This window comes from Rattus norvegicus, chromosome 7, assembly GCF_036323735.1.
Source record: "Rattus norvegicus strain BN/NHsdMcwi chromosome 7, GRCr8, whole genome shotgun sequence".
NCBI lineage: Eukaryota > Metazoa > Chordata > Mammalia > Rodentia > Muridae > Rattus > Rattus norvegicus.
Genome location: NC_086025.1, coordinates 6,093,659 through 6,165,747, shown reverse-complemented (window position 1 = coordinate 6,165,747; position 72,089 = coordinate 6,093,659). Strand labels below are relative to the sequence as shown.

Genomic DNA, 72,089 nt, shown 5'->3' with positions numbered 1-72,089 from the left:
CTATCTATCTATATCTATATCTATATCTAATATATATATCTAATATATATATACATATATATACATATACATATATATATATATATATATATATATATATATATATATATATATATCCACCAAAACTGGACAAGATTGATGAAGCTGAGAAATGCATGCTGACAGGAGCTGACAGTAGAAATATCCTGAGCATGTCAAATACAGAGGAGAATTCTAGTAGCACACCATTGATCTAAGAAAGGGATCCCTGTTGGAGGAGTTAGAGAAAGAATTGAAAGAGTTGAAGGTGGCCTGCAACTCCATAAGAACAAACACAACACCCAACCAGAGCTTCCAGGGACTAAACCACTACTCAAAGACTGTACATGGGATCCATGGCTCCATCAGTATATGTAGCAGAGGATGGCCTTGTGGAGCACCTGTGGAAGGAGAAGCCCTTGATCCTGCCAAGGCTGGACCCCCAATGTAGGAGATTGTTGGAAGGCAGTAATGGGGGTTGGATGTGGAGGGATACACCCTTATAGAAGACAGGGAGGGGGAGGGAATAAGGGGCTTATGCATGGGAAACTGGGAAAGGGAATAATATTTGAAATGTAAATATAAAATATCCAATAAAAGAAAACAATAAGATTATGTCACTTGCAGCAAATAAATAGACAGATACAAATATATAATAAGTAGATAGATGATAGATAGATAGATAGATAGATAGATAGACAGACAGACAGACAGACAGACAGACAGACAGATAGATAGATAGATAGATAGATAGATAAAATGCATTGGAAATCATCATGCTTAAAGAAAATATGATAGATTCAGAAAGGCAAATATAATGTGGTTTTGCTCCTATGGTAGGTGCATATTTAAATACGCTTATACCATTAAAGTGGAAATGGGTTACTATGGATAGAACTGTGGCTAACAGGAAGAATAGGAATACCATAATGATAAAGAGGTTGACTTTGAACAAAATATTTGGTACAAATGTGTGACATTCCTGATGAAACCCATTATTTTGTATATATGTTATAAAAATTAATTTGGATTTGTCTAACTTTAATGAAAATGCTTTAAAGTAATTAAATAAAGCTCTTTCATATGAACACACACACAAACATGCACACACACACGCACACACACACACACACACACACACACACACACACACACACACACACCATACACACACTATTTGACTGTTAATTTGTTTGGTTGTTAGCTAGAGAAATGCTCCACTGGTCTTTTTGGTGGTTCTTGAAATTTATACTTCCAATCTGAGTTGGAAGCATGAACCAGCCTGATTCCATAATATAGTCATAAGAGTTAGACCTTTTTGTTGAAATATTTACACCTTTGAAGGTGAAATTTTATATTCATATGCCACTGAATATTTGGAATAATTGGAATAGTATTCTGAAAGGAAATACATTTGTCTGTACTGCAGCAATATTAATAAGTCATCCACACACTGGAGGGAGCATTTCTGAGAAATCTGCAATTTGAGCTATTATAGTATTCAGATATACAATCCCTGGGTACTCACCTGAAGAACCCAAATGAGCATACAACAGAGATCCCAGCATATCTGTGGAGTAATGTCATTTGCAAGGTGACAAACACAGCATAAATGTTCTTCAACAGATAAATGAAGGAAAATGTGTCATACATACACGATGGAGTACTATTTAGCCAGAAATATTTATTAAAATATTTTATGAAAAATTGGTAGAACTAGATGTCCTCAAATTAAGTGAAATGAACTAGGGGTTCAGAAAGACAGAAACCCCATGTTTCCTCTCTTATACAGATTCTGGTTTTGGTAAGGAAGGAGAATAAAGATGGAGATGGAGAAAGATGATCCAGATCCAAGTGGTCTTAAATTCCCAAGGTATTTGGGATGGTTTTTTCTAGGAAAATTTATCTTATCTACGTGGGAGGTTTATATCCTTATGAAGTGGTTGTGAGTCTATACTGTGGATATATAATCTATCAAGTATTTAACATATAAATTTGATTGTTAGGTTGCAGTTTGTTGAGTCTTGTTTTTAACGAGCTGTTGGGAGTTTATACCATGAATATTAGGGGGCAGAAGTGGGGAATGTAAACTTAGCAGCAGCAGAGTTATGAGAGGGTAGCTGCCGCTGGGACCAGAGGGTAGATGTTAGAAATGTGAGCAGAGTCCACAGTAAGAAAGTCATGAGATAGACGGTCTCTGTATGAAACTGTCATGGCAGCCACCAACCTGCCTTGCAAACTAGAAGGGTAGTGAGATTGCTGCCTGGGTCAGAGAATACTTGGGGGCAATGTGAGGCACTGAGATAAATTAGAGCTAGTTCCAATGGCCCACTGAAGCCAGAACTAGGGAGAGCGAGTCAGCCAGACTATGCATGGGAAACATTCTGCACTTTTTTTTTCTTTTTTTTTTTCTTTTTTTATTTTTTTCTTTTTTTTTTTTATTAACTTGAGTATTTCTTATATACATTTCGAGTGTTATTCCCTTTCCTGGTTTCCGGGCAAACATCCCCCTCCCCCCTCCCCTTCCTTATGGGTGTTCCCCTCCCAACCCTCCCCCCATTGCCGTCCTCCCCCCATAGATTAGTTCACTGGGGGTTCAGTCTTAGCAGGACCCAGGGCTTCCCCTTCCACTGGTGCTCTTACTAGGATATTCATTGCTACCTATGGGGTCAGAGTCCAGGGTCAGTCCATGTATAGTCTTTAGGTAGTGGCTTAGTCCCTGGAAGCTCTGGTTGCTTGGCATTGTTGTACATATGGGGTCTCAAGCCCCTTCAAACTCTTCCAGTTCTTTCTCTGATTCCTTCAACGGGGGACCTATTCTCAGTTCAGTGGTTTGCTGCTGGCATTCGCCACTGTATTTGCTGTATTCTGGCTGTGTCTCTCAGGAGCAATCTACATCCGGCTCCTGTCCGTCTGCACTTCTTTGCTTCATCCATCTTGTCTAATTGGGCGGCTGTATATGTATGGGCCACATGTGGGGCAGGCTCTGAATGGGTGTTCCTTCAGTCTCTGTTTTAATCTTTGCCTCTCCCTTCCCTGCCAAGGGTATTCTTTTTCCTCATTTAAAGAAGGAGTGAAGCATTCACATTTTGATCATCCATCTTGAGTTTCGTTTGTTCTAGGGATCTAGGGTAATTCAAGCATTTGGGCTAATAGCCACTTATCAATGAGTGCATCCCATGTATGTCTTTCTGTGATTGGGTTAGCTCACTCAGGATGATATTTTCCAGTTCCAACCATTTGCCTACGAATTTCATAAACTCGTTATTTTTGATAGCTGAGTAATATTCCATTGTGTAGATGTACCACATTTTCTGTATCCATTCCTCTGTTGAAGGGCATCTGGGTTCTTTCCAGTTTCTGGCTATTATAAATAAGGCTGCGATGAACATAGTGGAGCACGTGTCTCTTTTATATGTTGAGGCATCTTTTGGGTATATGCCCAAGAGAGGTATAGCTGGATCCTCAGGCAGTTCAAAGTCCAATTTTCTGAGGAACCTCCAGACTGATTTCCAGAATGGTTTTACCAGTCTGCAATCCCACCAACAATGGAGGAGTGTTCCTCTTTCTCCACATCCTCGCCAGCATCTGCTGTCACCTGAGTTTTTGATCTTAGCCAATCGCACTGGTGTGAGGTGAAATCTCAGGGTTGTTTTGATTTGCATTTCCCTTATGACTAAAGATGTTGGACATTTCTTTAGGTGTTTCTCAGCCATTCGGCATTCCTCAGCTGTGAATTCTTTGTTTAGCTCTGAACCCCATTTTTTAACAGGGTTATTTGTTTCCCTGCGGTCTAACTTCTTGAGTTCTTTGTATATTTTGGATATAAGGCCTCTATCTGTTGTAGGATTGGTAAAGATCTTTTCCCAATCTGTTGGTTGCTGTTTTGTCCTAACCACAGTGTCCTTTGCCTTACAGAAGCTTTGCAGTTTTATGAGATCCCATTTGTCGATTCTTGATCTTAGAGCATGAGCCATTGGTGTTTTGTTCAGGAAATTTTTTCCAGTGCCCATGTGTTCCAGATGCTTCCCTAGTTTTTCTTCTATTAGTTTGAGTGTGTCTGGTTTGATGTGGAGGTCCTTGATCCACTTGGACTTAAGCTTTGTACAGGGTGATAAGCATGGATCGATCTGCATTCTTCTACATGTTGACCTCCAGTTGAACCAGCACCATTTGCTGAAAATGCTATCTTTTTTCCATTGGATGGTTTTGGCTCCTTTGTCAAAAATCAAGTGACCATAGGTGTGTGGGTTCATTTCTGGGTCTTCAATTCTATTCCATTGGTCTATCTGTCTGTCTCTGTACCAATACCATGCAGTTTTTATCACTATTGCTCTGTAATACTGCTTGAGTTCAGGGATAGTGATTCCCCCTGAAGTTCTTTTATTGTTGAGGATAGCTTTAGCTATCCTGGGTTTTTTGTTATTCCAGATGAATTTGCAAATTGTTCTGTCTAACTCTTTGAAGAATTGGATTGGTATTTTGATGGGGATTGCATTGAATCTGTAGATTGCTTTTGGTAAAATGGCCATTTTTACTATATTAATCCTGCCAATCCATGAGCATGGGAGATCTTTCCATCTTCTGAGGTCTTCTTCAATTTCTTTCCTCAGTGTCTTGAAGTTCTTATTGTACAGATCTTTTACTTGCTTGGTTAAAATCACACCGAGGTACTTTATATTATTTGGGTCTATTATGAAGGGTGTCGTTTCCCTAATTTCTTTCTCGGCTTGTTTCTCTTTTGTATAGAGGAAGGCAACTGATTTATTTGAGTTAATTTTATACCCAGCCACTTTGCTGAAGTTGTTTATCAGCTTTAGTAGTTCTCTGGTGGAACTTTTGGGATCACTTAAATATACTATCATGTCATCTGCAAATAGTGATATTTTGACCTCTTCTTTTCCGATCTGTATCCCTTTGATCTCCTTTTGTTGTCTGATTGCTCTGGCTAGAACTTCAAGAACTATTTTGAATAAGTAGGGAGAGAGTGGGCAGCCTTGTCTAGTATCTGATTTTAGTGGGATTGCTTCAAGTTTCTCTCCATTTAGTTTAATGTTAGCAACTGGTTTGTTGTATATGGCTTTTACTATGTTTAGGTATGGGCCTTGAATTCCTATTCTTTCCAGGACTTTTATCATGAAGGGGTGTTGAATTTTGTCAAATGCTTTCTCAGCATCTAATGAAATGATCATGTGGTTCTGTTCTTTCAGTTTGTTTATATGATGGATCACGTTGATGGTTTTCCGTATATTAAACCATCCCTGAATGCCTGGGATGAAGCTTAATTGATCATGGTGGATGATTGTTTTGATGTGCTCTTGAATTCGTTTTGCCAGAATTTTATTGAGTATTTTTGCGTCGATATTCATAAGGGAAATTGGTCTGAAGTTCTCTTTCTTTGTTGTGTCTTTGTGTGGTTTAGGTATAAGAGTAATTGTGGCTTCGTAGAAGGAATTCGGTAGGGCTCCATCTGTTTCAATTTTGTGGAATAGTTTGGATAATATTGGTATGAGGTCTTCTATGAAGGTTTGATAGAATTCTGCACTAAACCCGTCTGGACCTGGGCTCTTTTTGGTTGGGAGACCTTTAATGACTGCTTCTATTTCCTTAGGAGTTATGGGGTTGTTTAACTGGTTTATCTGTTCCTGATTTAACCTCGATACCTGGTATCTGTCTAGGAAATTGTCCATTTCCTGAAGATTTTCAAATTTTGTTGAATATAGGTTTTTATAGTAAGATCTGATGATTTTCTGAATTTCCTCCGAATCTGTAGTTATGTCTCCCTTTTCATTTCTGATTTTGTTAATTTGGACACACTCTCTGTGTCCTCTCGTTAGTCTGGCTAAGGGTTTATCTATCTTGTTTATTTTCTCAAAGAACCAACTTTTGGTTCTGTTGATTCTTTCTATGGTCCTTTTTGTTTCTACTTGGTTGATTTCAGCTCTGTGTTTGATTATTTCCTGCCTTCTACTCCTCCTGGGTGTATTTGCTTCTTTTTGTTCTAGAGCTTTTAGGTGTGCTGTCAAGCTGCTGACATATGCTCTTTCCTGTTTCTTTCTGCAGGCACTCAGCGCTATCAGTTTTCCTCTTAGCACAGCTTTCATTGTGTCCCATAAGTTTGAGTATGTTGTATCTTCATTTTCATTAAATTCTAAAAAGTTTTTAATTTCTTTCATTATTTCTTCCTTGACCAGGTTATCATTGAGTAGAGCATTGTTCAATTTCCACGTATATGTGGGCATTCTTCCCTTATTGTTATTGAAGACCAGTTTTAGGCCGTGGTGGTCCGATAGCACGCATGGGATTATTTCTATCTTTCTGTACCTGTTGAGGCCCGTTTTTTGACCAATTACATGGTCAATTTTGGAGAAAGTACCATGAGGAGCTGAGAAGAAGGTATATCCTTTTGCTTTAGGATAGAATGTTCTATAAATATCCGTTAAGTCCATTTGGCTCATGACTTCTCTTAGTCTGTCTACATCACTGTTTAATTTCTGTTTCCATGATCTGTCCATTGATGAGAGTGGGGTGTTGAAATCTCCCACTATTATTGTGTGAGGTGCAATGTGTGTTTTGAGCTTTAGTAAGGTTTCTTTTACGTATGTAGGTGCCCTTGTATTTGGGGCATAGATATTTAGGATTGAGAGTTCATCTTGGTTGATTTTTCCTTTGATGAATATGAAGTGTCCTTCCTTATCTTTTTTATGACTTTTAGTTGGAAATTGATTTTATTTGATATTAGAATGGCTACTCCACCTTGCTTCTTCTGACCATTTGCTTGGAAAGTTGTTTTCCAGCCTTTCACTCTGAGGTAGTGTCTGTCTTTGTCTCTGAGGTGTGTTTCCTGTAGGCAGCAGAATGCAGGGTCTTCTTTGCGTATCCAGTTTGTTAATCTATGTCTTTTTATTGGGGAGTTGAGGCCATTGATATTGAGAGATATTAAGGAATAGTGATTATTGCTTCCCGTTATATTCATATTTGGATGTGAGGTTATGTTTGTGTGCTTTCATTCTCTTTGTTTTGTTGCCAAGACGCTTAGTTTCTTGCTTCTTCTAGGGTATAGCTTGCCTTTTTATGTTGGGCTTTACCATTTATTATCCTTTGTAGTGCTGGATTTGTAGAAAGATATTGTGTAAATTTGTTTTTGTCATGGAATATCTTGGTTTCTCCATCTATGTTAATTGAGAGTTTTGCTGGATACAGTAACATGGGCTGGCATTTGTGTTCTCTTAGGGTCTGTATAACACCAGTCCAGGATCTTCTGGCCTTCATAGTTTCTGGCGAGAAGTCTGGTGTGATTCTGATAGGTCTCCCTTTATATGTTACTTGACCTTTTTCCCTTACTGCTTTTAATATTCTTTCTTTATTTTGTGCGTTTGGTGTTTTGACAATTATGTGACGGGAGGTGTTTCTTTTCTGGTCCAATCTGTTTGGAGTTCTGTAGGCTTCTTGTATGTCTATGGGTATCTCTTTTTTTAGGTTAGGGAAGTTTTCTTCTATGATTTTGTTGAAGATATTTACTGGTCCTTTGAGCTGGTAGTCTTCACTCTCTTCTATACCTATTATCCTTAGGTTTGATCTTCTCATTGAGTCCTGGATTTCCTGTATGTTTTGGACCAGTAGCTTTTTCCGCTTTACATTATCTTTGACAGTTGAGTCAATGATTTCTATGGAATCTTCTGCTCCTGAGATTCTCTCTTCCATCTCTTGTATTCTGTTGGTGAAGCTTGTATCTACAGCTCCTTGTCTCTTCTTTTGGTTTTCTATATCCAGGGTTGTTTCCATGTGTTCTTTCTTGATTGCTTCTATTTCCATTTTTAATTCCTTCAACTGTTTGATTGTGTTTTCCTGGAATTCTTTCAGGGATTTTTGCGATTCCTCTCTGTAGGCTTCTACTTGTTTATTAATGTTTTCCTGTGCTTCCCTAAGTGTGTTCATGTCTTTCTTGAAGTCCTCCAGCATCATGATCAAATATGATTTTGAAACTAGATCTTGCTTTTCTGGTGTGTTTGGATATTCCATGTTTGTTTTGGTGGGAGAATTGGGCTCCGATGATGGCATGTAGTCTTGGTTTCTGTTGCTTGGGTTCCTGCGCTTGCCTCTCGCCATCAGATTATCTCTAGTGTTACTTTGTTCTGCTATTTCTGACAGTGGCTTGACTGTCCTATAAGCCTGTGTGTCAGGAGTGCTGTAGACCTGTTTTCCTCTCTTTCAGTCAGTTATGGGGACAGAGTGTTCTGCTTTCGGGCTTGTAGTTTTTCCTCTCTACAGGTCTTCAGCTGTTCCTGTGGGCCTGTGTCTTGAGTTCACCAGGCAGCTTTCTTGCAGCAGAAAATTTGGTCTTACCTGTGGTCCCGAGGCTCAGGTTCGCTCGTGGGGTGCTGCCCAGGGGCTCTCTGCAGCGGCAGCAACCAGGAAGACCTGTGCCGCCCCTTCCGGGAGCTTCAGTGCACCAGGGTTCCAGATGGTCTTTGGCTTTTTCCTCTGGCGTCCGAGATGTGTGTGTAGGGAGCAGTCTCTTCTGGTTTCCCAGGCGTGTCTGCCTCTCTGAAGGTTTAGCTCTCCCTCCCATGGGATTTGGGTGCAGAGAACTGTTTATCCGGTCTGTTTCCTTCAGGGTCCGGCGGTGTCTCTGGCAGGTGTCCTGCTGCTCCTGGGCCCTCCCCCCCGGGAGCCCAGAGGCCTTATACAGTTTCCTCTTGGGCCAGGGATGTGGGCAGGGGTGAGCAGTGTTGGTGGTCTCTTCCGCTCTGCAGCCTCAGGAGTGCCCACCTCCATTCTGCACTTTTTTGTTATTATCACAATATCCTTTATTACAGATAACCAGTAAAGTAAGTGTGGTTTGTACTTGAAAAAATGAAGCTGAGTACCTTTGCAGTTTCATCTACACTTGTACTTAATTTTCAAAATTATGAACTCTCTCTTTGTTTTATTATGCTGTGGATATATTTTGTCAATCTTACCCTCAGAGCTTCTGCCTGGATAGTCCTTAATTTTTCACAGAATATACATGTACACACACACACACACACACACACACACAACACACACACACACACACACATATGTGTATATTACACCAACTTCATGAGAGACTATTTTCCATCACTAAGATAAAAGAGAGAACTTTAAAACCCCAAAATTAATAATTTCCATATGGCTTCAACAAAAAGTATGACAGATAACTTTAAAAGTGTGAATAAAATATGTTTTAATCTATAAAATACAGGTTGATTATTTGCAGTCCAAACAATTTTAGCTACAAGCTTGCAAGTCAAACAGATAATTAGTTTACCACTTTTTCTTTATAATAACATGCAGATTTAACATTTTCTCATCATTTATTCTATCTTAAATTAAGACACATTTGCACAATCTCCCTCTTCTTGTTGAAGACATCTACTAAAATAGTGTACCCAGTGTAAAAACGCTATCCATGTACTTGAAATGCTGTTAGTAGCTGCCATTCATTTTATCTTCAGATGTATCTGAAAGCAGAGACAAGCCCTGCCAACTACAGCATAGATTACAGAATTTATTTTCTGGATTTACAGATGACTGAGAGTGATGAACTGTGAGATTCTCCTTTTTTATTGTCCTATACCACCTGAATATAAATGTTAACATGACCATTATTACATAGACACTATCAAACATTCATGAAAAACTCCCATGTATTTCATCTTGGGAATTTCTCCTTTTTAGAAGTCTAATTTCTAAATCCTGAGTTCTATGATTTCTGATCTACAGACAGACAGGAATACAATTATTTGCTATACTTGCATGTCACTTTTTTGTTAATTTCTCATTATAGGAGTGACATATATTTTTCTACTGACTATAATGTCCTAGGATTACTATATGGCCATCTGCAAATCTCAGTGCTACACAGGTATCATCGCAATAATATGTACAATCATTTTACATTAGCCTCCTGGTCCTCTGTACTTTCTCATTGATTTTCTCTCACTGATCATCTACCTCCAGCTAGATGTTCTGTTAGGGAAACATCACTTTCCACTTGACCCATGACTCTTCTTCCATGTTGTAGATTCTTTGCACAGTTATGAAGACTCTAGAGCTGATGGCACTTTCCTTAGAAATATTTACTCTTTTACTCTCATAGTAATGTTGGCCTCTATAATTCTCTCATTCCTACTCATCCTTAAAACAATTCTGAAGATGCCCTGTGCAGAGCAACAAAAAATAACTTTTTCCAATTTGACTGTCACATGATTGTGATTTTCTGTTTTACAGAGGCTGCATTTTCATATATGTGAAAACATCTGTGACATGTTGCTCTGCTGCTCCCATGCCAAGTCCCTTCAGTTATTTCTTGAGGAAACAGCATGTCAATCAGACACTTAACAGCTTCATTAAACTGTGGTCATCTCCCACACACTAATTATTCTAAAATATGTGGTTGAAGTCACAGATGTGTCAGAAATAGAAATTCATTCTAGATAGTAAGAATTTACACTAATGAGGAAAGAATACCAAGATCCATAAACTTGTAGAGCTTTTTTTCTAGGGATAATGTATCAGCCATAATAGAAAAAATAACCTAAGATGTTGGTAAGTGGTAAATGCTATGTAAGAAAAATCACAGTATATGGAAGGAGTGATGAGTACAATTCAAATTGAGAATTCTGTTCTAACATTTCATGTGCATTTCAAAGATCCTTTATAGTTTATTTTTGTACATCCAAATGCATGTTATAGCCTTCTTGATTTTTCTTAAGATCTGAAGTCTCATTCTGTATATTCATCTCTTTCACACATGTCAAGCATTTTGCGATTCTCAATCTTTGTATAAAATATACTGTAGCCTCCTCCCTAGGTTAGAATGGTTCACTACTTGGTAGCATTTGAGAGCAAGGAGAATAGCAGGGGAGTTCTGGGTTCCTTTTAATGCCTGACTTACTCTCCACTGCTCTGAGAACTCTCCATGGGATGGATTTTACCTATTCCACAGTGCCCAATTGGACAGTCTCTATAAGTGAAAATCTGCTTAGCTCAGAGACCACACAGATCAGGGTGATTGGCACATTCATAAGGGTCAATTTAACGTGAATGCAGCTAAGAGAGTTCACTGCATCTTGTCAGACTTATGCTGTACATCAGCCTGAATGTTAATACAGGGATGGGATAATAGAATAGCCAAGTTTTAAGGCTCTACTCTATCGATCTGGAAGATTTTAATATTGAAGAAAAAAACTTTTCTAATTTCTTTTTGGCTTCAAGTGGGAATTGTTTGTTTAGGTTTTAAAGTTTGTCTTACTGTTTTACTAATTTTAGTATAACTGTCATTTCATTTTTTCACTGATTTTAGGATTAAAAAATCCTTTTCTTACCTTTTTCCATATATTTTTTACAAATACTTTTATCCTACAAGGAGATTTTTTCTCTTCTTATATTCTTCTTTTTCTCCTCGCCCCTTCTTTAATTTCATTCATTTATTTTAATTACTTTTACTTCAAATTACTTTTAGTGGAATAGCTGATTTTACATTGCTCTTGCCTCTTCTCATAATGCTATAGATGTGATAGTTGGTGATCTTAAAATATATTGAATGTATTTCTATATATGGTTTGATATGCATATTGCTTTTACTCTCTGAGAAGTCTGAATATTGCTTCAGAATGAGCTCTCAAAAGAAGACTAATTCTTCCCCCAAATAAAACCAAAGTAAATACCTACTCTAATAGTCACATAAATCACAATATGTAAGAGTCTTGAAAATGCAAAATAAACAAAAAGAAAGAGACCATGGATTTGAAAGAAAAGGAAGAAGTCACAAGGGACATATTGGAGTAATGAAGGGGAAGGGAGAGTTATGCACTTATACTATAGTCTCAAAAATAACACAAATTTTAAAATGGAACTAAAGAGAACCCAAGATGAGTCAATTCTTTTCATAACCTAATGTCAGATGTCCTATAATGCTTTATGTTTTTATCATTTTGTCACTAATTCTACCCTACTTTCAAAAAATACTCTACTAATTTTCCCTTTTGTTTAGTCTGGAAAAACAGATTATGGGATTATACTGCTCACATTGGGTGTATGTAATCCTTCCTCAGTTAAATGTCTAGTGAAATATTCTCAAATATACATATATGTGTTTTTTGAGTAGTTCCAAATCCAGGATTATTGACAATAAAGATTAACCTTCTCTACATCCTCACAAATTATGAGATAACCATTTGTGTTTCAGTGAACCTTTGCAAGTCACAGCTGACTCTGAGATAAACAATCAAAGTTCACCACAAAAGATGGCATTCTCTACTCCACTGCTTCTCAGGCCACATATTTTTTTATTTTCTTTTTCCTTTTTTATTTACATGTCAAGTTTTTTCTTTTCTTAACTGAAAATGGATTTTTTTCACGCAATATATTCTGATTAGTTTCTTCTCTCCCAACTCATCCCAAATTGTCCCCATTTTCCAACCCACCCCAATCTACATTCTTTTTTTCAGTATCTCATGACCCTTCCCTCAGAAATCAAGAAATCAAGTTGAACGAGGGAGAAAAATTCTAGAAGACAAAGGGGATGGATGATACCAAAATATCTCCCACTTAATCAACTAAGGTGGGTTCACAAAGCCTCACAGAGACTGACGTTGCAAACCTAGGGTCTGCATGAGTATTCACTGGGTTCTTGGCATATTAGTTTGATGTTTGGTGGAACTCCTCACAGTGGGATCCTATGTATCTCGACATCTCTGTCTCTTTTGCTTGCTCTTGCGACTCTTTACCTCCTATTGATGCTTTTCTCAGCTTTGATATAAGGTTCTTTGCCTGGTGTTATTGTATAAGTATTTGTCCTGTTTGGCTAGCATCTCGTGAACATCTGCTCTTTTCTGAAGATGAAACCAAAATAGAATAGATCTACCAGCAAAAAGACAGAGGAGAAGAGTTGGGAAGTGTAGGAGGGAAAACTGGTCATGATGAACTGTTTAAGAGAGAAATCTATTTTCAAAATAAATTAACAGGCATCTTGTTTCTGTAAAATAATAAAAAGCAAACTGTGTTTTAACTCCACTAGATCTGGCACTGCAGTGCCCCAAGATGTCTGGTAGATATCTTCATCTCAGCCAACAAAGCATCTCACCTGCTCTGTTCCATCCCGTATTACACTGATGTAAGCTTTCCTCTGGGCCTGGCAGCAATTTCTCTTCCCATCTAGTTCCCAAAGCAGGCTTCACCATGCCAGAAATATACATCCAAACTTCATGGTGGCTCAGTGTCTATGCCACCACACAATCCCCCAAACTCAAATTGCCACAAGAAAGAACACATAACACAATAACCTCTGATCCAATTGATAAGACATAATTTTGCACATAGACATACAAAGCCCTACACATCCATCCCTTAAGAATATTCATAACAACCTGTAAATACACAGAATGGAATCTTTACATCAGCCTCCGTGTTCCTTCCATGGCTTCCTCTGTAGTCTCCTCTTCTTCCCTCAAACTTTTCTCCCACTCATCCTTCCTTCTCATACAATACCAGGCCTCATTCTATCTTTTACCTGCCTTTACCTGTGTAATGTCATCATCCTACATTTCACCCTTTCAGCTAATTGAACAAAACCTATTTTTTTCTCAGATATAAGCTGGGCATAACTATTATTATTTTGAAATTAGAACCATAAATATCCCTAACACTCGGTCTAAAATTTTATCATTTAAACAGAACATTTAATTATCCATTCCAGCTGAAGAAAGCCTTAAAATCTGTTCTACCCTGGCTTGCATCTATACTATCTGATAACGATCTAATAAAATACGTATTTTCAAAGTTTAACAATCTGATAGGCTATGAGACTATAATCAGTCTTCAACCTTGTCAGAAATGTGAGAATTACCAAAATACCTATAAACATAGTAAGCTTAAAAAAGCTTCCAGAACTGAGTAGTTGTAGAGACAAATCTCCACTAGCACAGTCCTCTGTTAGCAACATGTGAGCGCAAGTCTTCAGCCTTCTTGCCCAAAACCAACTGACAGATTCTTGAAATGCAGAAACCTCGAAGGGCTGATAATTCTGTCTCAGTAGAGATTATCAGTCAACAACTGTTCTGCAGAAGGTTTCCCTTTTGGACACTATTAGTCTGCATATGAAACAGGCAGTTTCTGTCCAATGGCTGTCTAGCCACAAAGTATTGCCTCACGTGGAGGTAGAGATGCTCAATTTCTTTGTTAAATCCACCAAAGAGAAACTATTAGGAGCAGATATGTCTCAACAAATGATCAATAACTTTAAATCTCATATTTTGTGGATTTCTGACGTTTTTGAAAACCATCTATCAAGTAAGATAATCTGGACTGTTGTCTTTTAATTATCTTATTATCTTGAAAATATTCTAACAAACTTAGAGCAATGAATTTGATATTTGGCCCTTAACTCACATGTGTAATCAACTCAGAAGTTTGTAATGGCATCAATAGAAGGACTGGCTCTAAACCTTGTACCTTTAAACTTTTTTAAAGGTACCTATCTTATACCTGTCTTTACCTGTGTAATGACATCATCCTACAGCATCCAATAATAAACAATGTAGATAAAAATGTTCAGAATAGGATAAAGCAAACATAAATGGGAATGGGAGAGAGAGAGAGAGAGAGAGAGAGAGAGAGAGAGAGAGACAGAGACAGAGACAGAGACAGAGACAGAGAAGGGAATCCAAAGAAAATTGTTCAGAAATGGCATTATGAGAAAAAAAAAAAAAACCTCCAAAGATAACATCGAGTTTGTTTTGTGATAGACACCCTCTGCTGGGAATGGAGTTGCCCTTATATGTGATATGTACAACTAATGAGAGTCCACTGAAGAAAATTATTTTTCCTTTGCAGTAGTTATCAATTAGAGATTATTTCTTGGTTGGGAACAGAGCTTATTCTGTTTCTCACCACACCTCTAGTATCTCACCTGGTATAGATCATTGTATAGTTCCAAGTCTCTGCAAGCTGATATGTGCATCAGTACTCTTACAAGTTGAAGGCTTTTTTCTGTATGTTTTCTGTTTCCACTGACTCTTGCAATCTGTCTGCCTCCCCTTATACAGAGTTCTCTAAACCTGATGACAGGGATTGGACAGAACATCTCATTTAGTGCTGAGTATTCTAACATCTCTTGTTCTGTACATTGCACTGTTCTGAGTCTCTATATTTATTCCCATATAATATAGAATGAACAGACTGAGAAAGACACTAATCTGAGTATATGTCATTAGGAGTCATTTTTATTTATGTATACATTCCTTTAACAGAAGAGCAGTATTTGGTTTTTCCCTAATTCTATGTGGTATGTAGTATGTAGACCTGGACAGTGACAAGCATAGGTTCCATCTCAAGGGTCTTCATTACAATCAGATAGTGAGTGATACTCCCACCACTTTATGCCACTATTTCACTAGTGTATTTTTCAGGCAGGTAACTATTTTAAGTTGTAGAGCTTACAGATGGGTTTGTATTGACCTTTTTCACCAGTTAGAATGCAGAGTACATACTGCTACCATACTCACGAATCAGTAGTTGTGAAAATTCTAGATAGCTACTCATAGTGAGTAGCAGAGCTTTCTGAATTGATGCCTGGACAAACCAAAAGTTGAATTTGCTATGGGACCATGAAAATGTCTGTTTTATACATTGAGACATAAATCAGAAAACCTAAACACCCTAAGTCCTGACTGTTTCTTTTTTCAATCTCTTCAGAGTAGTCATGTGCATCAGCTCAAACCTCTGTCATTAAATTCTTTATCTCTATAGCACTGTGCTAAGAAGCCACCAATAGTCTACCCTCTCATAACTAACATTAAAGGCTACCAACTTCTGCAATTTCCAATGATACTTGGCTCTCAACATTTTTAAACCCAAGGTATTGCACCTTGATAACATTTTAGTACTGAACACTATATGAGTGTATCAGCCAAAATTTAGTTCTCCAACAAATAGTTCTCCCAAATTAAAAAAAAATGTTCTGCCATAGCTAGTTTAAGCATAGATATATTCAATTTATAAAATTAAGCGCTTATAGCACAAAAATTGAAGATTGACTAGAAGAATGCATTTTCATCTAAGCCTTTGGTATCACCAGCACTAGAAAGATGGCTTGACAATTAATATTCCACCACTGCCAAGACATGAGAAATTCGATTAATGCACATAATATACAAAGAACTCAAAAAGAAAAAAGAAAAAAAATAACTAAGTAATGTCTCTCAAAAGTGAACATTATCTACAGCAATTAGGGAAATATAATTTTGAGATTTCATCTCACTCTAATCAGAATGGCATAGTTCAGCAAAACAACCAACAACAAATGCTGGTGTGAGTGTAGAAAACAATAAACACTTACTATTGATGGGATTGCAAACTACTATATCCATCTTTAAAAAAATCACTGTGGAGAACTCTCAAATGAAATCAGATGAACATATTTACACTCAACTAATGGACAGAAGCTACTCACCCCTGTGATTGAACTAGAAAAAATAACTAGAAGAAGCTGAGGACCAACATGATTCTGGAAGGGAGTACTATCAATTAACCAGGAACCCCGAGATCTCTCAGACAGAGGACCACAAACCAGGCAGAATACACCAGCTGATATTAGGCCCCCAACACATATACAGCAGAAGACTGCCAGGTCTGGATACAGTAAGAGAAGATGCACTGAACCCTCAAGAGACGGCAGGCCCCAGGGAGTGGAGAGGTCTGGTGGGGTGGGTAGGGGTGGTGCAGTGGGAAAATTCTTGTGGAGTAGGGTCAGGTGACAAGGAATTATGGGAGGTAGAACAGTCAGTGGGTGGGCCACAAGAGTGATAAAACCTGGAGTGTAAACAATAAGATTAAATAAATATTTTTAAAAAGCTAACATTTAATCTCCTCCAGGATCTAGCTATATCACCCCTTAGCATATGGCAAATTTCTCAAACCTAAAAAAGCCATTTGTTACATTACCCAGCTATTCTACTTCTGGACATATGCAAAAAAGAACAAAATATCCTACTATTCAGAAACTTGCTCAGACATTGTTACTGTTACTCTATACCCAAAAGCTAGAAAACACTAAATTATCTATGACTGATGAAATATCTTATAATTGTGGCACACATACACTATGGAATGCTATTCAGCTATAGTTATAAGTAAATATGAAACTTCATTCTGCCTAGTCCTTTCTGCTGGGGCAGAGTGCTAGCCAGGCTGATCCCTGGAAGAGACTATATTTTCAGATATATCAGATGATCCACTGCACACAGCATTTGGTAATAAACCACCCAAGTCCCACAGCAACTGCTGGGGGCCAGTGTACTCAGGCACCCACCATCCCCCAAAACATTACCCACTAAATGACAATCCTCTTCTGCTTGGTCCTTCCTGCTGGGACAGAATGCAAGCAAGTCTTCTTCCAAGAAGCTATATCTTCAAACATACCAGAGGATCTACTGCACTCAGAATATTTGACATCATATCCTGAAGCATACCAGAAAAACTAATGTGCTCAAAATATTTGCTACAACATCCTGAAGGATCCCAGGAGATCTCCTGAACCCAGGACACCAGAGGGTATCTGATGAATTCTTCTGTATACAAGGGAACTGGACAATTGACACCATAGTCAGAAGATATCCCAGGGGATATGAAGCATGCAGGGCAACTGATCTAAAAGACTGAAAGCCTCTCTGGAGTGTTACTGCACACAAAGAAAGGGGAACCACAGCTCATTGATGCCACCCGACCCAACTTTTGGAGAACAGCTTCAGATAGGACAACAGTTTGACTGATCCTCTGAAGACTCAACAGGATAAAGACCTCCCAGAAGACCAGATAGGGCAAAATATCAGCACTTTCTCTGCCCCTCTGAAGACCCTCCTGTTGGAAGGCCACACAGAAGATCTGCTGCAGTCAGGGCCACAGGCCTACCAGGAGATCTGTTGGAACTCAGGGACAAAAGAGGCAGACTTCAGACAGAGTCACCCAGACTAACAAATACCAGTGATAACCAGATGGCAAGGGGCAAACACAAGACCATAAGAAACAGAAACAAATATACATGGGAATAATTGGAACATATTTATCCCACCAGAGCAAGCCCTAAATATACCAACACACCTGAAAACTAGGAAGCTTACCTAAAATCCTATCTCATGAAGATAATAGAGTCTTTTAAGGAGAATGTAAATATCTCAAAGAAAGAAACACAGGAAAACACAGGTAAACAGGTAGAAGCCCTTAAACATGAAACAAATAAGTCCCTTAAATAAATATAGGAAAACACAATCAAACAGGTAGGTGGACTTTATAAATCAGTCCAAGACCTAAAAGTGGAAGTAACAACACAAAATAAACACAAATGGACGCAAACCAGGAAATGGAAAACCTAGGAAAGAGGTCAGGAATTACAGATGTAAGGATCACCAACAGAATACAAGAAATAGAAGACAGAATCTCAGGTGTAAAAGATAACTATTAAAAAGATTGACACAATGGTCAAAAAAATTCAAAACATAAAAAAAAAAAAAACTTCTGACCAAAAAACATCCAGGAAATTCAGGACACAATGGAAAGACCAAAATGAAGCCTACAGAACTCCAAATAGATTGGACCAGAAGAGAAATTCTTCCCTTCCCATAATAGTTAAAACACAGAATGCACAAAACAAAGAAAAAATATTAAAAGTAGTAAGGGAAAAAGGTCAAGTGACATATAAAGGCAGAGCTATCAGAATTGCACCAGATTTCTCATCAGAGACTATGAAAGCCAGATGGTCCTGGACAGATGTCATACAGACCCTAAGAGAACACAAATTCCAGCCCAAGTTACTGTATCTAGCAAAAATTTGAATAAACATAGATGGAGAAACCAAGATATTCCATGACAAAACCAAATTTACACAATATCTTATTACAAATCCAGCCCTACAAAGGATAATAGATGGAAAACTCCAACACCAGGAAACTACACCATACAGAAAGCAAGAATATAATTTCCTTGCAGTAAAACCAAAAGAGAGTCAAACAAATGTAATTCAACTTCTAACAACGAAAAAAACAAGAAGCGATAATCAGTATTCCTTAATGTCTCTCTACATCAACGGACTCAATTCGCCAATAAAATACATAGACGAACAAACTGGAAAGGAAAAGAGGACCCAGCATTTTGCTGCATGCAGGAAACACACCTCAGAGACAAAGACAGACACTACCTCAGAGTAAATGGCTGGAAAGCAATTTTCCAAGCAAATGGTTTGAAGAAAGAAGCTGCAGTTGCCATTCTAATATCAAATAAAATTGACTTTCAACCAAGAGTCATTGAGAAAGATAAGGAAGGACACTTCATATTCATCAAAGGAAAAATCCACCAAGATGAACTCTCAATCTTAAATATGTATGCTAAAAATGCAAGGTCACTTACATTCACTAAAGAAACCTTACTAAAGCTCAAAGCACACAGTGCACCTCAAACAATAAGAGTAGATTTCATGGGCCGGGGATTTAGCTCAGTGGTAGAGCTAGGAAGCGCAAGGCCCCGGGTTCGGTCCCCAGCTCTGAAAAAAAGAACCAAAAAAAAAAAAGAGTAGATTTCAACAACCCATTCTCATAACTGGACAGATCACTGGACAGAGACATAGAGAAACAAACAGAAGTTATGAACCAAATGGCTTTAATGGATATTTATAGAACATTCCATCCTAAAGCTAAAGGATACATCTTCTTCTCAGCACCTCATGGAACCTTCTAGAAAATTGGCCATATAATTGGTCACCGAATAGGCCCCAACATATACAGAAGATAGAAATAATCCCATGCATCCTATCAGATCACCACGCACTAAGACTGGTCTTCAATAACAATAATAATGACAGAAACTCCACATACACATGGAAGTTGAACAATACTCTACTCAATGAAAACTTGCTCAAGAAAGAAATTAAAGATTTCTTAGAATTTAATGAAAATGAAGATATGACATTCCCAAACTTATGGGATACAATAAAAGTGGTATTAAGAGGAAAATTCATAGCTCTGAGTACCTGCAAAAAACAAAAAAAAAAACAAAAAAAAAAAAAAACAAAAAAACAGGAGGGAGCATATGTCAACCGCTAGACAGCACACCTTAAAGCTCTAGAACAAAAAGAAATAAATGAACTCAAGAGGACTAGAATTCAGGAAATAACCAAATTCAGAGCTGAAATCAACCAAGTAGAATAAAAAGTATTACACAAAGAATCTACAAAAGTAGGGACTGGACAAGGCTGCCCACTCTCTCCCTACTTATTCAAGTAGCCTACCTATTCACATCCTAGCCAGAGCAATCAGACAGTGAAAGGAGGTCAAAGGGATACAAATTGGATGGAAATAAATCAAAATATCACTATTTGCAGTAGATATAGTAATGTACATACATGACTCCAGAAGTTCCACCAGAGAACTACTTAACCTGATAAACAACTTCAGAAAAGTATTGGGCTATGAAATGAACTCAAACAAATCAGTAGCTTTCCTCTACTCAAAGGATAAGCAGGCTGAGAAAGAAATTAAGGAAATGACACCCTTCACAATAGTCCCAAATAAAAGAAGTATCTTGGTGTGACTTTAACCAAGCAAGTAAAAGATCTGTATGACAAAAATTCAACTCTCTGAAGAAAGAAATTGAGGAAGATCTCAGAAGATGGAAAGATCCTCCATGCTCATGGATTGGCAGGAATAAAATAGTAAAGGTGGCCATTTTGCCAAAAGCAATTTACAGATTCAATGCAATCCCTATCAAAATTCCTACTCAATTATTTATAGAGATACAAAGAGCAATTCGCAAATTCATTTGGAATAACAAAAAAAAAAAAAAAAAAAAACAAAAACCCAGGATAGCGAAAAGTATTCTCAACAATGAATGAATTCCTTGGGGTAATCACCATCCCTGACCTCAAGCAGTATTACAGAGCAATATTCATAAAAACTCTATGGTATTAGTAAAGAGACAGGTAGATAGATCAGTGGAACCGAATTGAAGGCCCAGAAATGAACCCACACAGCTATAGTAAACTGATCTTTGACAAAGGAGCTAAAAGAATCCAATGGATGAAAGATAGCATTTTCAACAAATGGTGCTGGTTCAACTGGAGGTCAATGTGTAGAAGAATGCAAATGAATCCATTCTTATCACCATGGAAAATCTTAAGTCTAAGTTGATCAAGGACCTCCACATCAAACCAGATGTACTCAAACTAATAGAAGAAAAAGTGGGAAAGATTCTTGAACACATGGGCACTGGGGAATATTTCCTGAACAAAGCACTAATGGTTTATGCTCTAAGATCAAGAATTGACAAATGGGACCTCATAAAACTGCGATGCTTTTGTAAAGGAAAAGTCACTGTCAATAGGAAAAAATGGCAACCAAAAGAGAGGGAAAGGACCTTTACCAATCCTCTATCTGATATAGGGCTAACATCAAAAATATATAAATAACTCAAGAAGTTAGACTCCAGAGACTGAAATCACCCTATTAAAAATGGGGTACATAGCTAAACAAAACATTCTCATATGAGGATTTTCTAATGGCCAAAAAACACCTAAAGAAATATTGAATAGCCTTAGTCATAGGGGATATGCAAATCAAAACAACACTGAGATTCCACCTTACACCAGTCACAGTGGCAAAGGTAATAACTCAGGTGACAGCAGATGCTGTTGAGGATTCAGAGAAAGAGGAACACTCCGCCATTGTTGGTGGGATTGCAAACTAGTACAACCATTCTGGAAATCAGTCTGGAGCTTCCTCAGAAAATTGGACATTACACTGAGGACCCATCTATACCACTCTTCGGCATATACCCAAAAGATGCTCCAGCATACAACAAAGAGACATGCTCCACTATGTTCATAGCAGCCTTCTTTATAATAGCCAGAAGTTGGAAAGAACACAGATGTCCTTCAACAGAGAAATAGATACAGAAAATGTGGTACATCTACACAATGCAGTACTACTCAGCTATCAAAAACAATTCATAGGCCAACGGAGTGAACTAGAAAATATCATCCTGAGTGAGGGTACTCAATCACAGAAAACCACACTTGGTAAGCACTCATTGATAAGTGGATATTAGCCAAAAATCTCAAATTACCCAAGATGCAATCTACAGACCACAGGAAGCTCAAGAAAATGGATGTCCAAAATGCAGATGCTCCCACTCCTTTATAAAAGGGGGGTAAATACTCATAGGAGGGGAGATGGAAGCAAAGTTTAGAGCAGTGACTCAAGAATGGCCATTCATAGGCTAACACATATTTGGCCCTTGTATATACAGCCACCCAAACTAGATAAATTGATGAAGGTAAAAAATGCATGCAGAAAGGGACTAGCTATAGATCTCTTCTGAGAAACAGATCCATAGCACATCCAGTACAGAGGTCAATGCTAGCAGCAAACCACTGAACTGAGAATAGGACTCCCTTGGCAGGAATTAGAGGAAGGGTTGAAAGAGTTGAAGGAGCTTGCAACCCCATAAAAACAACAATGCCAACCAACTAGAGCTTCCAGGGACAAATCCCTACCGAAAAACTATACATGGACTGCCCCAGGTCTCCAACAACATACGTAGCAGAGAATAGCCTTGTTGGGGCAAGAGTGGAAGGGAAAGCACTTGTTCTTGCCAAGGTTGGACCTTCAGTGCTGGGGAATATGTGGGAGGACAATAAGGGGGATGTACAGGGGGAACACTCATATAGGGGAGGGGAAGGGCAGGGAATGGGGGCTTATGGCAGGAAACTGGGAAGGGGAATAACCTTTGAAATGTAAGTAAATAGATATATAATAAAAAAAATTAAAGAAAGAAAAGATTAAATCTAAGAATAATTGGAATAATGGAGTATGAAGATTCCCAGCACAAAGAATCTGAAAATGTTTTCAACAAAACCACCAACCTAAAGAGAGAGATGGCCATAATGTTACAAGAGGTCTATAGAACAGCAAATACATTGAACCAGAAAAAGAAATTTTTCCATCACATAATAGTCAAAACACTAAATGAACAGAAAAAGAAAGAGTATTAAAAAGTTGCAAGGGACCTCAGGGAGACAAATACCTTTTTTTAAAAATGGGGTTCAGAGCTAAACAAAGTATTCACAGCTGAGGAATGCCGAATGGCTGAGAAACACCTAAAGAAATGCTCAACATCTTTAGTCATAAAGGAATTGCAAATCAAAACAACACTGAGATTTCACCTCACACCAGTGAGAATGACTAACATCAAAAACTCAGGTGAAAGCAAATGCTGCCAAGGATGTGGAGAAAGTGGATCACTCATCCATTTTTGGTGGGATTGCAGACTGGTACAACCATTCTGGAAATCAGTCTGGAGATTCCTCAGAAAATTGGACATTGAGCTACCTGAGGACACAGCTATAGCGCTCTTGGGCATATACCCAAAAGATGCCCCCACATATAACAAAGAAACATGTTCCACTATGTTCATTGAAAAAGATAAGGAAGGACACTTCATATTCATCAAAGAAAAAATCCACCAAGATGAACTCTCAATCCTAAATATCTACGCCCCAAATACAAGGGTACCTACATACGTAAAAGAAACCTTACTAAAGCTCAAAACACGCATTGCACCTCACACAATAATAGTAGGAGATTTCAACACCCCACTCTCATCAATGGACAGATCATGGAAACAGAAATTAAACAGAGACGTAGACAGACTAAGAGAAGTCATGAACCAAATGGACTTAACAGATATTTATAGAACATTCTATCCTAAAGCAAAAGGATATACATTCTTCTAAGGTCCTCATGGTACATTCTCCAAAATTGACTATGTAATTGGTCAGAAAACGGGCCTCAACAGAAAGATAGAAATAATCTCATGCGTGCTATCAGACCACCACGGCCTAAAGCTGGTCTTCAATAACAATAAGGGAAGAACGCCCACATATACGTGGAAGTTGAACAATGCTCTACTCAATGATAACCTGGTCAAGGAAGAAATAAAGAAAGAAATTAAAGACTTCTTAGAATTTAATGAAAATGAAGGTACAACATACCCAAATTTATGGGACATAATGAAAGCTGTGCTAAGAGGAAAACTCATAGCTCTGAGCACCTGCAGAAAGAAACAGGAGAGAGCATATGTCAGCAGCTTGACAGCACACCTAAAGTCTCTAGAACAAAAAGAAGCAAATACACGCAGGAGGAGTAGAAGACAGGAAATATTCAAACTGAGAGGTGAAATCAGCCAAGTAGAAACAAAAAGGACCATAGAAAGAATCAACAGAACCAAAAGTTGGTTCTTTGAGAAAATCAACAAGATAGATAAACCCTTAGCCAGACTAACGAGAGGACACAGAGAGTGTTTCCAAATTAACAAAATCAGAAATGAAAAGGGAGACATAACTACAGATTCAGAGGAAATTGAAAAAATCGTCAGATCTTAACTATAAAAGGCTATATTCAACAAAACTTGAAAATCTGCAGGAAATGGACAATTTCCTAGACAGATACCAGGTACCGAAGTTAAATCAGGAACAGATGAACCACTTAAACAACCCCATAACTCCTAAGGAAATATAAGCAGTCATTAAAGGTCTCCCAACCAAAAAGAGCACAGGTCCAGAAGGGTTTAGTGCAGAATTCTATTAGATCTTCATAGAAGACCTCATACCAATACTATCCAAACTATTCCACAAAATTGAAACAGATGGAGCACTACCAAATTCCTTCTATGAAGCCACAATCACTCTTATATCTAAACCACGCAAAGACTGAACAAAGAAAGAGAACTTCAGACCAATTTCCCTTATGAATATTGACGCAAAAATACTCAATAAAATTCTGGCAAACCGAATCCAAGAGCACATCAAAACAACCATCCACCATGATCAAGTATGCTTCATCCCAGGCATGCAGGGATGTTTTAATATACAGAAAACCATCAATGTGATCCATTGTATAAACAACCTGAAAGAACAAAACCACATGATCATTTCATTAGATGCTGAGAAAGCATTTGACAAAATTCAACACCCCTTTATGATAAAAGTCCTGGAAAGAATGGGAAGTCAAGCCCCATACTTAAACATAGTAAAAGCCATATACAGCAAACCAGTTGCTAACATTAAACTAAATGGAGAGAAATTGAAGCAATCCCACTAAAATCAGGGGCTAAACAGGCTGCCCACTCTCTCCCTTCTTATTCAATATAGTTCTTGAAGTTCTAGCCAGAGCAATCAGACAACAAAAGGAGGTCAAGGGGATACAGATCAGAAAAGAAGAAGTCAAAATATCACTATTTGCAGATGATATGATAGTATATTTAACTGATCCCAAAAGTTCCATCAGAGAACTACTAAAGCTGATAAACAACTTCAGCAAAGTGGCTGGGTATAAAATTAACTCAAATAAATCAGTAGCCTTCCTCTTCACAAAAGAGAAACAAGCCGAGATAGAAATTAGGGAAATGACACCCTTCATAATAGACCCAAACAATATAAAGTACCTCGGTGTGACTTTAACCAAGCAAGTAAAAGATCTGTACAATAAGAACTTCAATACTCTGATGAAAGGAATTGAAGAAGACCTCAGAAGATGGAAAGATCTCCCATGCTCATGGATTGGCAGGATTAATATAGTGAAAATGGCCATTTTGCCAAGAGATCTACAGGTTCATTGCAATCCCCATCAAAATACCAATCCAATTCTTCAAAGAGATAGACAGAACAATTTGCAAATTCTTCTGGTATAACAAAAAAACAAGGATAGCTAAAACTATTCTCAACAATAAAATGACTTGAAGGGGAATTAGTATCCCTGAACTCAAGCAATATTACAGAGCAATAGTGATAAAAACTGCATGGTATTGGTACAGAGACATACAGATAGACCAATGGAATAGAATTGAAGACCCAGAAATGAACCCACACACCTATGGGCACCTGATTTTTGACAAAGGAGCCAAAACCATCAAATGGAAAAAAAGATAGCATTTTCCGCAAATGGTGCTGGTTCAACTGGAGGTCAACATGTAGAAGAATGCAAATCGATCCATACTTATCACCCTGTACAAAGCTTAAGTCCAAGTGTATCAAGGACCTCCACATCAAACCAGATACACTCAAACTAAAGAAAAACTAGGGCAGCATCTCGAACACATTGGCCCAGGAAAAATTTTCTTGAACAAAACACCAATGGCTTATGCTCTAAGATCAAGAATCGACAAATGGGATCTCATAAAACGGCAAATCTTCTGTAAGGCAAAGGACACTGTGGTTACGACAAAATGGCAACCAACAGATTGGGAAAAGATCTTTACCAATCCTACAACAGATAGAGGGCTATATCCAAAATATACAAAGAACTCAAGAAGTTAGACTGCAGGGAGACAAATAACCCTATTAAAAAGTCGGGTTCACCTGTTGAAGGAATCAGAGAAAGCTCTGGAAGAGCTTGAAGGGGCTTGAGACCCCATATGTACAACAATGCCAAGCAACCAGAGCTTCCAGGGACTAAGCCACTACCTAAAGACTATACATGGACTGACCCTGGACTCTGACCTCATAGGTAGCAATGAATATCCTAGTAAGAGCACCAGTGGAAGGTGAAGCCCAGGGTCCTGCTAAGACTGACACCCCAGTGAACTAGACTGTTGGGGGGAGGGTGGCAATAGGGGGAGGGTTGGGAGGGAAACACCCATAAGGAAGGGGGGGAGGGGGATGTTTGCCCGGAAACCGGGAAAGGGAATAACGCTCGAAATGTATATAAGAAATACTAAAGTCAATAAAAAAAAAAACAAAGAAATTGGTTGGAAGATAAAAAAAAGATTAGTAAGTAAATAATAAAAATAAAGTTCTAATAAAAAAAAAAGTCGGGTTCAGAACTAACCAAAGAATTCACAGCTGAGGAATGCTGAATAGCTGAGAAACACCTAAAGAAATGCTCAACATCTTTAGTCATAAGGGAATTGCAAATCAAAACAACCCTGAGATTTCACCTCCGACCAGTGAGAATGGCTAAGATCATATACTCAGGTGACAACAAATGCTGGCGATGATGTGGAGAAAGAGGAACACTCCTCCATTGTTGGTGGGATTTCAGACTGGTACAACCATTCTGGAGATCAGTCTGGAGGTTCCCCCGAAAATTGGACATTTAAGTACCTGAGGATCCAGCTATACCTCTCTTGGGCATATACCCAAAAGATGCCCCAACATATAAAAAAGACACGTGCTCCACTATGTTCATAGCAGCCTTATTTATGATAGCCAGAAGCTGGAAAGAACCCAGATGCCCTTCAACATAGGAATCGATACAGAAAATGTGGTACATCTACACAATGGAATATTACTCAGCTATCAAAAGCAATGCCTTTATGAAATTCATAGACAAATGGTTGGAACTGGAAAATATCATCCTGAATGACGTATCCCAATCACAGAAAAACACACATGGCATGTGCTCACTGATAAGTGGCTATTAGTCCAAATGTTTGAATTACCCTAGATGCATAGAACACATGAAACTCAAGACAGATGATCAAAATGTGAATGCTTCACTCCTTCTTTAAAAGGGGGAACAAGAATACACTCGGCAGGGAATAGAAGCAAAGATTAAAACAGAGACAGAAGGAACACCCATTCAGAGCCAGCTCCACATGTGGCCCATACATATACAGCCACCCAATTAGACAAATTGGATGAAGCAAAGAGGTGCAGGCCAATAGGAGCTGGATGTATATCTCTCCTGAGTGACACAGCCAGAATAAATCAAATACAGAGGCGAAGGCCAGCAGCAAACCACTGAACTGAGAATAGGACCCCCATTGAAGGAATCAGAGAAAGAACTGCAAGAGCTTGAAGGGGCTCGAGATCTTTTATGAACAACAATGGCAAGCAACTAGAGCTTCCAGAGACTAAGCCACTATTTAAGGACTATACATGGACTGACCCTGGACTCTGACCTCATATGTAGCAATGAATATTCTAGTAAGATCACCAGTGGAAGAGGAAGCCCTTGGTCCTGCTAAGACTGAACCCCCAGTGCACGTGATTGTTAGGGGGAGGGCGGTAATGAGGGAGGGTGGGGAGGAGTACACTCATAAAGAAGGGGAGGTGGAGGAATTAGGCTGATGTTTGCCCAGAAACCGGGAAAGGGAATAGCATTCGAAATGTAAATAAGAAATACTCAAGTTAATAAAAAAAAAAGACATAAGCTAACAGACCAGATACACAAACAAGATACAGCATTTTGCTGCATATAGGAAACACATCTCATCATCCATGACAGAGTCTGTACCAGAGTAAAAGAATGGAAAAAGTCTACCAATCAAATGTTCTCAAGAAACAAGCTATAGTTACCATCCTAATAGCCAATAAAATACACTTTCAACAAAAAGTTATCAAGCATGATGAGGAAGGACACTTCATATTCGTCAAAGGGAAAATTCACCAAGAAAAGTCTCAATTCTGAACATCTATGTCCGAAATGCATGGTCACACCCATTCATAAAGGAAATTTTAGTAAGCTCAAAACACACATTGAACCCCACACAATAATAATCGGAGAATTCAACAGTCTACTCTCACAAATAGACAGGTCATTGAAACAGAAACTAAACAGAGACACCGCGAACCTAATAGAGGTTATTAATCAAATGGATTTAACAGATATCTACAGAACATTTCGCCCTAAAACAAAAGAATACTCCTTCTTTTCAGCACCTCATGGTATCTCTACCAAAACTGAGCATATAGTTGGTACCAACCCTCAACTGATACAAGAAGATTGAAATAATCTCATGCACCCTATTAGACCCCCATAGCCTAAAGCAACAACAAAACCAACAGAAAGCCCACATATATGTGGAAACTGTACAACTCTCTACTGAATAATAATTTGGTCAAGGAGGAAAGAAAGGGAGGAAGGAAAGAAGGAAGGAAGGAAGGAAGGAAGGAAGGAAGGAAGGAAGGAAGGAAGATGTTAAATACTCCATGAAATGTAATGAAAATTTTGACATATCATACCCAAATTTATGAAACACAATGAAACAGTGCTAAGAGGAAATTTCATAGCACTGGTAAAGAAACTGGAGAGATCTTACACTACCACCTTAACAGGTCATCTGAGAGCTTTAGAACAAAAACAAGCAAACTCACCCAAGAAGAGTAGAATGCAGGAAATAGTCAAACTCAGAGACTAGTAAATCAAATAAAAACAAAGACAACACTACAAAGAATCAGCAAAGCCAAAATCTGGCTCTTTGAGAGAATCTACAAGATAGATTTATTTATTTATTTAACTCCTAGCCAAAATAACTAAAGGAACCAGAGGAAATATCCACATTAACAAAATCAGAAATGAAAGGGGAGACATAACAACAGAAATGGAAGAAATTAAAATAAAATCATCAGATCCTACTACAAAAACCTATACTCAACAAAACTGTAAAATCTAGATGAAATGGATGACTTTCTAGAAAGCTACCACATACCAAAATTAAATCGAGAGCAGGTAAACTTTCTAAACATGCCAATATCCAATAAGGAAATAGAAGAAGTCATTTAAAACATCCCAACCCAAAAAAGCCCAGGGCCAGGTGAATTTAGGTCAGAATTCTGCCATACCTTCGAAGAAGACCTGGTACCAATATTCCTCAAACTATTCCATGAAATACAAAGAGAAGGAATACTGCCTAATTCATTCTATGGAGCCAAAATTATTCTGATACCTAAACCACACAAAGACCCGACCAAAAAAGAGAACTTGAGATCAATGTCGCTTACGAATATCAATGCAAATATACTCATTAAAATTCTTGTAAACTGAATCCAAGAGTACATAAAAAGCATCATTCTCCACCATCAAGTCGGCTACATTGCAGGGATTGTTTCAATATATGAAAATACATTAATGTAATCCACCATATAAACAAACTCAAAGAAAAAAAATTGCATGATTATCTCCTTAGATGCAGAAAAAGGATTTGACAAAATAAAACAACCTTTTGTGTACAAAGCTTTGGAGAGATCAGGAATTCAAGGCCCATACCTAAACATAATAAAAGCAATTTACTAGCAACCAACAGGCAATATCAAGTTAGATCGAGAGATGCTTGAAGCAATCCCACTAAAATCTGGGACAAGACAATGATGCCCCCTCTCCTCATATCTATTCAATATAGTACTTGAAGTGCAATCTAGAAAAATAAGACAACAAGAAGAGATCAGGGTGATACAAATTGGCCAACGAGAATAAAAGATATCACTATTTGCATATGATATGATAATATACATAAGTGACCCCAAAAATTCTATCACAGAAATTCTTTAGCTGATAAATAACTACAGCAACTGGGCAAGATATAAAATTAACTCAAATAAATCAAATAAATCTTTATACAAATGATAAACAAGTTGAGAAAAATTAGGGAAACAAATCCCTTCAAAATAGAAATAATATAAAATATCTTGAGGTAACTCTAACCAAACAAGTGAAAGATCTTTATGATAAGAACTTCAAGTCTCTCAAGAAAGAAGTCAAAGAAGATCTCAAAACATGCAGAGATTTCCCATGATCAGGGATTAACAGAAATTACTTACTGAAAATGGCCATCCAACCAAATGCAATCTACAAATTCAATGCAATCCCTATCAAAACCCCAATGCATTCTTTAAAGATGTGGAAAGAGCAATTCTCAATTTCATCTGGAAAGGCAAAAAACTCAAAATAGTAAAAACAATTCTTAACAATAAAAGAACTTCTGGGTGAATCACAATCCCTGACCTTAATCTCTATTACAGAGCATTAGTGATAAAACTTCATGGTATTAGTACAGAGACAGACTGGTTGATCAGTGGAATAGAAATGGCGATCCAGAAATAAAACCACACACTTACACACATTTAATTTTTGACAAAGAAGCCAAAAATATACAATGGAAAAAAGAAAGCATCTTCAATAAATGGTGCTGGTTTAACTGGATTTCTATACGTAGAAAAATGAAAATAGACCCATATTTATCACCATGCACAAAGCTCAAGTCCAAGTGGATCAAGGATTTCAACATAATACTAGAAACACTGAATCTAATAAATGAGAAAGTGGGAAAGAGCCTGAACCCATTGGCACAGGCAGAAATTTCCTAAAAAGAACTCTTTTGACTCAGACTCTAAGATAAAGACTTAATAAATTGGATCTCATGGAACTGGAAATCTTCTGTAAGGCAAAGGAAATAGTTAATAAGACAAACTGATATTCTACAGATGGGGAGAAATCCTTCACTAATCCCACATCTGATAGAAGGCTAATATCCAAAATATATACAGAACTTAAGAAGCTTACCACCAAAATCACCTAACAGCCCAATCAAAAAAATGGGGTATGAAACTAAGCTGAGAATTCCAAGTAGAGGAACCTCTAATGGCTGAGAAGCACCTAAGGAAATGTTCAATGTCCTTAGTGATCAGAGAAATGCAAATCAAAACGACCTTGAAATTCTACCTTACACCAGTCAGAATGGCTAAGAACAAAACCTCAGGTGACAACACATGTTTGCAAGGATGTGGAGAAAGAGGACACTCCTCCATTGCTGGTGGGATTACAAATTGGTACAACCACCCTGAAAATCAATTTGGAGGTTCCTCAGAACATTGGAAATCAAACTACATAAAGATCCAGAAATACCACTCTTGGGAATATGCCCCAAAGATGCCCTACTATGCCACAGGGACACCTGCTCCACTATTTTCATAGTGACTTTATTTGTGATAGCCAGAAACTGGAAACAATCCAGATGTCCTATGGCAGAAGAATGGATACAGAAAATGTGGTTCATTTAGACAATGGAATACTACTCAAATATTAAAAACACAGACATTCTGAGTTTTGCTAACAAATGATTGGAACTAGAAAATGTCGTCCTGTGTGGGGATAAAGGACTAAAGCCCTGAGGGCCAGGAGAAAGAATAGAAACAGGAGACCTTGGGAGGAAGGAAGTTTGGAGGAGGACCCTCTAGAATGTATCAGAGACCTGGGAAGTGGGAGGCTCTCAGGATTCAAAGTGGGAGACCCTACATGAAAGGCCCTACACAGTTCCACCTCCAACAGGAAAATGAGAGCCTTAAGTGAGGGATGGGGTATCAAACAGACAAAGCACTGACTTTTAATTTTTTACATCTGAAGTATATGCAAAGATGGAAATGGAGAAAGCCTGAGGTAGCGAAGCTCCAGCAACTGTCCCAAAGTGGGTTCCAGCTCAAGGGGAGGCCCAAAGACCTGACACCACTACTAAATCTATTGGGCATTCACAAAAAGGGACCTATCATGACTGCCTTCCCAAAGTTCCAACAAGCAGCCGAAAGAGTCAGATGCAGATATGTGTACCCAACGAATGAACAGAAGTTGCTCACCCCTCTGGTTGAATTAGGGGAAAGCTGGAGGAAGCTAAGGACAACAAGTCTGTAGGAGGACCAGCAGTTTCAAAAACGTGGACCCCTGAGTTCTCGTAGACCCTGGATGACCAACCAGATAGCGTACACCAGCTGAGATAAGGCACCAACAAATATACAATAGAGGAATCCCAGGTCTGGGTTCAGTCAGAGAAGATGCACTGAACATCAAGAGACTGGAGGCCCCAGAAAATTTAGAGGTCTGGTTGGTTCTGTGGTGTAGGGGAATCCTTGTGAAGATGTGAATGGAGAGAGTTCAGGGGTGTGGGTAGGAGTTATGCTCTTTGGAACTCTCGGGGGTAGACCATGAGAGAAATAAAATCTGGAGTGTAAAATTAATTAATTAATTAGTTAATTAATTAAGAATAAAAAATAAGGAACGATGAACATTGGAGGTAAATGGATAGAAGCCATATTGATTGAGATAAACTGGACTCAGAATGATAAATGTTGCAACTTCAATTTCACTGGAGGCCCCTATCTCCAGATCTACAGATATGACTATATACTATATACTATATATTACATACTATATACTCATATATAGAAATCAGTAGGATCCTTTGGCAGGATAGAGGTTGTTTGGAAGCAACATAGAGGGGAATTACAAAGTTAAAAGTAGTCTGACCAAGGAAGCAGAAAATGTGGTTTTTCTTCTTATGGAAGAGTGAGGGAAATAAATATAGAAGAATGATGCAGGGTGGTAAGATAACAACAAGGACATCAGGAAAGCATCTAAGAATTATTTAGTACTACTTATCTACTGAAAAATCTAACTTTCATAACTCAGTGTATAAATATACTTCTTTATTTAATGACTTTTCTCATATATCTTGATAATACTCCCTTCAAGTGTCAAAGATCACCTACAAAAAACTGGAATACAGGATTTAAGAAGCCTTCCTTTCAGTTGTTACTCAGAGTTGTCCAAAAGGTGTCAAAAAATTCCAGGCTCCCGCTTTTGCCTTTTGTAAAAATTTAAGTAACTTTTTGGAAGACACCATGCCCATCAGAGAGGGAGCTCAGGGAACCCTCAGGTATAATTGAACTGAATGCCTCTTCCATGAGGACTCACTTTTAGGGTACCAAAAAATTCATGTAAGATTCCAAAGTCAAGATACAATCACTAGGCTGACCCAGCTATTATACCTATAACCGCTACTATCATCATGGCACAAAATGCCTACGGGTGCAGTAGTGGCACACATACTTTGGTGGTAACCAACAGCCTTCTCTTGGACTTAAAACTGCTCAACAAGAGGAAACCATTACCCAACTTTTCAGAGCTAGTGAAACAATGGATCTTCAAGTAGTACCTGAAAATGTGATTTACTAAACCGATAGAACCTGTAACCACAAGCTAAGCATTTATTCTTAAACCCACAGATAAGAGCAGTACTCATAACACACCAATCAAACTTCTTTTTGCACAGATGGAGAGAATTAAAAATAAAAACCTAGTATGAATCAAAATGCATTATTGTGGATCCCTGCACCAATGGATATTTCTACAAAATATTCATATGTGAAGACTCATGGAACATACAGAAGAGGGGGAGGAAAGATTTTAAGAGCCAGAGTATCAGGGAGTTTGTTGTGAAACTATGACTCCTAGCAATGTCAGAACCTAGACACATAAATTCGCACCAAAAATATCTCCTAAACATGAACTGAACAAGGACAATAAACATGTCTGAGAGATGTGGACATATTATGAGATTTCAACCATACACACAAACACACACACACACACACACACACACACACATACACACACACACAGAGAGAGAGAGAGAGAGAGAGAGAGAGAGAGAGAGAGAGAGAGAGAGGCAAATAAGGAGACCTGAGAATGAAAGAAATGGTCTTTCTTAGGGAAGAGTACAGCAATTGGTTGTCCAATGATCATCCCTAAAAATGTAACACAAGTAATACATAGACTGATGAGGTTATATTTATAAATATATTTGTTTATAAGTTTAAATTGCATTAATCTAAAAGAAGGTATATGGGAAGGTTTGGAGGTATTAAAGGGAAAGTGGAAATTAGCTAATTCTTTTATAATATCAAAAGAGAAAATAAAAAAAAATTAAAAAGGAGGGAGAGACATTGTTCTTACTACTATATTCAAATCTGTGTCATTGTTCCCTTTACACATGCATAGAAAATCATATGTGCCATAGCATGTGTTTTCAGTCCACATCATGACAATTCTCTCACCAGAAAAATCAGAGCTAAACTTACAGAGGGAAAGAGCATAAGCAAGAGCACCCTCTACCTCACTTCTGCTTCCTATCATTCCTGAAAAAGCTTCGATGTGGCAGAGGAATGTCCTATGTGTGAAAATAACACTATGAAATAAGGTAGTGATGGTGCATTCAAGACCTTTTCATTTATTATTGTTAGTTATTTTTTTTACACTTCAAATATTGTCTACCTTCCTGGTCTCCCCTCTGCAAGCTCCTTATCCTATTTCCCCTTATACTTTGCCTGTAAGAGAATGTTCACCCCATACCCATACTCCCAACTCACCCCTCTAGCATCTCCCTATGGTGGGGAATCAAGGCCTTTTTAAATAAGGAAAATTTCAATCGAGACTTTAGTAATAAAAATTCGTGTATAGCAACTAGTAAAAAGGGGGATAGCAACTTGAAGAAGAGGGGGCAGAGTATATCGTAAATCTTGGAGGTAGAAAATGGAATTGATAAATGTAATTAAATTATAATTTCAAAAATCAACAATATTTTAAAAATTAAAAAGAAAGGCCATGTGCAGAGAGCTCTGTCTCTGCCCATTGTGAGACCTCTTGGGCAGAACTAAAATAAACTGCTAAATAGTTCAATGTCAAGAGTGAGATATTGGTTAAACTTATAAGTTTTATTTTGTCTAAACAACATGGTATAAATTGCACATCTACCTGGTAGAAAGCATGGGAGGTAAATAAGAATCACTAGAGACAGAGTAACTTTGGGATACATCTAAAATATCCAAGGTAAGATATTCAATTGTATATATATAATGAGAATCCAGGATCAATGGCTTATGTGTGAAAATCATAGACATTGAAGAAAGTACTTAAGAAAAATCAGGCAACAGGTGTTACCTGTATTAAGTAAAATGAAGATTGAAAAGTCACATTTAGGCAATGAGGGGCTGGTTGGTTATTTCTTTTTCTTTTTCTTTCTTTTCTTTTTCCCAGGGCTGGGGATCGAACCCAGGACCTTGCGCTTCCTAGGCAAGCGTTCTACCACTGAGCCAAATCCCCAACCCCAATGGTGGGTTATTTCAAACAGAGATTTTATGAACAAGAATAAATATCCCAGTGGAGAATTCACACATGAGGCAGGGAGACAATAAAGCTTCATGTCATTTTTGACCAAATAAACACAAAATAGTAAGCCATGATATCAGCAGAGGGAACAGGAAAGAGGGGAGCAAGGGCAGCCATTAGAAAATAACTGACATTGGAGACACAGACACAATTACCTCACCCATGATACTACCACATCTCAGGGCCCCCAAGGTCTCTTGGGAATGATGGCATTATAGCAACCTCAAAATAGTTGGGGACACTATAGAGATAAATACGTTTTAAGAGGAGGAAGGAAAGTATAGCCTCTCTGGTGCCGAGCATCTCTTGCCCTGACTGGGGTAACATTTCTACATATCCTGGGTAAGGGAACAAGACAATGTGGTACACTCTTTGGGTTTTTATCTGATAAAGCTAGACACTATCAGAAACATAAGAAGAAAGCAAAGAGAAGGTCAGTATTGGGGAAAAATGACTGTTTCTGAGCATAGGAGAAAAAATTCTGGAGAGTTTTTTTTTTTTTTGAGTTGTAACTATTTTCTTTATAGATGTATGTTTCAGATGTTACCATCCTTGCTTGTCAAGGAGAACAACCTGAAAGGATATATAAGCATGGGGAATTTATTCCAGATAAAATTAAACTTTAAAAATGTACAGATTTAAATCTGTAACTTATTCCAGATGAAATAGGAGAGAAAGGAGATTATATATATATACAACAGACATGCAAAGCTTTGAGGTATAAGGCAAGCACATATTCTATTGTTGGGAAGGTGTGCCATTTGATGTGTTATGGTAATAAGCTGTGTATATTTCTGCTGTGTAGGGTGAAACAATGAAGTGTATGTGGACTTGAGAATTTTCATGTGACCGGTCAGTTGGTAATCATAGCTTCTTTATTTCTATGACCAATATCTTTCAAGTCCCTCTTAAAGGTTTCTATCTCAGTATTTACAGACAGATCTGCATTCAACTTTGCGGTTCTATACATGCCCTGATGAGTGCACACACACACACACACACACACACACACACACACACACACACACACATACACACTGCATGCAATGCACACAAACAAGCTCACATTACAGCCATAGTTCCTATTGATAACTTAGGCAAAAATGTAAAAGCGAAACCTGATAGACCAAAGAAGAAATAAATGTCTTGCAGTGCTCCCATCCCTTGTTGATCCATAAAGGCAATGACCCTTTTACTTCCTTATTCCCGAATATTCTATTCAGCATCCATTTTCTTTGTACTCAAGATGCCCAGTCTCACTCTCTAAGACCCTCAGTGTCTACATTCAGAGATAACATGTCTAACAGAAATCCTCCCAGCCAGAAATATTAGTGTCACAGTGGCACCACTGTGTCTCCATCTGAATTTTCACTAGCTGATCAAACTATATGGTTGGCTGTGTTGGTTAGGGATTTTTTTTTATTTACTGTAGAAAATTTAGAGCAAAAAAAATCGTTAGTAGGTACAGTGTTTTAGTTTTAAAAGATAAAAATTCCAGAGATTTATTGCAGAGAAATTCAAAATTTCTCAACAGTACTGAAATATGAACACTACATGGTAAGGTTTTATGTGTTTACCAAAATTATAAGTAAAACTTTAAAACTCAGACAGGAGGATATTGGTTTCTTGGTAAGACCTTCTCTTCCAAAGAAAAATAAAAAAAGATAAAAAGTAATAATACTCACCTCTGTCTGTGGTTCAGAGTGTAGTAATTCTTTATTATACCTGGCCTTCTGCGGGAAATTTCGAATAGTGGCTTGAATGCCAGAATCTCTGTGAGGTATACCCAACCATTTCATACAACAAGCTTAGAAGACAATAAACAGTCAAAGAGCATTAGGAAGGGGACTGAGATATAGGGAAAGGGGAGCTAGAAAGAAACCCTGGTACTTACCTCTTAGATGACATATTAAGGTTAAAATTATAGTCATAGGATTGAGAATGAAGAAATAATCCACTGTGGTAAAAATGACAAAAGAGAAGACAGACAGGTTTCCACAGCTTTCCTTAGGAATGAAGATTGGGATTGTTGTCAGCAAATCTTTCAGAAATTTTAAAATATATAGCATGACACAATACAAAAATAAAAAAAAAAAACTACCCTCAACCAATACATCAAGTTCTGGAAATTTACCCTACAAAAAATATGTGAACCAAAGTATTGATACATACAGAGATATTATTTGTATCAAATATAATATGCTCAAAAGGAACAATTTGAATTACAAAAATATACATAGATTTTGCTAAATATTATTAGGAAATCAATAAATTACAAGATAAAATGTCTACAGAAAATATTTAAGTGATTGGAAGAAAACAAGATAATGTAGCTACTATAGCTACAAGCACGTAACATGTGTTCTGTGGAGCAGAGGCTTGGGAACAATTTATTTGGAGGAAAGAAATGCAGCAAAGATGATCAAAATTCTTTATTACAAATATTTTAAAATATTTTAATTGAAAAAAACACTTGAAAATTCTGAAAACAATGGATTTATTATTTTTTATTTATATGGATGTCGACACTGGAAGGATGTGTGATCACTGAAGCTGCCTAACCCTGTTCAAATGTACTCATTCATTTTTTTCCAAAATGCATGGCTCGAATATACAGTCCTTTCTCTCCTGCCCACTATGTGTCCCTAGGAGGATAGTTTAAACTTTGAAGGATTTTGCTCCTTTTCTACCATGACAATTATATTAGGACCCAGGTTTTGTTTTTGTATAGACAAAGGAGAAACCATAAAATTTCCAGCATGTAGCAGTCACACATTGTAAGTTTTATGCAAGATAAATAGTGAAAGGAGAAAGGATGCTGCAAAGGTTAGTTACTTGCACAAAGGCCGAAACTAAAACCTCTTGCCTGAGTAAGAAAATAAGTAAGCAAAAGGTTGGACTAAACTCATGTAGGAGATGGCCATATGCCACTTACCATTGAGGCAACACAGGGGGACTGGTTTCAGGTATGCAAGGAGTTGGCAAATGACAAACAGACACAGACACAAGGTTGTCTTGGATCTGAAAGCAAATTTACTATTCAAGCATCAGACTTTTTTAATCATAAAGCAAAAAGAAAACCAATGTTGCATATACACAGGAACAGAAAGGACAAAGGTTCTCAGGAACAATTTTTCAATGTTCTTATTAGATATTCATATATTGGACACAATTTGAAGAAATCAGTAAACCACTCATTTGCAAGGAACATGTGAAGTTGATGTTATCTCTAATGTTTGAGACAGTAGCCAAGTTGGCAAGTCACTCAGTAGTACTTGTGGTCAGCAGTTAATTATCTGAGAATCTAGAGTAACCCTCTTCTTGTTGCTTTGTGAGCTGACTAATTAGATTCATCATATATGTGCTTCTTTCTAATCTCTTCTAATATATTTAATTTTAACACTAACTCTACTTAGGGGCTGTTGTAACTGTGTAATGATACTATCTCTATTCTCTTTAAATAACAAACACCACGGGGGTCATAATTCTGCCAAATTCTTCATAAATGGGAATGAATAATATGATACCTTTTCTCCATTGTTATTGATCCATCGACTCCCAGATTCATCATAAACTCATACATATGGCAAGGGATCAAGGGGAGCATGCTGTGGCCCATCATGCTTACAGGAGGGAAACCACCATCTCCCTGCTTTAAGCCATTGCCATCTGCCATCCATGAAACTTTTTGGAATGCCACAAAGTCCCCTCTTTTTAGATATTTCAGGGTCTTATGAAGGAAACTCATAAGAGTGAGTGAATGGAATTTCCTATCTAACCATCCCCAATTTTAAGGGCTATATGTCTTTACGGATAACTCTGTTAAAGCAATTCTTACTGCTGTAGTTCAGTCAAAAGTCCCTATTCCATAAGATAAATGGTGACATTTTCCTACAAAAAGGCCAAATGCAAAATTGGGTCAGTAGTTACCTCTATTGCACTTTCTGTGATCTTTCTTTGTCCATGGGAGGATAGTACAGCAGAATGTGCCCTGAGCAAAAGTACACAGGATAGAAAAGACCTTCCGAGCACAGCAGCCATTACATGTGAAGCACATATCCTGAGAGTGCAGTCACCCTTCCAGGAGATTGACTTCCTTGAAGTTGTCACCTCAGGTGAGTGTGCCAGGCTTTTGCCACACAGACTTTACTGGTGGGAGTGTGGCAGCCAGAGAAGGAATTACTGGTAAATCTTCAGACCTGGACTTCTGGAACCTGGGACACAATGTTCCATCTTTTCATGACTAGTTACCTAACTTTAAATAAGTCATTTAATCTTTCTGTTCATATGTTCTTATCTATATAGCTGGAATTCTTTAATTCATCTTGCATATTATCTACAGAAGATATGATATGTGTCAAGTACTGCCCTAGTTGATTTCACCTCTGCGATATTTGATAAATTAGTGGCTGTGAAGTTAGAAAGACTTGAGCTGAAGTACAGTCTTACTTAGTAGGTAAACAGCTTGAGGACATTACTAGGGCTTCTGGAATTCCATTCCCTCATCTTCAAAACAGTAAAAGCAGGTTTCTGTGTTGTACCATGGTTTGATAAATACCAAACCCTAGGCAGAATACACTGTAGCGATGAGGCACATGGGAAATTTTAGCAACCTCTCCTTGACTTGTCCTTTTGGGTCTCAAATTGGAACTAACACTAAAAAATCCTGCCTCTGTGGCATGTGTCTTGGGAGAGTAAGGATAAACGTGAAAGCTTTTCTTCAAAAAATGTGTTATTCAAATAGTTGAGGACTGTCTAGTAAAAGAGGACCTAGAAATTCAATAAACCACTACATGTTGTCAAAACACACTTTAATTCAGACTTTCCCTCTAGGCAGAGGAGATTAATACTGGGAGGCACTGCTTTATTTCATCAATGAGAATAAAATAAAATCAGTGAGTCCCCTGTCATCAATCTTGTTCAAACACACCAAACAATACCTTTCTAAATTGTTTTACATAAAATGTTATGGTTGGTCATAGAAATATTTATACCTACCTCTCTCCTTTAATCCTGAATGCCACGAATAAATATTTCAAAGTGAAGGGAATACACATATTGCCACGGAACTTCAACTGAAGCTTGAAGGGTAGGTGAAAGTTTAACAAAATACTCATAGAGCATATTCTATTCTGGGGCAGTGTACCTAGTATAGATGATCATAGGCACCCAGATAAAAAAGCAGGAATGGAATCATGGCAGGTATCTAAATCCTAATTATGACTTTTCTATGTTGTTATAAAACAAATATTCACATTATTATATCGCATGCTTATCATACTTCTAGATACATTGTGGTGATCATTAGATACTACCCTGTTCCTGACCCTGGTCTGGACATTTGGGTTTCAGTTTCAGTGTGTTGAGTAAAAAGGACACAACTGTTCCACCTGAAGTTCTCCATATGGAAGGTAAGACAGAAAGTGAAAGTGAAAGATACACAGACTGTATAGTCAAAATTCCTGGGTAAAATCACAGCCATCCTATTTCCTCGTCATTAGTTAAGATGAGTTCAATCGCTGAGACTCCTGATTCATTTGAAAATGAAAGACACCAGCTGCTTTTGATTTGAGAAGAAGCTGTATGGAAAGTGTTTTACTGCATTGCAGAAATATTGGTTATTTCAAAAACTATTTCTCTTTCTTAGTTGTGCAAAGCTTGTGCCCTGGAGTAATGGCTGAGGAAAATCAAAGTACAACATATGAGTTTCTCCTACTCGGGTTCTCTGATCTCAGAGTCCTTCAGGGGCCACTGTTCTGGTTGGTACTTCTGGTCTACATGATAACCTTGCTAGGGAACACGCTGATCATCTTTCTGACCCAAACCAGCCCTGTGCTGCACTCTCCCATGTACTTCTTCCTGCGACACCTCTCCATGGTGGAGCTTCTCTACACTACAGACATTGTGCCTAGAGTCCTGGCTGATTTGACTTCTTCACATCCCCAGGCCATCTCCTTCAGGAGCTGTGCAGCCCAGATGTACTTCTTCATTTTCCTGGGTATCTCAGAGTGCTGCTTGCTCACAGCCATGGCCTATGACCGTTATGCAGCCATCTGTAAGCCTCTGCACTATTCCACCCTAATGAACCACCGGGCCTGTGTAGCCATGGTAGGAACCTCATGGATCATGGGCATCATCACAGCTACCACTCACTCTTCCCTCATCTTCACTCTGCCTTTCCCCAGCCGCCCCACCATCCCACACTTCCTCTGTGACATCCTGCCAGTACTGAGGCTAGCAAGCGCTGGGAAACACAGGAGTGAAATTTCCGTAATGACAGCCACAGTGGTCTTTATCATGATCCCCTTCTCTCTGATAGTTACTTCTTATGCCCGCATCCTGGGAGCCATCCTGGCAATTGCTTCTAGTAAGAGCCGCCGCAAGGTCTTCTCTACCTGTTCCTCCCACTTGCTTGTGGTCTTCCTTTTCTTTGGAACAGCCAGTATCACATATATCAGACCGAGAGCAGACTCTTCTATCACCACAGACCGCATCCTTAGCCTCTTCTACACAGTGGTCACACCCATGCTCAACCCCATCATCTATACACTCCGCAATAAGGAGGTGATAGGGGCCATAAAACACATAAGAAGGTAGGTTACCTAAGTTAAGGGGAAGTGAGGTGTTTCTACTTATTCACTGTTCCTGCTCCCAAGAGTCAGGTATTCAAATTAAACTTCAACCTAACAGGATCCATAAAGAAATCTCAAGTAAGTAAGTACTCCTGGTAGAAGGTTCTGAAATTGAGAATGGCCTGTGTCTTACCTTTTATTCCAGATTCCAGATTCACTATCAAATTGGGGCTTACTAAGACGCATCAGAAAAGATGGCATTCTTGGGAAGTAAATATCCTCTAGATTATCTGGGTCCTGGGCAAGGGGACTGCTTTGGCCATATCAGTAGCCAGAGAACCATGTAAGTCATGAAACTGACTTTCAATAGACCCTTAGAAGTCAAGAAGAAATTTACTAGCTTTTGGTTACATTTATTTTCAATTATGTATTGTGATACATTTGCTCTTCTGAGCCCTTCAATAAGAAGAATGTCTGAAGAAAGCAGTCACACAATTCTCCCTCTCAAGATACCTCTGTGAAGGGAAGACAGGTTCGTCTGTACTGGGAAAGTGGGGTTTGAGAAATCATTTTCAAGAGTTACTTTCAATAGTCCTTCTGCCTCATAAGCATTCTCTTCTGGAAAAGTAACTTAATCATAGTAATCCTCTGTTTGTTTACCTGTCTCCTATTCCAAGTTTATTTCCAGAGTTTCTTGTTCCCATAAAGTCTCCTTATATATGTGTCTTCTGAAAAGCAATTCTTTCAAACTTAGTCATACACATCTAGGCCATCATGTCCACTTAGCAAGTTTTCATTCAGCCTGTAATGTTCAACACAATTATCCCTCCTTAAAATTTGTTTTCTCAGTGATGCTAATTACGTTTTTTATTCTACAACCATTACAAACCTTTTTTTCAATAAATTGTAATAATATTTTGTTTACGTTACTACATATGGGAAATGCTATTTGTATGTCACTTGAGGGAAAACTGAAATAGCTTGTTCATTCTTTTGCTTCATAATTATAAGGAAAAGAAAACAAACAATAGAGAAATCTTTTAATGATTTTATAGAAAACTTCCCCCAAAAGATTGCCTTTATTTTGTATGATATTTTGTATTTCAAACTTGTAAAACATTACTTTTTTGGTTTATACCAGGTGATTATGTCAGCATATTCTAAAGAATTACCTATAAAATGTTCATTGTAATAATATCCATAATAGAAAAGATTCAGTTAAGGTGCACATCAATAAGTAAGTGGATAAATAAAATGTGATATATATATCACACATGCACACACACACACACACACACACATACACACACAGTGTAGTTTTACTCAGTCATAAAGCATAAAATTGTGCTATTTGCAAGATAATGGATATCACCAGGGCTCATCATGTTAAGGAAAATAAGCAAATTTCATATAAATATATATATATTTTCCCATACAGAATTATGACCTTTATAAGTAATACATTAAAATAAAGATTGAACCATTTGAGAGAAGAAAATGTATTATCAGTTAGGGGAGACAACAGGAAGTAATAGGAGAAGTAAATATGATTAAAGCACATTTTACACATATTTGAAAATATTATACTGAAACTCCATTTTTATAAAAATATAATTAAAAGAAATAAACATTTTAAGATAAAAAGATTTAGTACTTTTAAAATATAAGGACTACTTACAAGGTCTTAAAATGTTTCTTCTTATCTTTGAAGCTTCAAAGAATATTCATGAATATTACATGGTATTATTCTCAATTATTCTTTCATTCTGCATGATCCTCTTGATTTTCTTTTTGATATAGCAGAATTTTGTTTCCTTTTGCCCTCTTATATATAATAAGTCATACAGTTCCCTGCAGACTCTCATTCACTTTATTTTTTTTTTATTTTAAATATGATGGGAGCTATCATGATACATACTTGATATGCAAGAAACTGCATTAAAGGATGCATAATTTGCTGTTTTGATATATGTATACATCCCCCATCATCACAATCAAATTGATAATATTTTTTCTTTTTATTGGATATTTCATGTATTTACATTTCAAATTTCATCTCCTTTCCCACTTCCCCCCAGTCCCATGCTCCCTTCCCCTGCTTCTATAAGGATGCTCCCACCTCACTACTCTGGTATTCCCCTACACTGTGAAAGTAAGCCTTCACAGGACAACGGGCTTCTATCAATGCCAGACAATGCCATCCTTGGCTCCATATGAGGCTGGAGCCATGGTAAAAAATATTGACTAATCCTACATCCAATAGAGGGCTAATATCTAATAAATACAGAGAACTCAAGAAGTTAGACCCCAGAGAATCAAATAACTATATTGAAATTGCTGGTGGAGGGGTAACTCAGAAGTGGGATATCATTGGTTGGGAATTTAGTGGAGGAGGTAACCGGGAAGTGGAATATCATTTCAGATGTAAATGAATGGAATGATTAATTTAAAAAAAATCACAAAATATGGGGTACAGAGATAAACAAAGAATTCTCAACTGAGGAATATCAAGTGGCTCAGAAGCACCTAAAGAAATGTTCAACATCCTTAGGCATCAGGGAAATGCAAATCAAAAAACAACTCTGAGATTCCACCTCATGCCAGTCAGAATGGCTAAAACCAAAAACTCAGGAGACAGCAGATGCTAGCAACACATAACAATGACACATGCTCTCCAATGTTCATAGCAGCCTTATTTATAATAGCCAGAAGGTGGAAAGAACCCACATGTCCCTCAACAGAGAAATAGATGCCAAAAACCTGTACACAATAGAGTACTATAGATTTAAGCAGATCTCCCAGAAATAGATGCCAAAAACGTGTACACAATAGAGTACTATAGATTTAAGCAGATCTCCCAGGGACTAAACCACTAGCCAAAGACTGTCCATGGACTGACATATGCCTCTAAGTGCATATGTAGCAGAGGATGGCTTTTTTGGGCACCAATTGAAGGAGAAGCCCTTGGTCTTGCAAAGGTTGGACCCCCAGTGTAGGGGAATGTCAGGTGGCAGGAAAGGGGGTGGGTGGGAAGGGGAGCACCATTCTAGAAGAAGGGGCGGGGGATGGGATAGGGGACATATGTCCTGGGAAGCGAAAAGGGAATAACATTTGAAACATAAATAAAAAAAATTTCCAATAAGAAAGAAAGAAAGAAAGAAAGAAAGAAAGAAAGAAAGGAAGAAAGAAAGGAAGGAAGGAAGGAAGGAAGGAAGGAAGAAAGAAAGAAAGAAAGAAAGAAAGAAAGAAAGAAAGAAAGAGAGAAAGAAAGAAAGGAAAAAAATTACTTCATGTGGTTCTTAGGCAAATGGATGAAACTATAAAAACATCATCCTGAGATAACCCAGTCATAACAAAAAATAATATTTCTAAACTTCAAAACTCATGCATGCCTTTGTTTATCTTTGCTTTATAAATAAATAAATAAATTCTAAAGAAATAATATTTAACACGAAATATACAGTGTTAACCATCTAATATTGACAACTATGAGCATAATGCTGTAGCTCTATAAGACTTATTCAACTTGAAAACTAAACTGATATAAACCTTGACCAGAAATGTTCAAGTTCTCCAATACCTAACATTTGGCTACTACTCTTCTACCCTCTGCTCTGAGCTGGTTATAGTGACCCCTGTATTACTTGTCAGTCTGTGATATGATTGTTCTCTTTAGAAACATCTTCAAGTTCATTTGTGTGCTGTATATGTCAAGATTTTCTCAGAATATAAGGCTGTGTAATATTTCACTTTATGTATTTTACAAATTTTAATTTTTAAGTCATTTCTTTCTATGTTATATTATGATTTTTCACTAATCTTCAGATAGACATTTAGGATACTCCTATATCTGCCTAATGTAAATGATGATGAAAATACATGTGTATAATAATGCCTGTTAAAGGTCATAGTTTTAGTTCTTTTGCAAATATATCGAAGGTGATATTTCTGGGTCATATGCTATTTCTGTTTTTAACTTTCCATTAACAGTATATATGTTGTTAATAACTCTTTGCTTGTTGTCATTTTCGTTGCTGAGACAAAGTCAGACTATATCTTCTGACTGGCTTGGAATTTATGCTCCTTTAACGTCAGCCTCCCCAAAATCATCAGTTAGAGGTATGAGAATTGTGTGACCACCACTTCCTTGTTTCCTCTTTTTTTTTTCTTTTATTAGATATTTTATTTATTTACATTTAAAGTGCTAACCCGTTTCCTAGTTTGTCCTCTGGCAACCCCCTGTCCTATCTCTTCTTGCCCTGCTTCTATGAGGGTGCCCTCCCCAACCACTGCCTCCGCAGCTCCCTGCCCAGGCATTCCATTATACTGAGGCATCAAGCCTTCACAGGATCAAGGCCCTCTCCTCCCATTGATGTCCGACAAGGCTGTCCTATGCTACATAGCGACTGGAGCCATGGGTCACTCCATGTGTACTCTTTGGTTGGTACTTTAGTCCCTAGGAGCTCTGGGCAGGTCCATTTAGTTGATTTTGTCCTTCCTGTGGGATTGCAAACTGCTTCAGCTCCTTCAGTCCTTCCTCTAACTCCTATATTGGGGACCCCGTTCTTAGTCCAATGGTTGGCTGTAAGCATCTGCCTCTTGTATTTTCCCAATGATAAGAGATTTTATAAACTGCCCCCAATGAAAGATGACTAACTATATTCAAGCCCACTGTCTGCATTATCAATTGAAATATTTTATCCTATTACATTTACATGATTCCTTGAATATTTTGGAGGTTAACTGCTCAGTTATTATGTATTGAAATATTCCTTTCCATTACTTAAGTTGATTTTTCTCTATTGTCTGATTTAATACAAACAATCATTTCTGCTTTCTTCTTACCCATTCACGTATTTTTGCCAAACTTACAGGTATCAGACAAAACACAAATAAAAAAGTTACTTTTATGGAGATTTCTTTGCTATTTTTCTCCTAGAAATTTCCATATATATGACATGTTTAAGCCTTTAACCTATTTTACAGGAGAGTTTACTGCAAAGACAGACTCTGCAGCCTGACACAGTGCTTTTTTCTTCATATTTATATGTCCCTTAGTTTTTCCTTAATTTTAATTTGCATATTTTACTATTTAGTTATCCTATTTACTTACTATAATTTACTTCTTAGATTTATTGTCATTTAAAATGTAAGCTAAATACCCAATTTAATTTCTTTGCATGTCAATATACAGTTTTCTTATCTCTACTCATCATAGCAACTAAAATTTCTATTTGCAGATTCTTGATATCTTGTCACATATCACATTTCACTGGCAGAGAAATCCATAGATCAGGAAATGAATGCCTAGAACCTCTTTCCAAGAAAATTTTAGATGAGCTCAAAGTATGTCAGTATCAAATCAATAAAAAATATTCAAAATGTTTAATGGTCAGGGTTTCAGAATCTGATGGAATTAGCATAGTAATTTTTAAATCAACTTCTAGAAATTGACACTAAAATCCATTAAGTACAAAGTCATGCAGTATGATAATAAAGGACAGGACACACAGCAAAGACATACTCTTATGCATTTTATTACACAGGCCACAATTTAATAAGAATAGACCTTAGGAATTACGGCAAGAAGTAGTAACAAAACATAGGTGGGGGGCAATGGCTCAGGGAAGACCTCAATTTAAAATTGCTTATAAATTAGGAAATATTTTTTCAAAGTTGCTTATTGCTCTTTGATTAGTTTTTGCTTCTTACTCAATGGATAAATTCTTTGAAAATAAATTCATTTCTTAAAAATGTCATTCTCATTTAGTTGACATCAAATCAGTCACACTAAGAAAATTTTAAGGTGTGATCCATTATATAAACAAACTGAAAGAACAAAACCACATGATCATTTCATTAGACGCTGAGAAAGCATTTGACAAAATTCAACACCCCTTCATGATAAAAGTCCTAAAAAGAGTAGGAATTCAAGGCCCATACCTAAATATAGTAAAAGCCATATACAGCAAACCAGTTGCTAACATTAAACTAAATGGAGAGAAATTGAAGCAATCCCGCTAAAATCAGGGACTAGACAAGGTTGCCCACTCTCTCCCTACTTATTCAATATAGTTCTTGAAGTTGTAGCCAGAGCAATCAGACAACAAAAGGAGGTCAAGGGCATACAGATCAGAAAAGAAGAAGTCAAAATATCACTATTTGCAGATGATATGATAGTTTATTTAAGTGATCCCAAAAGTTCCACCAGAGAACTACTAAAGCTGATAAACAACTTCAGCAAAGTGGCTGGGTATAAAATTAACTCAAATAAATCAGTAGCCTTCCTCTTCACAAAAGAGAAACAAGCCGAGAAAGATATCAGGGAAACGACACCCTTCATAATAGACCCAAATAATATAAAGTACCTCGGTGTGACTTTAACCAAGCAAGTAAAAGATTTGTACAATAAGAACTTCAAAACACTGAGGAAAGAAATTGAAGAAGTCTTCAGAAGATGGAAAGATCTCCCATGCTCATGGATTGGCAGGATTAATATAATAAAAATGGCCATTTTACCAAAAGCGATCTACACATTAAATGCAATCCCCATCAAAATACCAATCCAATTCTTCAAAGAGTTAGACAGAACAATTTGCAAATTCATCTGGAATAACAAAAAAACCAGGATAGCTAAAACTATCCTCAACAATAAAAGGACTTCAGGGGGAATCACTATCCCTGAACTCAAGCAGTATTACAGAGCAATAGTGATAAAAACTGCATGGTATTGGTACAGAGACAGACAGATAGACCAATGGAACAGAATTGAAGACCCAGAAATGAACCCACACACCTATGGGCACTTGATTTTTGACAAAGGAACCAAAACCATCAAATGGAAAAAAGATAGCATTTTCAGCAAATGGTGCTGGTTCAACTGGAGGTCAACATGCAGAAGAATGCAGATCGATCCATGCTTATCACCCTGTACAAAGCTTAGGTCCAAGTGGATCAAGGACCTCCACATCAAACCAGATACACTCAAACTAATAGAAGAAAAACTAGGGAAGCATATGGAACACATGGCCCTGGAAAAAATTTCCTGAACAAAACACCAATGGCTTATGCTCTAAGATCAAGAATCGACAAATGGGATCTCATGAAACTGCAAAGCTTCTGTAAGGCAAAGGACACTGTGGTTAGGACAAAACGGCAACCAACAGATTGGGAAAAGATCTTTACCAATCCTACAATAGATAGAGGCCTTATATCCAAAATATACAAAGAACTCATGAAGTTAGACCGTAGGGAGACAAATAACCCTATTAAAAATGGGGTTCAGAGCTAAACAGAGAATTCACAGCTGAGGAATGCCAAATGGCTGAGAAACACCTAAAGAAATGTTCAACATCTTTAGTCATAAGGGAAATGCAAATCAAAACAACCCTGAGATTTCACCTTACAACAGTGAGAATGGCTAAGATCAAAAACGCAGGTGACAGCAGATGCTGGCGAGGATGCGGAGAAAGAGGAACACTCCTCCATTGTTGGTGGGATTGCAGACGGGTACAAACATTCTTGAAATCAGTCTGGAGGTTCCTCAGAAAATTGGCCATTGAACTACCTGAGGATCCATCTATATCTCTCTTGGGCATATACCCACAAGATGCCCCAACATATAAAAAAAGTCACGTGCTCCACTATGTTCATCGCAGCCTTATTTATAATAGCCAGAAGCTGGAAAGAACCCAGATGCCCTTCAACAGAGAAATGGATACAGAAAATATGGTACATCTACACAGTGGAATATTACTCGGCTATAAAAAACAATGACTTCATGAAATTCGTAGGCAAATGGTCAGAACTGGAAAATATCATCCTGAGTGAGGTAACCCAATCACAGAAAAACACACATGGTATGCTCTCATTGATAAGTGGCTATTAGCCCAAATGCTTGAATTACCCTAGATGCCTAGAACAAATGAAACTCAAGACGGATGATCAAAATGTGAATGCTTCACTCCTTCTTTAAAAGGGGAACAAGAATATCCTTGGCAGGGAAGAGAGAGGCAAAGATTAAAACAGACACAGAAGTAACACCCATTCAGAGCCTGCCCCACATGTGGCCCATGCATATACAGCCATCCAATTAGACAAGATGGATGAAGCAAAGAAGTGCAGGCCGACAGGAACCGCATGTAGATCTCTCCCGAGAGACACAGCCAGAACACAGCAAACACAGAGGCGTATGCCAGCAGCAAACCACTGAATTGAGAATAGGACCCCCGTTGAAGTAATCAAAGAAAGAACTGGAAGAGCTTGAAGGGGCTCAAGACCCCATATGTACAACAATGCCAAGCAACCAGAGCTTCCAGGGACTAAGCCACTACCTAAAGGCTATACATGGACTGACCCTGGACTCTGACCTCATAGGTAGCAATGAATATTCTAGTAAGAGCACCAGTGGAAGGGGAAGCCCTGGGTCCTGCTATGACTGAACCCCCAGTGAACTAGATTGTTGGGGGGAGGGAACAAGGGGGGAGGATGGGGAGGGGAACACCCATAAAAAATGGTAGGGGGAAGGGGGATGTTTGCCCGGAAACCGGGAAAGGGAATAACACTCGAAATGTATATAAGAAATAGTCAATTTAATAATAAAAAAAAATTTAAGGTGCAATACATTTTAGAATGATAACTGGGTCAAGTAAAAATGACATGGAAATTATAAAACATTCAGCTAAGTTAAATACAGTAGTGGATAAGAAATACAATAATTTAAATACCCAACACATATAATATTACTTTTGAAAACGAAGCAGTGAATTTCTTTATCCTTAAATTTTATTTGAAATACATCTTTTGATCAAGGTTTTAAAGGATTATTTTACTTCTTTGTTTCTAAGGGAGTAGATAAAAGCATTCAGCATTGGGGCAACAGGGGTGTTGAGCACGGCTATACCCTTAGTAAAAGCCATTCCTTCCTTTGCTGAAGTTTTGACATACATGAATATACAGCTTTCATTGGAAATGGACACAACAATCATGTTTCCATAGCTCTAGAGGGGATTCTTAAAATTGTTCTAAGGATGAATGAATAGGACAGAATCACTATTGCTAAGGTTACAGTGAGAGTAAATACTGCCAAGAAGAATGCTAAGAACTCCAGGAAGGCTGTGTCTGTGCAAGAGATGAGCAGCAAGGGAGAAGAGTCACGGGTGAAATGGTCAATGATGTTGGAGCCACAGAAATATAGTTGAAGGTCCATGATCACAAGTGGAAAGATGATGAGAAATCCAGCCAGCCAAGAGCCAAGTATGAGCTGCATGCAGACTCTGTTGCTCATTATTGTAACGTAATGCAAAGGTTTACAGGTAGCCACATAGTGGTAATAGGTAGAAGGAAAAATTCAGTTGTACCCAAGAGTATGAAGAAGAACTCCTGAGTCATGCAAGAGTTATAGGAGATGGTTATATCTCCTGTTACACTGCTCACAAGGAACCAAGGAATGGAAACTGTGATAAATGCGATTTCTTTTTTCTCTTTTTTTTTTTTTTTGGTTCTGTTTTTCTGAGCTGGGAACTGAACCCAGGGCCTTGCGCTTCCTAGGCAAGCGCTCTACCACTGAGCTAAATCCCCAACCCCGATAAATGCGATTTCTAAGAAAGAGAAATTTCGAAGGAAGAAGTACATGGGCATCTTGAGTTGTGAATCTATCAGCGTGAGTGCAATAATGGTCAGATTTCCAGTGATGCATAATCCAGTAATATGTGAGAAATAAAAAATATAAAAATCATAATGTTTAGATTTAGATCCTTTATTAATCCCAAAAGAATAAACTCAGTCACAGATGTTCGATGTCTCATTTCTTCTTATATTCTGCCAGGTCTGTAGTTATGAAATAAATTAGAGGGTCAGGATAAGCTTGAATTATATTTGTGGTTAAATGCCTTTGTTCCATCATACCATATGAAACTTGTAACATTTTATAAAGTGAAACATTAAATCATTCACCAATTAAACTGTTTTAAAAGTGAACATTTACCATCTCCAAACAATTACACATCTGGTGATTGCCTTGGATCTACATATATTTAGTATCAAGGTAACCTCTTAATAGTTCTAAGTACCTTGATAGATGAACACAATTCCATGCCAGGTCTTCACTGTAGTACACGAGCAGATATATTAGAAAATTAAAATACTTAAAAATAAAAAATATTATTTTATTCTGAAAATTATTTCAAATACGACATCACTTTGTATAAACCAAATATTAAAATGTTATTTGTCAATATCAGAAAACGTTTAAAACTGTTCTTGACTGTCTGAAGAATAGTTTAGCAAGGGAATCAGAACCATTAAAATCAACATTTGTATACCCCTAAGGAAACAAACTCAGAAATCTCCAAATTTCACAAAAACTTATAGTATTTTTTTTATCAAACTAAATAATATTTTCATTACATAGAAAAAAGTTAACAGCCAGGTAAAGAACTCGGGGCACAGAATAACTAGAAAATAGAAAAAGGAATATATGAACCACAGCACAGAACATACACTTGCAAGTGTGTAATGCTAAGTGGTCTTAGCTAAGGACGTCAAACACAAATGTTCAGTGGGGTTTTAACCAACTGTCAGTGTTTTATATCTTGTTTTGGGCCATTGTTTGCACTTCTCACTATGTCTATGGTTTTTGATTTTCATACATAACAAAGTTATACCATGTGTAGCTAAAATTTAGGGAAGTAATTGAGCTATATACAATAAGAAGAACACACTATGGGATTAATCCAAAGGAAACCTGAAGTAGAAGTCTGATAGGTGAAATGGTTGGATGTTGTTACAAACTTCTAAAAGCCAAACCCTCCAAAGTAACACTCTAAAATTTGTGGTTTAAGGAAGTTGAGAAATCCTTGGGTTCAAATGAGCAGCAAATTTCTCAGTGGGCACCCCGACGTCACTGAACACTATTTTTAAAAATCTCAGAGCTAAAATGTCTTCCTTTTTTTTTTCCTTTGCTTGTTTGTTTATAATGAATAGAAATGTTTCTGGGTACAACTTATGACTTAATAGTAAATTTTAATGTCGTGGAAACAAAACATGGAAGCTGACAAACAGAAAAGGAATTCAGAGACAGAAGTTATCCTATCTTGGTAATGTAGCTAATACTCTCAGGAAAGATGGGGAAGGAAGAGGATAAGGAAGAGAGAAGAAGAAAATGGAACAAAATGAAGAAAGGGTAAAAGGGAAGAAGGCATCCACATTGTCACAATATTTGAGGCAATACTTATAACTAAGAGGCAATAAAGCTGTATATTTGGTTTGCTCCATAGGTGAAACTCTTTCTTGGTAAATGAGGAAAAGACACAAAGCATGAGGAAGAATCAAAAATCAACACCCTTTGGTGACGGAGATCTATGTGATTTCTTAGTAGAAACTGTTGAGATAGAACATCGCCTGAAATCCTTGGTTGTAACCCTAACAACTAGTACCTGGTATCTTGTGTTTTCTAAAATTTCACAAAATAACGAAGTCCTTACCATGGATATTATAAAATTCGACAAATATCATAGTTTCCTCTTTGACTTCCAGTAAATCTTGTAAAAGAATGATGACCCGTAATTATAAATTCTAATTTTACACCATTATTAGAAAATGGTTTCTCTAAATATTCTTTCCATAAGAAGCATTTCCATTTTATGTTTTCACCTACTCCTTGAAAACAGACACAAGGGATTCTTCCAAGCAAATATAAACTCTCTCTCTCTCTCTCTCTCTCTCTCTCTCTCTCTCTCTCTCTCTCTCTCTTTCTGTGTGTGTGTGTGTGTGTATGTGTGTGTGTGTTAGTTTGTGTTGTCTTTACCTGGTTTTGGTAATAGATTAGAGTGATACTAGCCTCATAGAAGAAGTTTAGAATGCTACTTCAGTTTTTATTTGTTTGCATAATTAAAGGACTAGCTAAAGATATTCATTTTATGTCTGAAAGAATTTGCAGTGAATCATAAAGCTCTGGTACTAATTACTCTGGTAGTAATGTCTTCTGGACTAACACTTCCTTTAATTGCAATGAAGTGTCTCTCTATTTCTTCTGGTTAGGTTGAGATTGAAGTCTATTTTGTCTGGTATTAGGATATCAATGCCTGCTTGCTTCCTGGTTCCATTTCAGTAGGGTATAATTGTACAACTTTTACTCTAAGGCAGTACCTATCTTTAAAGCTAAGATGTATTTCTTGTAGACCTCTAGCAAATAGATTTTACTTTTTGATCCATTAAGTCTGCAACTGTGTTTTAATTTGAGAATCAAGGCCATTGATATTTAAAGTTATTATTGAATGTATGGGTTATTGTGATCATTGTGTTGTTAATTTTTCATGATGTTTATGTTCTCAGTGATATTTTGTATTTTAATAGTTATGGCTTTGTAGTTCTTTCTATAGTCTTTGCTATGTGGATTCCTATACTTCTTTATTGTCAGACCTTCCTGGGCTCCCTCAGTGTTTGCCCCTGATGAGCCTTGCTATTGCATGTGGAAATGTTTGTGTTTAAAAAACGAACATTCTGCCTTTGCCATTTGGCCAATGACTGGTAACACTGTTGAGTCAGTTCCTGTTTTTATCCTAAGAGCATATACTAGGTTTTTCACTGTGCCTCCAGGGATTTTCCACCTAGTGGAATGTATGTATATATGTATGTATATATATATATATATATATATATATATATATATATATATATATATATATATATATATATATATATATATTTCCCTTGAGTGATTGACTCTGATTTTACTCGAGAAATTAAAATTATGGTTTTTGCAGAAAGAGGAGTTGTAGTTATTCCTCAAGGGGATAGGATAGTTCAATTGCTTCTTTTGCCCCAGTTTTATACTAACAATCCTGTGTTTAAATCTGCTCGAGGAAATCAAGGTTTTGGGTCCAAAGGGCCTGGAGCATTTTGAGTGTCCTCTTTAAAGGAAAGTCCCACACTCACTCTATGGGTTGAAGGAAAACATCTACATGGGATTCTAGATCACAGAGCTGATATGAATAGTATAGCTAAAGTCTTCTGGCCAAAGGCCTGGCCCTTAGAGATACCTCATTCTACCTTTTAAGGAGTGGGAACAGCTACAGCTCCTCAAACAAAACCCAGCAAGATTCATAAATGGAGAGATGCGAAGGACATGAGGGATGGTTTCAGCCTTTCCTTTTAGAACAAATCCCTATCACCTTGTGGGGACAAGGTGTACCCAATGATATAGAGGGTGTACTAACAACTAGTCTGTACATAGCATGATGAAGAAACAAGGCTTCATCCCAAGAAAGGATTGGGCAAAAAGTTCAAGGCAAACCTTATATTGTAAGTGAAGAACTAAAATAATTAAACTTCCTTATGATACAACAGGTTTGGGAAATTTATCCAAAGAGTCACTCTTAATAAGCCTTCTCACATTAAAACTTTGCCTATTACCTGGAAGTGAAATGATCTGATGTGCATTAAGCAGTGGCTCCTGTCGAAGCAAAAATTGGAGGCTGCACATCAATTAGCACAGGGGCACCTACAAGCTGGTCATGTTGTTCCTTCCACTTCCCCTTGGAAAAAACCGACTTTGTGATTAAGAAAAAGTCTGTAAAGTGGAAATCATTTCAAGATTTAAGGGAAATTAACAAAACTATGGTGTCTATGGGACCTACTAAGCCTGGACTCCCTTCTCCTGTAGCTATAACAAAAAATTGGCATATGATAGTTATTAACTTAAAGAATTCCTTCTTTACTATTCCACTAGATCCTAAAGATTGTGAGAGATTTGCTTTTAGCATTCCTTCCATAAGTCTTCAGGAGCCTTCTTATTGCTATCATTGGGTTGTATTACCTCAGGGGATGGCCAATAGTCCTACTATGTGTCAGGTGTATATAGCCTCTGTGCTAAAGCCTTTGAGGTGGAATTATCTACAGATACATATTATCCCTATATGGATAATATTTGTTAGCAGTTCAAGATGAGAAAAAGAATTATTGACAGTATATGCTGATTTACAAGAAGATTTGGGCACTGCATGGTTAATGACTGTCCCTGAAAAGGTTCAAAAGAATATCCCTTATCAATGTTTATGGCATGAAATATTACAAAAAGGGATTCACCCACAAAAACTTAAAATTAGATTTGATACACTAAAGACCTTAAAAGATTTTCAAAAATTATTAGGGGATATAAATTGGCTTCAAACAACATTAAAATTAACCACAGGACAGTTGAAGCCATTATTTGATGTTTTAAAAGTGGATCCCTCTCTAAATTCCCATAGACAATTAACTCCAGAAGCACATGAATGGTTAAATTTAGTATAACAAGCTTCGGAAGACACTCACCTTAATTATATTGATTATTCTTGGCCTCTTTTGTTTTGTACTTTTGTATCTGATCTGATTTTGGCAGAATAGCCCTTTAATGTGGGTTTATTTATAAGCTTCACCTTCAAAAATAGTGATGGCTTATCCTCGTGTCATGGCTTAATTAGTGTTCAAGGCTCAAAAAGCTATCTTACAGACCTTTGTCAAGGAGCCAGATCTTATAATTATTCCCTGTACCAAGGACCATCTAACAATATTTAGTCCAGGGTTTTACAGATTCTGCTATTTTAATGTGCACTGTGGTTAGTCAGTTTGATAACCATTATCCTGATAGTAAGATTGGTCAGTTTATTGAAATGTATCCACTAATTTTCCCATGAATTATTATTAGTTCCCCTTTGCAAAAAACTCATTTAGTGTTTACTGTTGGTTCTTCCAATGGATGTGCTGCGGTAGCATCTAGAGGGAAGGTAGAGGTTATAAAAGTTTCGTTTATTTTTTCTCCATCTTTATTAACTTGGGTATTTCTCATTTACATTTCAATTGTTATTCCCTTTCCTGGTTTCCGGGCCAACATTCCCCTATCTCCTCTACCTCCCCTTCTATATGGGTGTTCCCCTTCTAATTTTTCTTCACACCTAGCAGAATCGAAAGCCTTACAACTAGCTTTGGTAATGATTCCTGTTGAACCTTGTGACATATACAGATAGTGTGTATGTGATTAAGATTGTTTTACCTCTTGAGACTGCTGCCTTTTTTGCTCATATTTCATCCATTTGTTCCTTCTTATTACAAGTACAGGCTTTGCTATGGAAACATAAGGAACCTATTTTTGTAGGCCATATAAGAAGACATTTCATACCGGCCCCTTAACACAAAGCAATGAGTTGGTTGAATCTTATACTCAGTTTCCATGTTAATATACATTAATGAATAGTACTGTCTATGATAAAGCTTTACAGATGCATAAAAATCAACTTATTGCTAATTCTTTGAAGATTCATAATGGAATAACTAAAGAACAACCAGCCCGAATAGTCAGTTAATGTCCCCTGTGTGCCCCATTTATTTCCTCTCACAATATGAGAGTTAATTCAAGAGGGCTAAAGCCTAATGATATTTGGCAAATGGATATTACTCATATTCCTTCCTTTGGGAAATTACGGTTTGTCCATGTGTCTATTGATCCCTATTCTGCTCTATTCTGTGTCTATTGATACCTATGTGCCTCTGCACATAGTGGAGAGAAATTTAAGGATGTTAAAAGTCACTGTGTACAGGCCTTTGTCTTTATGGGAGTCCCACGACAATTAAAAACTGATAATGTTCCAGGATATACTAGTGGGCCTTTTAAGAAATTTTGTGAGAACTGTGATATTGTACATAAAACTGGCATTCCTTATAATCCTCAAGGACAATCCATAATAGAAAGAGCTCATTTAACACTTAAGAATTATCATGAAAAAACAAAAACAAGAGACTTAATTTCCACATCCCTTTAACTTTCATTATTTATATTTTAATTTTTTAATAGGTAAGAAAAATTGTTCAGATAGATATTAGAAAGGAAGAAGATCTAAGGGAGGTCTGGTCCATTGGAAAGATTTTACCTCAGGATTGTGGAAGGGACCTAATCCTGTTTAGTTAGGGTTAGGGATTCTGCTTGTGTTATTCCTAGAAATGCTGAAGCACCCATTTGGGTTCCTGAGAGTTGTGTATATCCTGTCTCCATGGAGTCTGGTAGGGATGGAGACCTATTGAAGCTTCGTGAAAAATCCTCTGATCTTGATGCCAGTGGGAATAAGGAGCACAGTTTGGTCAGTAGTGATCATCACTAATAAGCCCACAGAATAGCAGTTGTCCTGTTTGTTGACAAATTCCTGGGAGTACGAAGATCCAGCTCTTGTAATTCGGGTCCCTGGAGTTGTTCCTATGTCCTTGGATAATGATGGAAGATTTCCTTTCACTTTATATTGTCACAAAAGGGATTTTGGCATTACTGCAGTCATTATTACCGCCATTGCCATTTCTGCCACCACTGCTGACAGAGCAGGTATTGGCAATTCACAATCAGTGTCTTCTGCTCATACATTGGATAAATTGTCTGGAGAAGTCTGGAGCTCTAACTGTTCAGAATGGTTTGAATTCACAGATCCAATTGGGAATTCTTAACTTAAACCAACAGACTTCCTTGTTACAAGAATAATTGGATTTATTGTGTGATGCCCATATGCCTTCTTGCTCATCATGCTGTTTGTCTTACCTGAATGACACTAATGCTGGTTTCTTAATAAAGTTTGAAAATCACAAGATCAATGAATTATTATTATTATACAGATTTCTTTTGGTAGTTCTATGTTTGATATGAACAGGGTAGGTTTGAGTAGAAGAGGGGATGAATGAGTCAGTTTTGACTAGGTCAGTTGTATTAGATGGAATGAAATCAGGTAAAGATTATGAATTGGTCTGATATGCAGGTTCTGTATCTCTACCCAAACCTGAAATATTGTAGTTAATCTGGGAATTAGAAGGGATTGTCAAAGGGAGGATTAAACAGCATCAGTCTGATAGCCTCAGAAGTAGAATGTGCAGAACCTAGGTTCAAAATCATAAACATTGATTTCAGCATAGGCATGATTTGTAGACTAGGTCACTGTATATGGGGCCCTAGTTAGATCTTTGGGCTTGAAAATGGGTCATGGAGGATCAAAAGGATTCCCCTGACTAGACCTTTGAGATGCACCAAAATTAAAATATTTAAGCCTTTAAATATTTTCTCCTTTGTTTCCTGTACCATAATGCTAATTTGCTGATATAAATTTAAATTCTTATTTTTCTTTTGATTAAATGTCTTTGAAATTATTCACATTTCCATTGTTGATATACTTTACACATATTTCTTTAGTCTTATTTCTTTGGCATTTAAGATATGGCTTTATTTTTTAATTAATTTATTTATATATTTTTCATACAACATATGAAATATATGATCATATTCTTTCACCTAACTACTCCCAGATCTTTCTCACCTCATATCCACAAAACTTCATGTTCTCCTTCTCTTTCTTCTCCCATTAATTCCCCCAAACAAAAGCAAAAAACAGTATAAAAAACCAAACACTCCAAAACTATCAAAAAAGCAAAAATCACACATGAAGTTTTTAGATCTGTCAAGTATAGATCCATCTCATAGAGTGGATCCAATTTTTTAAAAATGGTTGGTTACTTCCATAACATTTGTGTCACTATTTCACAATATCTTGAGGCAAATAACTATTTTCAGTCATAAGGTTTATAGATATTGATGATCAGTTTTCCTTCTGGTAGCATCCAGAATAACTTCCAGAACTGTGAAGTACAGATGAACTGTAAGTACAGATTAAGCTTTTAGTTTATTCTCAGTTTTATTTCAGCACATTCAATAAAATAAGTAAGTTGTACCTTTAGCACTAGGACCTTATCATCAGGTTGTTGGGAATAACCAATAGACTTGTCAATAGCATATGATATTGAGGGGGAAATTATGGGACCCCTTTGGAGAATATTCAACAAGATGTAAATTCATTTCTGACACTATTTAGTAGCATAATATTCTAGCTGAGCCATTGTCTCCCTCATTATTGGGTATTCTACTTAAAAACGTTTCATATATATGATTTAGGAAACTCCTACAGTGGTAGGTTTCTTTATGTCATGTCACCTTCTTCACGATTTAATAATATTTAAATTCCCATTTTTCTCTTTATATTGCTGTAGTCTACTTAGCCTTCTTTGGAAGATCTTCTATTTCTTCATGGCTCCTTACTAGCTACCTAATCCCTGAAATACACATATTTAAAGGGTAAATGCTAATATCCACAAATGAGAGAAAATTGCAGTATTTTTCGTTTTGGATCTGAGTTACCTTCCTTAGGATGGTAGTTTCTAGCTCTAATAGTTTATTTAAAAATTATGATTTGTTTTTTTCTTAATAGCAGAATAATATTTATAAAGTAATGATAATATATTACATAAATATACCAGAATTCAATTCCTTATTCATTTATAAGTTGATGGATTTGCATGCTGTTTCCAGTGTCTGGCAATAATTAATTGTGCAGCACAGAACAAGAAGGAACAAGATGTAGAATATTTTGTGTATGTCCAAGGTGGTAGAGTGACTCTTAGTTTTTTCTTAAGAACTTCCACATTGTTTTTTTCATAACAACTCTCCCACAAGTGAATTTTCCTTTCCTCATATTCTGCCAAATTTGTTTTCTTGATCTTAGCCATCATGATTGAATTAAAACATAATATTGAAGTCACTTTAATTTGCATTTTCCTGATGCCTAAGAGTGTTAGAAATTGTTTTTCAGTGTTTCTTTGCATGTTGTTTCATCTTTTGAAAACTGTTTATTTTATATTTTATTTTAAGTGGCATAATTAGCTTCCTTGATGTTTATTATTGTTTAGTTCTTTTTATATCTAAATCGTAACTGCTGTATCAGATAATCAGTAAATGTTTCCCATTATGTAGGCTTCTGTTTTACTCAAATGATGATACATATTGCTATTTAGAAGTTCTTACTAGCTTCATGAAAACCCATTCATTAAGAGTTTTAATATCAATATGTGATCAGTGTCCTATTCAATGTGACTGTCTCTTCTATATGATTCCATGTATTTGACTTTATGTTGGTGTCCTTGACACTTTTAGAATTGAGTTTTATTTAGCATAGTAGATATTGAGCTACAGCTTCATTCTTCTACATTTATGCAGCAAGTTTTATCAAGACCATTTGCTGAAGATTTCTTTTTCCAACATGTGTTTTTGTTTATTTTTTGGTGAAAATACTTGTCCAGAGATGTGGAAAGTATTGTCTGGAATTTCAGTTTGATTCCATTGATCCATATGTTTGTTTTCATGCTGATACCATGATACTTTTATTGCTATACCTCCGTAACACAGCTTAAAAATCTGAGATGGTGATACCGTCAGGAGGTCTTTCATTATTAAGGATTATGTTAACTATCCTATTTTTTGTGTTTCCATATGAAGTTGAAAAAATTTACCTTAAGTTTCTATTTAAAATGTGTTGAAATTTTGGTGGGGATTACATTGAATTTTTGACTACTTTTGGCAGGATGCCCATTATCACAATATTTAGCCTACAGGTCCATTATCATGGGAGATATTGCCATCATCTGGTCTATTATTTAATTTCTTTCTTCAATGTCTTAAAGCTTTATTATATACATCTTTCACTTTCTTAATTAGAGATACCCCAAGGCATTTTTGAGGCTATTGTAAAAAGTGTTGTTCATTGATTTGTATTTTATTTTATTTGACATTTTTATATAGGGTAGGTGCTTATTTTTAATGTATTAATTTATGCCCTGCAACACTGATGAACATATTTATCAGTTACTTAGCTTTACTGGTTGAGATTTTCCTTGGGGTGATTTGTGTGAAAATAATAATCATCTGCATATATGGATACTTTGACTTCTTACTTGCGTGTGTCCTCTTGATCCCCTTCATTTGTATTATTCCTCTGGCTAAGGCAAAGTGTACTATATTAAATAGGTATGGAGAGAGTGGATAACCTTGTCTTGTTCCTGACCTTAGTAGAAATATTTTGAGGTTCTATCTGGATAGGATGATGTTGGCTGTAAGACGTTTGTTTGTGACAGTTGTACTCTACATCTCTCCATATTCTTTTATCACAAATGAATGTTGGATTTGATAATTTTATTTTGTCTTTGCATCTTATCAATTTATGTATATGGAACTACCCTTGCATTTCTGGCATCAAGCCAACTTGATCATGTTGGATTTCTTTACATATGTGTTCTTGAATTTAGTTTGCAAGAATTTGAATGAGAATTTTTATACTAATATGTGTTCATAAGGGATATTGATCTATTTTTTGTATGTGTCTTTGTGTTGTGTTAGTATCAGGGTACCATGGTAACAGTAACTTAATAAAGATAATTGGAAAATATGCCCTCAGATTCTGTTTTGCATAGTAATTTTAGTAATATAGTTATCCATTCTTCCTTGAATTTCTGCCCTAAAATTTTCTGACAATTGGCTTTTTGGGTTGGGGTTTTAAATTATTACTTCTAATTTGCTACAGTTTGTGGGTTTGTCAAATTCATTAGAGTTGTAGTTATAGGTGATTGTGAACTACCAAATAGAGGTTCTGAGAAATGAAATCCACTTCTTTGGCAGAGCAGTGCATTCTGTGAACCACTGAGACATCTCTCCAGTCTCAAACTCCTCCTGCTTAATATAAAGAAATAATAAATACTTTTTCAGTGATTGTTGATCCTTATTTCAATATTGACAAATCACATGGCATTTTCATTTCATTTCTCTTTTCCAAATTATTTTAATTTCCCTAGATACCTTTTTTCTTTACTTTTATTAAATCTCTGGTAATGTTACTTTCAGATTCAGTTGCTCTGACTTTTGTTTTTATGATTTTTTGGATAACATTGTACTAGGGAAAGAAAAAACGACACCAATTTGAGAACACCTTTAAATATCATTACTATTCTTTCTTCCCTAGAACAATGTGGGGAGGTGCGGAACCCAGGTTAGAGAAAAGAAAACAATAGTTTCTTTGATGTACATTTTATACTTTCAGCATTAGTGATGATAATATACAAGTTTATTTAAGATAATGAGTTTCATAAGGCTAAGATCTGTGAGAAATATTGGATATCAGGGCAAAGATTAAATCTGAAAGGATTTACTAGAGAATCCATTTTATCACAACTTCTTGCTCTTTGATATAAGTGCAATTATCTTCACGGAGTCACTGAACACTTGTTTCACTTGCTTGTCCCTTAACGTATAAATGAATGGGTTCAAATAGAGGTATGACAGAAGTAGTGAGGACTGAAACTCCTTTATTTATGGCCACTTCATCCTTGATACTAAGACAAATTCTGAATATTGAATGCATATGCATATCTAAGAACATAAATTTGATTCAACTGTTACTACCTAGTTATTGCTTTAAGTATAAGATATTTTGCCTCTAGGACCGGGCACTTCCGGTGTTTACCGGGAGTCCCAAACCTGTGGATCCCGGCCTGCAGCAGCTCTCTGCTCCCAGACCCCATGGGAGAGAGACCTCACCACCTGGTCAGGTGGGCACTACTGAGGCTGCAGAGAGGAAGACACCACCAACACTGCCCACCCCTGCCCACAGCACTGGCCCAAGAGGAAACTGTATACGGCCTCTGGGTTCCCGTGCGGGAGGGCCCAGGAGCAGCAGGACCCCTGAGCCTGAGACACCGTTGGAACCTGAAGGGACAGACCAGATAAACAGTTCTCTGCACCCAAATCCCATGGGAGGGAGAGCTAAACCTTCAGAGAGGCAGACACGCCTGGGAAACCAGAAGAGACTGCACTCTGCACACATCTCGGACGCCAGAGGAAAACAACAAACGCCATCTGGAACCCTGGTGCACTGAAGCTCCTGGAAACGGCAGCGCAGATCTTCCTGGTTGCTGCCACCACAGAGAGCTCGTGGGCAGCACCCCATGAGCGAACTTGAGCCTCGGGACCACAGGTAAGCCCAACTTTTCTGCTGCAAGTGACCTGCCTGGTGAACTCAAGACACAGGCCCACAGGAAGAGCTGAAGACCTGTAGAGAGGAAAACCTACACGCCCAAAAGCAGAACACTCTGTCCCCATAACTGGCTGAAAGAATACAGGAAAACAGGTCTACAGCACTCCTGACACACAGGCTTATAGGATAGTCTAGCCACTGTCAGAAATAGCAGAACAAAGTAACACTAGAGATAATCTGATGGCGAGAGGCAAGTGCAGGAACCCAAGCAACAGAAACCAAGACTACATGGCATCATGGGAGCCCAATTCTCCCATCAAAACAAACATGGAATATCAAAACACACCAGAAAAGCAAGATCTAGTTTCAAAATCATATTTGATCATGATGCTGGAGGACTTCAAGAAAGACGTGAAGAACTCACTTAGAGAAAAACAGGAAAACATTAATAAACAAGTAGAAGCCTACAGAGAGGAATCGCAAAAATCCCTGAGAGAATTCCAGGAAAACATAATCAAACAGTTGAAGGAATTAAAAATGGAAATAGAAGCAATCAAGAAAGAAGACATGGAAACAACCCTGGATATAGAAAACCAAAAGAAGAGACAAGGAGCTGTAGGTACAAGCTTCACCAACAGAATACAAGAGATGAAAGAGAGAATCTCAGGAGCAGAAGATTCCATAGAAATCATTGAGTCAACTGTCAAAGATAATGTAAAGCAGAAAAAGCTACTGGTCCAAAACATACAGGAAATCCAGGACTCAATGAGAGGATCAAACCTAAGGATAATAGGTATAGAAGAGAGTGAAGACTCCCAGCTCAAAGACCAGTAAATATCTTCAACAAAATCATAGAAGAAAACTTCCCTAACCTAAAAAAAAAAGAGATACCGATAGACATACAAGAAGCCTACAGAACTCCAAATAGATTGGACCAGAAAAGAAAAACCTCCGGTCACATAATAGTCAAAACACCAAACACACAAAATAAAGAAAGAATATTAAAAGCAGTAAGGGAAAAAGGTCAAGTAACATATAAAGGCAGACCTATCAGAATCAAACCAGAATTTTCGCCAGACACTATGAAGGCCAGAAGATCCTGGACTGATGTCATACAGACCCTAAGAGAACAAAAATGCCAGCCCAGGTTACTGTATCCTGCAAAACTCTCAATTAACATAGATGGAGAAAGCAAGATATTCCATGACAAAACCCAATTTACACAATATCTTTCTACAAATCCAGCACTACAAAGGATAATAAATGGGAAAGCCCAACATAAGGAGGCAATCTATACCCTACAAGAAGCAAGAAACTAATCATCTTGGCAACAAAACAAAGAGTAGAAAAGCACACAAACATAACCTCACATCCAAATATGAATATAACAGGAAGCAATAATCACTATTCCTTAATATCTCTCAACATCAATGGCTTCAACTCCCCAATAAAAAGATATAGATTAACAAACTGGATACTCACCGAGGATCCTGCATTCTGCTGCCTACAGGAAACACACCTCAGAGACAAAGACAGACACTACCTCAGAGTGAAAGGCTGGGAAACAACTTTCCAAGCAAATGGTCAGAAGAAGCAAGTTGAAGTACCCATTCTAATATCAAATAAAATCAATTTTCAACTAAATGTCATCAAAAAAGATAAGGAAGGACACTTCATATTCATCAAAGGAAAAATCCACCAAGATGAACTCTCAATCCTAATTATCTTTGCCCCAAATACAAGGGCACCTACATACATAAAACAAACCTTACTAAAGCTCAAAACACACATTGCACCTAACACAATAATAGAAGGAGACTTCCAACACCCCACTCTCATCAATGGACAGATCATGGAAACAGAAATTAAACAGAGACGTAGACAGACTAAGAGAAGTCATGAGCCAAATGGACGTAACAGATATTTGTAGAACATTCTATCCTAAAGCAAAAGGATATACCTTCTTCTCAGCTCCTCATGGTATTTCTCCAAAATTGACCATATAATTTGTCAAAAGACGGGCCTCAACAGGTACAGAGAAAGAGAAATAATGCCATGCGTGCTTTTGGACCACCACGGCCTAAAACTGGTCTTCAATAAAAATAAGGGAAGAATGCACATATATACGTGGAAATTGAACAATGCTCTACTCAATGATATCCTGGTCAAGGAAGAAATAAAGAAAGAAATTAAAGACTTTTTAGAATTTAATGAAAATGAAGGTACAACATACCCAAACTTATGGGACACAGTGAAAGCTGTGCTAAGAGGAAAACTCATAGTGATGAGGGCCTGCAGAAAGAAACACGAAAGAGCATATGTCAGCAGCTTGACAGCACACCTAAAAGTTCTAGAACAAAAAGAAGCAAATACACCCAGGAGGAGTAGAAGGCAGGAAATAACCAAACTCAGAGCTGAAATCAACCAAGTAGAAACAAAAAGGACCATAGAAATAATCAACAGAACCAAAAGTTGGTTCTTTGAGAAAATCAACAAGATAGATAAACCCTTAGACAGACTAACGAGAGGACACGGAGAGTGTGTCCAAATTAACAAAATCAGAAATGAATAGGGAGACATAACTACAGATTCAGAGGAAATTCAAAAATCATCACATCTTACTATAAAAGCCTATGTTCAACAAAACTTGAAAATCTGCAGGAAATGGACAATTTCCTAGACAGATACCAGGTACCAAAGTTAAATCAGGAACAGATAAACCAGTTAAACAACCCCATAACTCCTAAGGAAATAGAAGCAGTCATTAAAGGTCTCCCAACCAAAAAGAGCCCAGGTCCAGACGGGTTTAGTGCAGAATTCTATCAGACCTTCATAGAAGACCTCATACCAAGATTATCCAAACTATTCCACAAAAATGAAACAGATGGAGCACTACCAAATTCCTTCTATGAAGCCACAATTACTCTTATATCTAAACCACACAAAGACCCAACAAAGAAAGAGAACTTCAGACCAATTTCCCCTATGAATATCGACGCAAAAATACTCAATAATATTCTGGCAATCCGACTCCAAGAGCACATCAAAACAATCATCCACCATGATCAGGTAGGCTTCATCCCAGGCATGCAGGGATGGTTTAATATACGGAAAACCATCAACGTGATCCATTATATAAACAAACTGAAAGAACAAAACCACATGATCATTTCATTAGATGCTGAGAAAGCATTTGACAAAATTCAACACCCCTTCATGATAAAAGTCCTGGAAAAAATAGGAATTCAAGGCCCATACCTAAACATAGTAAAAGCCATATATAGCAAACCAGTTGCTAACATTAAACTAAATGGAGAGAAACTTGAAGCAATCCCACTAAAATCAGGGACTAGACAAGGCTGCCCACTCTCTGCCTACTTATACAATATAGTTCTTGAAGTTGTAGCCAGAGCAATCAGACAACAAAAGGAGGTCAAGGGGATACAGATTGGAAAAGAAGAGGTCAAAATATCACTATTTGCAGATGATATGATAGTATATTTAAGTGATCCCAAAAGTTCCACCAGAGAACTACTAAAGCTGATGAACAACCTCAGCAAAGTGGCTTGGTATAAAACTAACTCAAATAAATCAGTAGCCTTCCTCTACATAAAAGAGAAACAAGCCAAGAAAGAAATTAGGGAAACGACACCCTTCATAATAGACCCAAATAAGATAAAGTACCTCGGTGTGACTTTAAACAAGCAAGTAAAAGATTTATACAAGAAGAACTTCAAGACTCTGAAAAAGGAAATTGAAGAAGATCTCAGAAGATGGAAAGATCTCCCATGCACATGGAGTGGCAGGATTAATATAGTAAAAATGGCCATTTTTCCAAAAGCGATCTACAGATTCAATGCAATCCCCATCAAAATACCAATTCAATTCTTCAAAGAGTTAGACAGAACAAGTTGCAAATTCATCTGGAATAACAAAAAACCCAGGATAGCTAAAACTATCCTCAACAATAAAATGACTTCAGGGGGAATCACTATCCCTTAACTCAAGCAGTATTACAGATCAATAGTGATAAAAACTGCATGGTATTGGTAGAGAGACAGACAGATAGACCAATGGAACAGAATTGAAGACCCAGAAATGAACCCACACACCTATGGTCACTTGATTTTTGACAAAGGCGCCAAAACCATCCAATGGAAAAAAGATAGCATTTTCAGCAAATGGTGCTGGTTCAGCTGGACGTCAACATGTAGAAGAATGCAGATCGATCCATGCTTATCACCCTGTACAAAGCTTAGGTCCAAGTGGATCAAGGACCTCCACATCAAACCAGACACACTCAAACTAATAGAAGAAAAACTAGGGAAGCATCTGGAACAAATTTTCTGAACAAAACACCAATGGCTATGCTCTAAGATCAAGAATCGACAAATGGGATCTCATAAAACTGCAAAGCTTCTGTAAGGCAAAGTACACTGTGGTTAGGACAAAACGGCAACCAACAGATTTGGAAAAGATCTTTACCATTCCTACAACAGAGAGAGGCCTTATATCCAAAATATACAAAGAACTCAAGAAGGTAGACCGTAGGAAGACAAATAACACTACTAAAAAATGGGGTTCAGAGCTAAACAAAGAACTCACAGTTGAGGAATGCCGAATGGCTGAGAAACATCTAAAGAAATGTTCAACATCTTTAGTCATAAGGGAAATGCAAATCAAAACAACCCTGAGATTTCACCTCACACCAGTGAGAATGGCTAAGATCAAAAACTCAGGTAACAGCAGATACTGGCGAGGATGCGGAGATGAGGAACACTCCTCCATTTTTGGTGGGATTGCATACTGGTACAACCAATCTGGATATCAGTCTGGAGGTTCTTCAGAAAATTGGACATTGAACTGCCTGATGATCCAGCTATACCTCTCTTGGGCAGATAACCAAAAGTTGCCCCAACATATAAAAAAGACACGTGCTCCACTATGTTCAACGCAGCCTTATTTATAATAGCCAGAAGCTGGAAAGAACCCAGATGCCCTTCAACAGAGGAATGGATACAGAAAATGTGGTACATCTACACAATGGTATATTACTCAGCTATCAAAAACAATGACTTTATGAAATTCGTAGGCAAATGGTCAGAACTGGAAAATATCATCCTAAGTGAGGTATCCCAATTACAGAAAAACACACATGGTATGCACTCATTGATAAGTGGCTATTAGCCCAATTGCTTGCATTACTCTAGATGCCTAGAACAAATGAAACTCAAGACGGTTGATCAAAATGTGAATGCTTCACTCCTTCTTTAAAAGGGGAACAAGAATACCCTTGGCCGGGAAGAGAGAGGCAAAGATTAAAACAGACACAGAAGGAACACCCTTTCAGAGCCTGCCCCACATGTGGCCCGCACATATACAGCCATCTAATTAGACAAGATGGATGAAGCAAAGAAGTGCAGGCCGACAGGAGTCGGATGTAGATCTCTCCCAATAGACACAGCCAGAATACAGCAAACACAGAGGCGTATGCCAGCAGTAAACCACTGAATTGAGAATAGGACCCCCGTTGAAGGAATCAGAGAAAGAACTGGAAGAGCTTGAAGGGGCTCGAGACCCCATTTGTACAACAATGCCAAGCAACCAGAGCTTCCAGGGACTAAGCCACTACCTAAAGACTGTACATGGACTGACCCTGGACTCTGACCTCATAGGTAGCAATGAATATCCTAGTAAGAGTACCAGTGGAAGGGGAAGCCCTGGGTCCTGCTAAGACTGATCCCCCAGTGAACGTGATAGTTGGGGGGAGGGCGGCAAGGGGGGAGGATGGGGAGGGGAACACCCATAAAGAAGGGGAGGGTGGAGGGGGATGTTTGCCCGGAAACCGGGATAGGGAATAACACTCGAAATGTATATAAGAAATACTCAAGTTAATAAAAAGTAAAGTATAAGATATTTCTCTCTTGGGAAAAAAATAAAGAACAGAGATGACTGTAGATTCCTTAGCAATTGCAATATTATTTGGGTACATCTATTTTATGTACAGTAAAAACAGTATGTTCAACACATTTGTAGAAGGAATATATTCATTTTCATTTATTATATATTTCTGTTAGTACATTGCAGTCATTTACTTCAAATACCTAAAAGTCACAATGCACTTTACTATCGTTTATTAGATAGTTCTAGGCTGCCTTTTTTTAGGATCTCAAATTTTTTGAAAACACAAATTATCTAATTGAGGATGAGGAAAACATGGAGCATCTTGAAAGGGGAAGTAAGTGGGAAAATAACAATATGGATCACTGAAAAATCTGCAAGGTATCTTACTGTTAACTATTTACATACAAAAAATAAAGCATGTACTTCTGTTTATAAATATACATACATAGTTTAAATAAACTTTTCTCACCTGAGTTGATGGTGATTTTCAAGTGTAAAAGACCACATAACAAAAATTCTCTAACCAGACCTAAGAAGCTTCCTTTTCAGTTGTTAACTAGGTCTATCTAATGGACTTCAGAAACATACAGCTAATTGCTATTGTACCCTTGGCCCAGAGATGTAAAGTAAGTACTTCCTATTCCCGAAGATATCGTAAACTTTAGACACAGAAGCCCTGAGCTGGAATTGACCTAAATTTATCATCTCTGAGGACTAACATTTAAGGTAATAGAAGGCACCATATAAGCTTTCAAAGGAAGAAGGCAAATAATAGTTCCAATCTGCTACCATGCCTATGAACCACATCAATGACCAGCATAGCACAATTGCCCTATGGGCACATTAGTGATACACATCTTTTTGCAATGACCAACTAATTTCTAATTGAATTTAAGACACATTCAACAAGAGAGATACTGTGCATGCTATTGATAAACTAGCTGACTACTCAGTCCTAGTGAAATCATGGTCATTGGTAGAGAATCTAAAACCACTAATTTACTATAACAGCATAGTCTCCAATAAAAATCTATAAACATTTGTTCATATACTTACAGATGAATGCAGTCTTCACTGCTCATCAAGGAAAATTCTTTTTGCAATAGATGGAGACCACTATGGAAATGTAGAACCAATACATAGGTAGAGTTGTAGAACCTAGTTCTAATAGATATATCTACATAGCACTCCCATCTCTAAGGCTCATGGAACATTGCAAAAGAGTGGGTGGAAAGATTATAAGAGCCAGAGGATCGAGTTCTCTGCACCCAAATCCCATGGGCGGGAGAGCGAAACCTTCAGAGAGGCAGACATGCCTGGGAAACCAGAAGAGACTGCACTCTGCACACATCTCTGACGCCAGAGGAAAAGACCAAACGCCATCTGGAACCCTGGTGCACAGAAGCTCCCGGAAAGGGCCTCACAGATCTTCCTGGTTGCTGCCGCTGCAGAGAGCTCTTAGGCAGCACCCCACGATCAAACTTGAGCCTCAGAACCACAGGTAAGACCAACATTTCTGCTGCAAGCGACCAGCCTGGTGAAGTCAAGACGCAGTCCCACAGGAACAGCTGAAGACCTGTAGATAGGAAAAACTACAGGCCCGAAAGCAGAACACTCTGTCCCCATAACTGGCTGAAAGAAATCAGGTAAACAGGTCTACAGCACTCCTGACACACAGGCTTATAGGACAGTCTAGCCACTGTCAGAAATAGCAGAACAAAGTAACACTAGAGACAATCTGATGGCGAGAGGCAAGCGCAGGAACCCAAGCAACAGAAACCAAGACTACATGGCATCATCGGAGCCCAATTCTCCCACCAAAGCAAACACGGAATATCCAAACACACCAGAAAAGCAAGATCTAGTTTCAAAATCATATTTGATCATGATGCTGGAGGATTTCAAGAAAGACGTGAAGAACTCTCTTAGAGAACAAGTAGAAGCCTACA

General features: G+C 37.5%; 1 protein-coding gene and 2 pseudogenes across 1 annotated transcript; 2 read left to right on the top strand and 1 right to left on the bottom strand.

The window, feature by feature from the left end:
- On the top strand, positions 9,500-10,423 carry Or6af2-ps1 (olfactory receptor family 6 subfamily A member F2, pseudogene 1; annotated as a pseudogene).
- On the top strand, positions 41,478-42,401 carry Or10p1 (olfactory receptor family 10 subfamily P member 1). Its single transcript, NM_001000070.1, has one exon. The coding sequence runs from the start codon at positions 41,478-41,480 to the stop codon at positions 42,399-42,401; it is 924 nt and encodes a 307-aa protein (NP_001000070.1).
- Positions 51,199-52,182, bottom strand: Or6c226-ps1 (olfactory receptor family 6 subfamily C member 226, pseudogene 1; annotated as a pseudogene).

What these genes read in the sequence shown, in the direction of transcription:
- Or10p1 (NM_001000070.1), top strand. Translation starts at nt 41,478, where the DNA reads ATGGCTGAGGAAAATCAAAGTACAACATATGAGTTTCTCCTACTCGGG.